The sequence below is a fragment of the Balaenoptera physalus genome, assembly GCF_965194825.1.
Source record: "Balaenoptera physalus genome assembly, chromosome: 9".
NCBI classification, from domain to species: Eukaryota; Metazoa; Chordata; class Mammalia; order Artiodactyla; family Balaenopteridae; genus Balaenoptera; species Balaenoptera physalus.
In genome coordinates, this window is record NC_138888.1 from 47,907,220 (window position 1) to 47,979,308 (window position 72,089).

Sequence of the window (72,089 nt, forward strand, 5' to 3'; positions counted from 1 at the left end):
CAGTGTCCCAGGCACCTTTGCATGCCACCAGCGCCCTGTGAGAGCTCTTTCAATGTTTGCTGGATGAATGGATGGATGGATTGATTCAAATCAAATCCATGACTCAGCTTTACTCCTGTTGTTGAAAAGGCTCTGCATCTCACTTCCCCCAGGCATCAGAGCCTCAGGATAGAAGCCCACTTCTAAGGTTAGAGCCGGGAGAAAGAAGATGCAGTGGAGCCTTAAGTTAAAGTTCAATCACAAGACATTGCTTACCACCTCCATTTGGTTTAGGTTTATTTTTTTTTTAAGGTAAGAAAAGATGAAAGACTCTTAAGACAATATTCCCCGTTCATAGGTGCCCTGGGCTGGTTTGCACCTGTATTTATATCTTACACACTCATTAATATGCAAAACTTTCAAATGGTCATTTCATTGCCTTCCTGCCCCCTAAATGATTAAGTATCACCTCTCCAGACTTGAGGCTATAACTAGTCACCCAGACTCACAGCTCTTTGACCTATAAAATAGGCTCATAAAAATTACAGCCTGGAAAGCAACATCTGGAGCAGCCCATAGACAAGGCTGATAAATCATTTTATAAGTTCATAAAAACTTAAGAGCGTTTTCAATTGAATAATAATAATCACACTTCAAAAGAATCTCAGCAGGTCCTTTTTAAAATGAGGTACACTGGAGTTTTTAAGTAGCAGTGTCTAATAGGGTATTTCTACATGCTTGACTTAGTTTCACAATGTGCGAATTAGTTAGGCAAATTAGCCTGCAGTTCTAAGGGCTGTGACACACGTCAGATACAAGAGATATTAAGTTTGATGTTGGTTAGAATGTGGAAATCTGACTCATTTAACTTCTTCCACACATACATGGGTGACAGGTGATCATCCCCTTTTTAGTATAATCTCCAGGTTTTCTTTTTCTGAACCCAATGGCCCAAGGTAAGAATTTCATAGATAACCCAGTTTGGTTTTTTGTGGCATGTCTGGGAATAACTATTAAATTAAACCAGGAGATATTCTCTCCACACATACATATCTTTCAATATTTGGCACAGAATTATTTTAGCGAATTCCTTCTAAAAGACTATTTTTTATTTGCTTTCCTGAATTAATCACAGTGCCTTGCTCAAAGAAGGCCCTCAGCAATATTGTCTGATTGCCTTACTGACCTTTAGTTCTGGAAGAACAGCAGGAGGAGGGGGACACAGGGCTTCAGTTTCTATTAGCTTAGACTATCTTTTCTGCTGATGGTGAGTTGACCATATCATCTTTAAATAAAAAGATAGTCCATTATTGGGTAATTTGAAACTTGGTCAGCTAGAAGAATCCCAATTTAATTCATATTTCAATATTTACTTTATGCCCTGATAAAGATATTAAAACCGGATTCTTTCCTTTTAATTAATTTATGAAACTATGGTTTTCAGAGATGACCTAAGCATTCTTAGACAACACATACCATATATCTCATTTCACAGAGCCCATGATTCAGAGCTCTACCCAGTTTCCCAGTCTTAAAGAACAATTTTGAATGTATGATGATAAGCTATTTTTGGTAATAATGCTTTACTTATTCCTTCTTCTGGTCAATTTTATTGTCATAAAAATGTTATCAATTTTTCAAATATTAGAAGCATTTAGAGAGAAAAAAGAAACATGGTAGGTGGGCTTCTTATCCTTCATAGAATATTATTTATGAAGTATTTTACTTCCACAAAAATGAGAAACTGAAGTTTCCTGTCCTTCAATTGAATACAGTCTAACATGTTTTCTAAGTAGCAATGTCACATGTTACAAAAATTGTAGATTCAATTTATGGTTTCTATAAAATTAGATTCATACACATTCAAATTAAATAACTTAAAACTCATTTTCCTTTTTTCAGAATTTCTTTTTCTTAGTGTGGTGGGAAGGAGCGGCTGATTGGGCAAGTAGTGGAGAAGCCACTTCTCGCTCATGGTTCTGAGTTTTTCTCCAGCGTCATTTAAAAGCCTTGAGTGAAGGTGCTGAGTTCTGAAAGATGGGATTAGTTCACATGGGTGCTAAGGAGTTGAGAGTATATGCCAGGGATCATCACACTGACTGACGATGGAAACCAGGAGGTGAGGATATGAAGAGGTTAAAGAAGAGTAAAGAAAATATATTGCCAGAAAATTCCAGGGAACTAAGGGTCTGTGCATTCTCAAGCCCTGAATAACTACCTGGGCTCCAAACCCAAACCAACAAGAAGAGAACCATGAATAGGGTAACCAACCACACACTCAGTTTGCTGACAGTCCCATTTTATACACAGTCTCCTGGACTAATAATCAATAGCACTCACTTTCACTCTCAAAATGTTCTCTTCTTAATAATAAGTCATGTGTTCTCCCTGCTGTGGAGGACGTACAGCCCACATCAACTGTGTGCAAAAATAAACATGGTTGTGTCGTGAACGAGAGAAGACCTAATATTTCTTAAATTCCTCCAATGAACCAGAGCACTGTGCTTGCTGATTTTCATGTTTAATGTATAATGCAATCTGATTTGGTCTTTAAATCTAACTTTGCTCTATGAAAGTAAAATTAGTATCCTGATTTTGCAAATGGAGATATGGAAAGCTAACCTAATACTTTGCCTAAGATACAGACTTAATAATCAGTAAATTTGTAATTTCAACCCAGGTCTAACTGGCTCCAATTTTTTAAAGTAGAGTTTATAAGTGGTATATAGCTAGATAGGCAGAATAGACAAACGTATGTGTAAATTATAAAACTTTATATTTTAAAAATGTTTTCAAACATTTTCCTTTTTTGTTTAAAAGTATTATTAAATTGTGCTGTTGGAATGCTGGAATTTTTTTTATGCAAAGAAAGTGGTAAATAGAGAATAACCCTTCTTGACACGCCTTGGATACTTTAAAACTGAACCATCATTTAACAGCTATCAACCAACAACTATGGTGGCAGCCCTGGTTTAGAAAATTTGATAGAAACCAGTTAGTTCTTTGCAGGTTTTTGGCTGCAGTGAGTGACTCTAAGGGTAAAGAAAAGGATTAACAGTAAACATTATGAACAACCAATTCACAACTATATACAATATCCATGAAGAAAATTCTAAATAAAAGTCCAAACAGACAAAAATAAATAAGGGAGGGAGGGAGGAAGGAAGGGAGGAAAGAAGGGAGGAAGGGGGGAGGGAGGGAGGGAGGGAGAGAAGAGGCAGGAAGGGAGGGAGGGAAGGATCAAATCAAATTAACTTTTATTAAACCAAATAACTATCAATGTATTATAATCTTTTTTTAGTCTGATATTATTCATATGAGGGGCTTGTTATAAGGGAATTTTACTTGTACAGATTTCTAGCAAAATCTGACTTCTACAAATATAGACTGATCAGTAACAGCACCTGTGATGCCAATAGTCTTACAAAGGAAACCACTAAGCATCCATCCTGCTGAGGCAACAGCCCCGGGGCTTCCTTCCAGAAAGGAAGGAACAGGTCCCTGAACCTATTCTCTGCCTGAGTAATCCTGCCCATCAGCTATAGCTGTTTGGACCAAAGTAGGCACCTCACTACAGACTACCCCATGCAAAGGCTCTGCCCAACAGTAATCATGGTGATTATCCCAATCAAAGTATTGTGGCAGGAATTTTTGTGTGAAATACAGAAAAAGTTGTAGTTAGTACATGGGTATTTAAAAACACCAAAAGCAGACATAAAGCAGAGGAATCATAAAGAAGACAAATTATAAGTAAGCAGAAACGTTGAATAAGCAGAAAATACACCAACAAGTAAAGATACGAGTAGGGTAGAGAGGATGGTAATTAAGCAGAATAGTAAAATCAGAGGGAACTCAACAGAGAATTAAAGAACTGCCAGCGAGGGCCCATGAAATAATACTTGTTCCCCAGAGCTGCCTTGAATCCCGAATGACCCTTCCTTCTAGGATGGGCTCTGTAAATCATGGCTGAAGCATGGCTCCCATTTCTTTCCTGTGACTCGGCTGTTGCAGTCTTATGAAGCCCCATCTCCCTTACTGTCACACAGGTAACCTCATAATAAATCCCTATCATTAGAGACAGTCTCATATTCTTAAAACCAAATATCTTAGCTATGCCCTCACTATTTTTGAATAGTTTCCCCCTTTCCATCAACAAATAATTAGCAATTGCAAATGTATGATAATCATATTTTGAGAGGGTGGGAAGTGCAGAAATGGAGAAAAGGCTTATAAAGAAGGGGAATAATGGCGGGGAGCATGAAAGATGGGGCTTTAGGGTTTGGGATTGCAGGGGACTGATGGGGTTTATGGGATTACATTGCTTAATTGGGTTATCATATACCCCCTAGGTGACTTTTTTGGCTTCATAGCTAATTAACCCCTAGACGTTGGTACAGGTTGCCCCAAGTAGAAAGAGGGAAATTTAAGTTTTAAATGGAATTGGTGTGCCAAATCAAGGTGTTGGCACTGAATGGGGCATAAAGGATCTTCCTAATTTCTTTCAGTCCTACAGGTTTCCTTGGCATCTCAGTTGACATAAATGCCTGTTTTCTCAATCTAGTGCCATTAGCCTCATGGGTGCTAGTCTTCACAGATTCTTACAATAAATTGATTGACAGTTCTAGTTTTCTGTGCAGTGAAATCCAGTATTTCATTAAAATGTGTTTCTATATACACCCATATATAAATAATGTAGGCCTCTCGCTTTGCTTCTTTCTTCTTTTTTTTGTTCTCCTTGCTCTCCCTTTCTCTTTTTGAATGCATGGGGTGGGTTGGAGGTAGGGAGGGAGACAGTGAGTTAAATTAACCTTATGTCTTTTTTTTTTTTACAGACAACACTTTTCTTTTCTTTTTTTTTTTAAATATTCAAATAATTCACACCCAAATTAGAAAATGTGATATATAGGAACAACAACAATACCAAATAATCATAATCATCATCAAGAAAATAACTTATAATATGGGAACATATGTATATGTATAACTGATTCACTTTGTTATAAAGCAGAAACTAACACACCATCGTAAAGCAATTATACTACAATAAAGATGTTAAAAAAAATAATAATAATTTATAAAACAAAAAACGAAATAGTAGACTGAAACAAAATTATAACAGCAATCATTTCAAACTAATTATTACTTGCCTAAACAATCTATCAAATGGTAGCAATTACCAGAATGGGTTTTAAAAAAAGGCATACTTAGTAATGTCTTGATCCCAAATATTCCCCTGGTCACTTGGCAGAAGCTAGGTATAGACCATCCCATTCTCATTCCAGGCAGGCACTGAGGCCCATCCAGCACAGTCAAAAGGAACTGAATGGAATCAGAAGGGGAGCAAAAGGGTGAGACCCTGCTGATTATCCCTGAGTTCCTGGTGGGGTGGAGATGGAACAACAGACCCAGGTTGTTCCAGTCTTGTCCTCTGATGGAGGTTCTGGGGCAACCAGGAGCACTCTGCGATTAAAGATTCATGGCCACTCTCCATCTCAGCCAGAGGTGTGTGATGCCAGGAAAACACCATCAAGGTCGAGCCTTAGGGTGCCTTTTTTCTCCTGGAGGAGTGGCTGACTCACCACAGCATGTTGTTATTTAGGACCTCAAGTCTCTGGAATGGTGGCCCTTCGCCTCTTTCATTGTTTGGGGTCACCTAGGACTCCAGCCTGGCAGCAGGACTCTAGCCCACATTTGTTAACTTCGAGTTAAGTCAGATAGAGAAACTTGGAAATTTGGACATAGTTATTTACAGATCACTTCTACCATCCATTAAGCTCTAAAAATGGTGTAGTTCCCTGAATTTGGTAGAACAAGGCCAGTGATGAAGGAAAAATCTTTAAGAAAGTGCTTATTCTTCCTGATAGTCAGCTGACATATTTCACTGATATTGGACATATATCCCCTTAAGAAGGCATTGCTTGGGCTCCTCCAAAGCCATGCCAAGTACCAATATATCATCAAGGTTCATTGTCATTCCAAAATCTTCCATATCCCCAGTCACTCTCTCTGTCACCAGAAATTTGGGACACAGGAAATACTCCAAGGCATCTTGTCTTGTAGACCTACTTGTGTCAAATATCTGATAATACCCACTTCTAAAGCCTAATTCTGAAAACTACCATCTGTCAACTAAATAGTCACGAGCATCCAGCGCTCACAACACAGGGCAATAGTACATTTTCAGGTCTTTACTACATGAGTTAATCCACACTCAGCCTCATTTAGCCTAGTTTTTCCTACACCTGTACAGTTGGCTATGCATAGGGACTCTGAGAAATAGTTATAAATCATTCTTTAATATAGCTGCTCAAGTCATTTATCTCTTACAAGTCATTCCCTCTGGAATTCTCCCTCTACAGCCTGCTGTGTTGTGACTTTATTTGAAGCCTCTCAGCTTTAACACAGCTTACATTCCACTCAGGAAGGCAAAGTACAGTACTCCCAGCTCATGGCATCTCTCTTAATCTCACCTTTCATTCCCTGGGCACTAGAAAGCCACTAAATTTAAGCTGCAACAGAAAAGGGAGAAGGTGCATCCTCATATGTTTGTATTTTCACACCCACCTTCTGTTTCATCCCTGAATGTTTTAAATTTCAGTGATGTGAATGTGAGTTGAAATGAATAAGATCCTAATGACTCTATCATCTCCATCTATATTAGACAAATATACAATCCAATCTACACAAATACACATGCATTCTTAAAAAGAGAATACTAATATATTGTACTAAGAATAGTATTTCAAAAGAGGTATTTTAAAATAATCTACCTAAATCTGCAACTACCTATCACACTTTACACATAGGCAAAATTATCTGGAATCATCAAGCAACTCTCTACAGTTGTGTTACCAAACCAAACTTGGGTCGGCTCACTGGGCACAGTGAAGCCAACGTACTGACATCGGGTTGTGGTGAAGGAGAGCACAGCGTTTATTGCAGAGCCTCAGGCAAGGAGTCCAGGTCAGCTAGTGCTCAAAACACCTGAATTCCCCATGGGTTTCAGCAAAGCATTTTTAAAGGCCAGGTGAGGGAGGGGAGTCCTAGGGTGTGTGATCAGCTCATGCCCAATTCTCTGATTGGTTGATGGTGAGGTAACAGGGCAGGGTCACAGGGGTTAACATTATCAATCCTTAGGTGCCAGTAGGTCTGGGGGCTACATGCTCATGGTCAAGTAGTTAATTTCTTCCATTTGGTGGTGGTTTTAGCATCTGTAAAATAACTCAGGAAATGTGCGTCAGACACTATTATCTACGCGCTTCAGAGAGGAGCTAAAGCAGAGGATATGGGGGAGGGGTCTGTCCCAGAAAGGCCCCAGAGGGTCCTGATCATTACAGTTGGAGCTGGAGTTTCCGAAATTTTGAAGCAGAGGAAATTATAACAGTAGGGTACACTTCTGACTATTCTACATTAATGTTTTTAAAACCTGCATTTATTAACTCAAAATATGATTTCTTTTTAAAATCAGGCATTAGTTCTCAGGAGACTTTCAACAATTATTAAGATGTGTTTTAAATTTTGCATATTCAGAGTGCTAATCTATGACTGAATATCATTACCAGCAGTAAATTAGGTCTATGGTATCTGCTCAGGTACACAAAGTAAATAATTCAATCTCCTTATATTCAGATTGCAGGGAAGAATAATTCAGTTTTGAGGTTTAATTAAAACAGGCTCTCTAACATAAAGCGGAATTCTTGTATTTTTAAACAACCAGAATGTAAATGTCACTGAGTGGCAACAAACCAATTGAATGTTTCAATTTTATGTCAAATTCAAGTTTGTGTCAAGTCCTTTGAAAGACATCAGTAACTAGCTCTGATAAACTGTATATGCTGAAACAAAATGAAGCCAATATTCCCTTTCAATTTATGTAATTTTATTAAACCATTCTATTATATATATAATGGATGCATATATGTATATATGTGCATACACACATATATACATACGTATACTTTCAATTTATGTAATTTTATTAAATATACACATATATATTACACATATATTACATATACATATATATATCAGATTGCTAAAAATCACTTCAGTGCCTTATTTGAAAGCTATCTATCATGGTTCAAGTTGATTCTAATTCCAGGTTAAACATTTCACTATCACCAACATCCAAAATATTTATTGAGGTCTATTATGTTAAAAGTATTTTTCGTTCTAACATTCTTGACTCCCCTGCTTATAATTCAGGTCATCGATACTCCAAGAGTTTTCCTATTGAGAGTGTCAAAATCACTAAGTGCCATCACATTTCTGATCTTAAAGTGAGCTATCAGCCTTGTTGTTATAAGCTGGTTATTTCAGAGTGAAAAAGAGTTAAGGGTTTGAAATGACAATGGAAAATATATTCCCTTTGTCTCTAATAGCTACACTTTAAGTTGATGTGTACAAGGAACATGGTATTACATGTATTTTGAACTAAGAGAAAATTCTGCTCAAAACTCAAGGTTAGTTCATAGTGAATATCTAAGATATTCTCTTGCCAGCCCCAGCTCTTACTTTTCCGAGGATGTGCCACTGTCACCACAACTACCCCATCCAGATGGCCCCTTGGGAGATGACACTCTTACCTGACTTCACCCCAGGGCCCTAGCTGATTGGCCCAGATGTGAATACTCATTCAAGTTGGGCCAAGTAAAGCCCTTCCTGGGTATTTTTTTGGACTGAAACTGAGAAAGTAGGTCAGTCTTTAGTGTTAGTGGAAAATTTAATATGGAAAACTCATGAACTATTGATGGCTTATATTCAACTCTCTGTGCAACAAACAAAAAGTGATGATGGTGACATACAGAACATCAGAGATGAGAGAGGTTATATCCTGACGGCATTCAAATCCCTGGTCACAAGCTGCTTGTGAGGACCAACTACTTCTCTGAAGCTTGGTTGTTCAATTCTTCCATGGATTCTGGGAGGTGATTTTGAGTTTGATTATGGTTATTTACAACCCAGAGTCTGGTTCTTACAGGGATAGAACCTAAAATTTTGATATGGCTGAATCCAAGTAGGGTGGGAGTGAGTATCTTTTTGAAGGTCAGAGCTTTAGAATCCAACAGTTCAATATGTACACTTTCATTAATATGTATATCTTGTGAAGGTAGTGAAACAGTTGGTTAAACTACTACCTGTTACCTTTTGGATTCAGACCAAATAATCACAGAGGCTTGAGCCTTAGGCAACATGGTTGGAAAATGCTATCATCCCTATCATAGGATGTTGGCTACTTCTTTCAGCATTCATAAAATTGAGGCACAGAGAGACAACCTGACTCATCTGAAAGTTGACAGGAAACAAAAGGAGAGGTGATGCAGCTTTGTCAAAGAAAGACAATTCCCCATGGACTCAGTAATCTGAGCTCTGAAGATCAGGTAACAATACAGTTTGACGAATTGACACAAACTCTGTCTCATCCTAAAGTAGCGAGCTGAAAGGCAAAATATTGGCTTCTAGCAATTGGAATGGGTATATTCCAGAAGACCCAGGGTTTTTAGCAATATCTTATTCTTTGGCACTTCCCGTATACCTACTACAAGAAAAAGATGAAAAAACTTTCCATTAAAAAATTCATCTGAGTTCTAGTTAAACATGGCAAATTAACCCTAGGCTCCTCTTTGTCCTTGAACCCTACTAAAGTGATAGTTAAGGGGGATAAAAAGATATAAACCAAAAGGCAAAGCGAATAGGAGACAAAACAACGGCAGAGAAAAGATTTTTTTTAAATTTTCAAGGATGGAAAATGGAAGGAGTAGTAGTAACTGACTTAGCAGAGTTGAGAAACTTTTAGGAGCTTATAGAGGGACTTCCTGGTGGCGCAGTGGTTAAGAATCCTCCTGCCAATGTAGGGAACACGGGTTTGATCCCTGGTCCGGGAAGATCCAACAAGCCACGGAGCCCGTGCGCCACAACTACTTAGCCTGCACTTTAGAGCCTGGGAGCCACAACTACTGAAGCCCGCGGGCCTAGAGCCCGTGATCTGTAACAAGAGAAGCCACCGCAATGAGAAACCCGCGCACTGTAACAGAGAGTAGCCCCCACTCGCCGCAACTAGAGAAAGCCGGTGTGCAGCAAGGAAGACCTAACTCAGCCAAAAAAAAAAAAAAAAGAGCTTATATAGAGAGAATAATGACAGGAAATGAGCCAACACTCTACATCACCACAAAAGGCTCATGGTTAGATGTGATGCCAGGTAAGTGTTAGGTGTGAATTGGAACGCAGGTGGATTTATTGACAGTATAAACAGAGAGTAGTTGGACTTGCCAGCTCTCTTCTGCAATCACGCAGAACAAGTAACTACCCCTTAGTACTTTCCCAAAAGAAGCTGAAAGATCTATTCTTTGAGGAAACCTAGCAACAAGAGTCTAGACTGAAGGATGCAATGATTATGGCAAAGTTTAAGGTTGAAATGGGGATTAATGAAAATGTACATATTGGGGCTTCCCTGGCGGCGCAGTGGTTGAGAATCTGCCTGCTAATACAGGGGACACGGGTTCGAGCCCTGGTCTGGGAAGATCCCACATGCCGCGGAGCGACTAGGCCCGTGAGCCACAACTACTGAGCCTGCGCGTCTGGAGCCTGTGCTCCACAACAAGAGAGGCCGCGATAGTGAGAGGCCCGCGCACCACGATGAAGAGTGGCCCCCGCTTGCCACAATTAGAGAAAGCCCTCGCACAGAAACGAAGACCCAACACAGCCAAAAATAAATAAATAAATAAATAAAATATTTAAAAAAAAAAAAAAAAAAAGAAAATGTACATATTGAGTTGTCAGGCTCTAAAGCCTTTTACTGTGACCAGAATTCTTCTCTGGAGAAACTGAACAGCTAGAGACAGAAGATACCCACAGAGTAAGTTTTTGGCATCCTCTGACCAAAAGGTAGTTTCAATATCTTTCCATCCCACAGTGAACCCAGGATTCAGAAGCTTGATGCACATGTACACAACTTCTAACCCACTTTCTAGTGACTCATTTTTAATTATGCACAAAAAGCCCAGGATCATCAGATTTGAGGAACTCTTTAAATATCTAAGATGAGCACCAACTTAAACAAAAGGAACTCAGAGGAAGGAAAGACAGTGAAACCGGAAAAAAAATTTATTACTATAATTAATAACCTCGGACAGTCCCAAAAGGCCACACTCTCCATTCCATTCCCAACTCAGAAAAAGACAATGGTGGTCTGAGAAACATTAAAGACTGAGAAACCCTATCACATCCTTTCTTATTTGTGTTAATTCCCTGTATTAACCAACCACTTACACTGAAAATGATGACATGGAAGTTAAGGGAAAAAAGGGAAAGACAGAGTAGCCCATATTTTGCATACATCAAGAAGTGAAATAAAAACAGTTGAGTTAGTTTTTTCCCTCATCTGGTAAGAACAAATTACATATGCCTGTATGAAATACAAATTATATAATTTCAGTGACTCTGCATACAAATTAAGTGTTCTTATATTTGCATTTAGAACTGGCTTTGTATAATATAAAAATGAATGATAAAATTTATGCTAACAATTAAAAATTATATATACATTTATACTTACTATGACACTAAATAGCAAATTAAAAACACTGACAATTTGAGAGACAGACTATGGAATACAGGGAAAACTTATATTTTAGTACCTCTAATGGCACTTTTTTGAGCAATTCCCTATGCACCAAGTGATTTTAGTAGAATGAGAATTAGGAGAATTTTTCTAACTTCGCAATCAGTTTTTCTTGCATTTTTATATTTCAATAGCATGATACCCAGACACCCTGACTCGGTTTTCTGTGAGAAGAGTGTCTCTCCAAACTTCACCCCCTTCTCTAACATTTTACAAAGGGCAGTGGAGTGAAGCAGCAAGCACTCCACCGCACCCTACACACACACACACACAACACACACACACACACACACCCCTCTACCAGCCATTCTGTTCTTCAGGTCCTGTGCTTAAGTTTTCAGACTCCTTTTGTTACCACAAAGGCAGCAACCACTAACTTACAGATGAAAGGGCGCCAAGAGTGTGTAATGCTGCTACCATGAACTGACCCAATCCTGACCTGTTTTGCACAAACAGGCTATGCCAGTTCTGAAATTATCCACTAGAGTGTGCACTATTTATTTCCAATTCATTGAGGATGACTCATATTAGTGATATTTAAAGGCAATCTATTCCAACCCTCCAAACTCACCCGAATGCTCCACCTAAATTAAGCACTTAGTATTAGGGATCTCAAAAACAAAACAGAAGAGTTGTATGTAGTGGGTCGAGTGGCCAATGTTGAAGCAGCAACAACTACCTACCTTAGTCCAATGACAGGATAATTTCTTAATCTAAGAACTGTCAACCTCAGGATGAATGTGATGGGCAGCATATGCACCATGATTTATCTGTGTTACCTATACACACACACATACAATCCCCACTTCCGGGAAAAGATGAAGGAGTAAAGATGAATCTCAGGTCAGTAATCAGGAAGGAGAGATGTGACACAAGCAGCAGTCCTGTCTGACCACCAGAGCTGAGCCCTTCTTATGGTAGCCCTTGTCTCTCTGCTGCTGTGTATGAGAGCAAGACAACTGCTCCAGAGTGTGTTAACTCAAAAGCAGGCTTACTTGTCAATGATGAATAAATAGGGTGAGCTATTAACTGTGTGTCTTATGATACACAGAAAACAAGCAGCCGCCAAGAGTGAGGAGTTACCATCGGGAGATCAGCCTGCCTGCGACTCCACGCAACCTTCCATAAGGAGAGTTGGGGAGGAACAAACACCTAATCTGGATAGCTGAGATTACTGATACTCATTATTAAGGAAATACAAATGGACTTTTCTCAGTAGTAATTTATGTGCAATGCTCATAATATCATTCATTCAGTATATTATCTTTTCCTCAACTGAAATTCATGTGTTTAATACAATTGTCTTTCCATAGTCTGTTGTGAGCACACTTAATGTCACTTTTCTTTTTTCTTTTTTTTTTTAGTATTATGAAACCAAAATTTCTGTACAAGCTCAACCTGTTTCACTTTATGGTAGTAACTGACTTGTTCACTTCTGTAGGGCTGGCCTCTTTTCCCCTCTCAATACTAACCCCAGAAATCTCTGAAACTATCATTGTTTCCCCATCAGCTAAGACGTTCCAGACCTATCTTGCTTTCTCCCCCACATTTAGCAGTAGACACCCTCAATGAGACCTAGTGCATTTTGGAGAAACATAGTACAAAATTCCTGAAATCCGGGTCCTAGTCTGCATTTTATACCATTCATATCACCATTGGCAGTAAACTGCCCAATATTAGAAGCTGTGTAAGTGATTTTAGTAGCTCAGGAGTAGACTTCCAAAGTCAGTACTTCAGCTACCTATGTGAACTAACTACTGTTCACCAGGATTGTCACAACAGTGGGTGTTTACTGCAATGCACATTAATCTCTAGTGTAGGTACTCTGGTGGTAGAAAACTGAGTTAAATACAAAAACTTTTTCATCTAAAATGGTAGAAACCCATAATGTGTCCAAATCTATACATAGCCAAGCACAGGTCCATTTCTGGCTGATTTTTCCTACATTATCAAATACAGGATAGAAAATTTTATTAACACACTCTGGCAAAATGTCCCTTGGCTCTTGGTCTCAGTTAACAAAGAAGCAATTCAATGAAATGAAGTCCATCTACTTCACTGTTCTTACTAGTACTGCCCTTGGGGATGAAATATATATTCTGTACAGGTGACCAACGTATAGAGGGGTTGGGGTTTCCTTTGATTTTCCCTTTGTCCTAAATAGGATATTTTATTGCAGCTTTCAGTACCTGTTACATATCAGTTATGAATGCAGTAGTTAAATTTGTAATTTCATCCATAGGTTACAGACAAACCCTTTTCTTTATAAAGAATATCTTTTCTTTTTAATTAAGCTTTTGAGTTGATTTCTGTTACTGCATACCAAAGGGTCTTAATTTTTAAAGGTTGTCTCAAGTAATCAGCTACTTGAATATAGAACATCCTTAGCATTTTAATCAAGGAAGTTCATGGATGGAAAAGCTGCTGTTTTCTGACAAAAACCTACAGGATTCAGAATTCATTGGCACATTTTTAGCAAGCTAAATTGGAAACTTTAATCAGGGACTGAAAGTCGGACCGTTTCCAAAGTATAGAAAAGTCAAAGGTGAGAAGATGCTCGCCTGGTCTGTGTTCTTCATAGGTCTCCTGCCTGAATTATTAATGATGGGAGAAGACAGTACACTCTTGTAAAAATTTCTTTATGGGCTTTGTTTACAATTATTTCTCTGTCTATCTGGATCTTCTGAGGGACCCTGCCTAGGGTGAATATTGACTTTAGGGCCTCTAAAATCTTCTGAGCTGCTTGTCTTTGGGATTCTCAGCCCAGGGAACTCAACAGCACAGCAACAGCTTTTAGGATAAACTAACTCACCCTGTTAGGCTTACAAAACTGGTCCATGCCCACGAGGTCTCCTGCTGCTGAGATCCCCATCTGGAACAAAGCTCTGTAGAGCAGAGGCCTTAATACAGATGCTTGCGGAGGCCAGAGAGCGATGTAAATTGCACCTGACTGCTGAAAAACAGTAAGGGAGGTGAGCTGTGGGGGATTGCTCCACATCTACCCACCTCCTGGCTCCCACCAAGCCAGATCTTAGGTTGTCAAACCTTCCTGTTTCTCAAGAGGAACTGGTTTATTTTAGAAATGTCAGATGAGTAGTATGGGATGTATCATGCCATCAACTCATGACGCATGATCTTCATTTGTTCTTTATTTTATTTTAGAGTTTTATTCCCTTCATCCCATATAATCCAATTTCTCTCCCCCTCCATATGCTTCCAACCTAAAGTATGTAATATTTGTACTTTCAATCCAACTTCAATATTTTTATTTGTATACGTATGTGTGAGAATCTTTAAAATACAAATATTATTGCTTGGGTATGTTTAACTTACATAAACAGTATCAGACTACAAAAATTATATTTTAGAGATCTATCCATGTGGCTAAATGTCTGCTTGGGTTATTCCTTGTGACTGCTGTGTACAGGTCAATAATTCGACCCAATTGTTCCCTGCTTTTTTTTGCTACCACAAATAATGCTGTGTTAAACATCTTCATAAAAACCTCATGGTGCACCGTTGTGAGGGTTCCCTAGTGCTGAAAGTCTATACGGTAATTACTTAATTCCATTAGGTTATTATTTTATTGCTTTCAAAGTGACCATACCGTCTACATGCTCCCCAGCAGGGCCAAGCTCTCCACCTCCCCACATCCTCACTAGCACTTGATATCCGCCTTTTTATATTTTGCTCTTCTGTAAACACTATCTCAGACATTTAATTTGTGTTTTGTTGACTATTGTGAGGTTAACATCTCATCTCTGTATATTTTTAACTATTAGGATATCTCAATCATAATCTTTGCCATTTTTCTATAGTTTCTTTTTCTTGTTTCCTATAGGAATTTATCCTGTTTTAACAAAGATATTAATTCTTAGTCCTAAATATTCTATAGATCTTCTCCTGAAATATCACTATTTCCCAAATTTGTCAATGGCATCCTTTATTGTCTGTCATTAAGCGCTGACTGGAAAGCTGAAGTGCACACCTTCTGCACTGCAACTGCATTGCAGTTGTGAATGGCCAGATAACTAATTTTGATGTAATAAAATACACTCAAACTACTGTGTGTAAAATAAATAAGCTACAAGGATATATTGTATAACATGGAGAATATAACCAATATTTTATAATAACTATAAATGGAATATAACCTTTAAGAATTGTGAATCACTATGTTGTACACCTGAAACCCATATAATATTAAACATCAACCATACTGCAATAAAAAAAAGTATGACAAAGTTCAACCTCAGTGACAAATAAATGCACATTAAAACAAACAACAAAAAAAGATGGAGCTCTCCAAAATTTTTTAACGATTTAGAAGTCTTTCCAATTCAAAGGATCCAAGGAGCTAGCCCTACAAATATTTTCTCCAGCTAGCCTAATTTTAGAAAAAAGAAAACAACTCTTACCACTCTTATTTCCAGTAGCCCGTACAGGCAAGGATCCAGGAGGCTGACTGACATGGTAGGAACTTACCTTCTGCCAGCCTTAACTGCACTTGCAAAAATCAGTTTTTGAAAGCCAAAAAACAGAGCCCCATCTTAGCCATTTCAGGGCGAGATTTCCTTTAATTCCCAATTAAGTAAACTCATGTTACCATATATAAACCCAGCTGGTGTCCCCATAGGTGGCTGTCCATCCGGGAGCTGCTCAGCCTTTGAGGCACAATTTCCCATGATTAATTTGGTAGTCTAATTCAGATATGAGATATGATCTGAACTTTCTGAGGCCAGTGTGGTGGATCGCATGTGTGCTGCTTCTGAGTCTAGCTCGCCAAGGAGTTACACTTGGGTTGGTTCAGCTCTTTTACACGGCTCAGTTTCTCCCTCCAACAGTCCAGAACTCCCTCTGACAGTGCTCAGAGGACTGGATGGTCAGGACTTATCTCCTGTATCCCTGGAAGAGCAGTATTTACTGAATAGTTGTAGTGGGATTCCCCTATAGAACCACTGCACATCTTCAGCAAGTGGTGTTGGGAAAGTTGGGCAGTCACATGTAAATCAGTGAAGCTAGAACATACCCTCACACCATACACAAAAGTAAACTCAAAATGTCTTAAAGACTTAAATGTAAGACAAGACACAATAAAACTCCTAGAAGAGAACATAGGCAATACTTTCTCTGACATAAATCATACCAATGTTTTCTTAGGTCAGCCAAAATAACAAATGGGACCTAATCAAACTTATAAGCTTTTGCACAGCAAAGGAAACCATAAACAAAACAAAAAGACATCCTATGGACTGGGAGAAAATATTTGCAAATGATGCAGCCAACAAGGGCTTAATTTCCAAAATATACAAACAGCTCCTACAATTCAATAACAAAAAAACAAACAACCCAATCAAAAACTGGGCAGAAGACTTAGACATTTCTCCTAAGAAGACACACAGATGGCCAAGAATGCACACGAAAGGTGCTAATCATCGCTAATTATTAGAGAAATGCAAATCAAAACTATAATGAGGTACCAGCTTACACCAGTCAGAATTGCCATCATTAAAAAGTCTACAAATAACAAATGCTGAAGACGGTGTGGAGAGAAGGGAACCCTCTTACACTGTTGGCAGAGATGTAAATTGGTGCAGCCCTTATGGAAAACAGTATGGAGGTTCCTCAAAAAATAAAAATAGATTTGCTACATGATCCAGCAATCCCACTCCTGGGTATATACCCAAAACTGTAATTCGAAAAGATACATGCACCCCTATGTTCATAGCAGCACTATTTACAACAGACAAGACATGGAAACAACCTAAATGTCCACTGACAGAGGAATGGATAAAGAAGACGTACATATATACAATGGAATACTACTCAGCCATTAAAAAGAATGAAATAATGCCATTTGCAGCAACATGGATGGACCTAGAGATTATCACACCAAGTGAAGTAAGTCAGAAAGCAAAAGACAAATACCATATGATATCACTTATATGTGGAATCTAAAATATGACACAAATGAAACAAAAACAGACTTACAGATATAGAGAACAGACTTGTGGTTGCCAAGGGGGAGGGCGAATGGGGGAGGAGAGGACTGGGAGTTTGGGATTAGCAGATGCACACTATTATATATAGGATGGATAAATAACAAGGTCCTACTGTACAGCACAGGGAACTATATTTAATATCCTGTGATAAACCATAATGGAAAAGAATATGAAAAGAATATATATATGTATAACTCAGTCACTTTGCTGTACAGCAGAAATTAAACACATTGTAAATCAACTATACTTCAATAAAATTAAAAAAAAAAAAAAAGGAACCACTGCATGTTACGAGGATTGATCCTCAGACACTTCTAGTAGGTTCTCAGTCACCTGAGAACACCCTGTGGCCAGACGGAGCAAATGTCCCTTGTTCTTCAGAACTGAATAATCCAGTCTCATTTCCCTAGCAAAAGGCTTGTTTAGACCATACATTAACTGTTTTTTTTTTTCAATTTAAGGCAAATTTAACAAAAACCCAACCATTTATATTTCCCTGGGCCTCCTGCCCAGATCCCTCTAGGTTCCTGCCTAGGAAATGTACCGGTGCCCCTTAAAACTCTAAGTCTTAAGTGAAAACAGCTCAAATAAAATTCATCACTTAAAAGCAATGAGATCCAGATATCAAGAGAACTCTCTGGAACACCTGAGGAGTACTGAGAAGCCAGTGGGGTTCAACAGGGCCTGTGCTGATACTCAGTGCCAGTTGGGAGTAGACACCAGGTGTCCTCTGGTGGGCATCTCTAATATCCTGCTGGCTATATCATGCATATGTTAACAAAATTAGTCAGTAGTCAATCTAAGAAAAAAATGGAAAATTTTATTTGAGCCAACCTGAGGATTATAACCCTAATGGCCCCTTACAAGATTAAGTAGGAAGATTATCTCCTAAGGAGGTCTGGTTAATCCAGATGCACAATACACACTAGAGGGGAGGGAGGAGGTCCAAACTGGCAGAGTTAAATTATATGTTTAAATTTTTCTTGTCTTGCTATAAAATATAAATTTTATTTCATCAGTTTCCAGCTCCCCATTCTCAAATTTCTTACAAATTGCACTTCTTGGTACTTCCTTCTTGTCATTCCAAGAGAAGGTAACATGTGCTCTGGGCCCATGAACTTGAACCAGAAGCCTTTGTACACACCTGAGATATATTTAGATACAGTACCAAGAAGCAAGACGTGAGGGTAGAAATTCTTTGATGTCACAGACCTGCATTTATGGTGGGAGAGGGGAGGGTATAATTGCCAATAATGAAATGAGGACCAGAAAGGAGGAATCTCATTATTTTCAGCACAGTGCTGATGAAGAGACGAGTGACTGGCTATCAGCCAATCATTAGCTAATCATTTATCATCACTACACAGATCTGTATTTTTAATACGGATGTTCAGAAAAATAATCAAGACAAATGGGACAAGCCACTTTATTTTTTAAACTCTGCCACACTTTGTGAAGTTCAGGTGTCATTGGTTCATCTCTGCCATCTTCATCAAAAAAAAAAAAAGAGCTTAAATGGAGCTTCAGTGGTTATGAGAAGCACAAAATAAATGTTTTTAGAAAAATATATGGCAATCATTGGGAAGGGTTTATGTATTTAATCTGCCTCAATTTGTAACATTAAGGAGATATAACCTATTTTGAACTTAATAAGTCTTGATGAGAAGTGTTTGTACTTCTGAGTAGAACAGATATTTGACAAAGTCTGTTTGTGGTTTCTAAAACCTGAATTTTTTTTTTTTTCAAGAATTCAACCATTGGATTTAAGTGCTAAGTCTGAAGAAGAAAAGATATACGTTTCATGCACAATAAAATGTATGAATAAATAAATAACAGTATATTAATAGCAATAAAGACCTTCTAGAACTACTTGTAATAATTAGCTTTCCAGGATTCTGGTCCATTTTAATCAGGGAAAAGTATAATCTCAGTTCTATTCTTTGGTTCATCATCTTGCAGCAAAAAACAGTGGGTAGATACACCTTTAAAATAATCTTTATATATTAAATCAAAATTCCTCTTCTCAGGCTATCTGGAGTATCTGGGTCTGAGCTAATTATTTACAAGCCAAAGCCCACCTCCTCCTCTGCCTCATTTTGTGGACTCTCCACTCAAGCCAAGTCTTAAAAACATCAACACCTTTAATGATAAACTTTCACCCCTGTTATGCTTCTGCCCCTGTTAGCCTAGCTCAGGATCTCCAGCACTGCCTAATACTGGGCTTCCCCCTTTGGCCACAGATTGGATGTTCAGAGCCTGGTAAAGTGAAGCATTAGCATCTTTTTTCTCTAAGAAATTACTGCCAACTTCCTACTCTTACCCTCCATTAAGGTCTCCAGAGAATCACCTGAGATCACAATCCACGTCCTTCAATAAATCTGGCATTGCAGCCTTTTCTAAGGATTTTACCAAAACATCATTTTTTTAACTATCCATGCTTAAAAAATAAAATTATTTCTTACTTGAAAGATACGGGGCATGAGGTCAGTCTGTTTTTACTGGTATTTTGTAGTAATTAGACACTCTAGCAATTTTTTGATGGCAGTCACAGTGCCATGGGTTTTGTTGTGAGAAGGGCTAGTGGCTTCCTGGAAAAACTTAAAGGAAGTGTTACACTTACAAATCTGATTGAGGACTGTTTTCAGAAAATTGGCTAAGTTGATAAACACAGTACGGGAAGCCCTCATTATCTGAGTCCTGGGAAAAGACCATTTAAAGTAAATCTCCTTAAATACTCTCAAGTGAAAAAAAGCAAGGTGCAAAGCAAAGTATGTACTAAATGAACATTTTTGTAAAATATATATGTATACATATAGAATACCTCTGGAAGAGCCCCCAAGCAATTGGTAACCAGAGTTGTTTGTGGGGAGAATGAGGTAAGTGGGGACAAGAGTGTCTTGAGACAGTTTCACTCTGCGCCTTTTTGAATATTGTACCATGTGCTTTCATTATCTGGTTTTTAAAAAGGTAGCAAGTATCAGAATGTGAAAAATACCTCTGGTGGATACAAATCCAGAAGTTGGAACTTTAAGATCATTGGTCCCCTTGAAACAAGCTATATCTCAGTCACTGTGGCAGGATCCCAGGTGCTCCTTGCAGGCTTTAGATTGATACAGTGGCTGGGGCAGGGAAGGGGGTAGGGTTGGTGAGGAGGGTCCTGATTTTTTTCTTAAGCACCTTAAAAAAACTAGAAAAAAAGTGCCTTCCTGTTTTGAGGTTGGAAACCTTGATACAGAAAGTACAGGGAGGGACTTCCCGGGTGGCGCAGTGGTTAAGAATCTGCCTGCCAATGCAGGCAACACGTGTACGAGCCCTGGTCCGGGAAGACCCCACATGCTGCGGAGCAACTAAGCCCGTGTGCCACAACTACTGAGCCCGTGTGCCACAACTACTGAAGCCTGTGTGCCTAGAGCCCATGCTCCTCAACAAGAGAAGCCACCACAATGAGAAGCCCGCGCACCACAATGAAGAGTAGCCCCCGCTCGCCACAACTAGAGAAAGCCTGCACGAGGCAACGAAGACACAACGCAGCCAAAAATAGATAAATAAATAAATTAATTTTTTAAAAAACACATTAAAAAAAACCCGAAAGTACAGGGACTCCATAATTTAGGTAAATAAATCTTGGACCAGCTTAGGATATCTGGCGCTACTTAAAGTGAAACTCTCAGAGCTGAGTCAGAAGGGAGAATGGGAATGTTGACTGGATGTTTGATGACATTAAGGAATCATTAACATTTTATATATGATAATGGTATTATAATTTTCTTAAGTGCTTTTCATTTAGAGATATTTACTGAGCATTTATGGATGAAATTATGTGTGAGATTGGCTCTTAAGTAATCCAGTGAGGATTTTGGACATTTGTTGATAATTGTTGAAACTGAGTGATAAGTACATGAAGATTCGCTATTCTGTCCTCTATTTCTGCACATGTTTGGAATTTTCTATTAAAAGAGAAAGCAGAGGTGCACTTTGCACATTGTCTTTCAGTTATTGAAGCTGATCAGTGAAGAGAGGAAGGAAAATGAGGGCAGACTGTGAGCCTGCAAAATCCTGGAAGACAACCACCAGGGTGCCAAGGAAGACAAGGTGAAACAGACACAAGCATTTAGGGCTGCTCCACAGCTCTCAGGACAGGCACATGGGGAAGGAGTTCTGTGGACAACACCCAAGAATCACCACCATGTCACAGAGATCTTGGAGCCCCAGAGTATGAGTCAGGAGTAAGGCCAGCTGCAAGGAGAACACAGAAATGAGTGTGTTTGTCTCGGGGCCCAGAGGTGAGGCCAGGTGAAAATCCTGGGATTGGAGATAAAGGAAACCCAGCCATTTTCAATTCAGGAATCAGTGGTTTATTGCACACAATTAGCCCACAACATAGGTCAGTCAAAGGAGGGATAAGGGAGTAACAAGCCACTCCAAGGAGAAGTCAGGAGGAGGCATCTCAGCACAAGCAGGTGTCTTTGGTCCAGCAATGGATCTTGGGACAAATGTGAGCAGGAAGTCGCCCTGGGCTCCCACAGGTAAGCCTCCAGCAGCATACAATGGAACAGGTTCTCAGCCAGGCAGGGTGGCGTCCTCCAGAGAACAGGCTTCAACTCACTCTGCTCAGTGTTCTCTTGGAGTAAAGGTTACCCCAGGAAAGGGGGTCCCGACTCTATCAGTTCCTCCTTCTGTTCCAGAGATGTACATAGGTGATCAAACTACTTATCTAAAGTAATATTCTTAGTTTATCCCTCTAAGACTAAACAACCAGCAGGGAAGTTCACATTGGCCACTGCGACTCCATTCTGAACTACTTAACATGTCTTAACTTAAATCCTAAACATATCACACAGGATGAGTAGGAATCATAATCCAAAAGAAATCACATCAACAATTCTGCAGCCTGTGGAAGGAAAACCACATTCACAGAAAGACAGACAAAATGAAAGGCACAGGACTTTGTACCAGATGAAGGAACAAGATCAAACCCCAGAAAAACAACTAAATGAAGTGGAGATAGGCAACCTTCCAGAAAAAGAATTCAGAATACTGACAGTGAAGATGATCCAGGACCTTGGAAAAAGAATGGAGGCAAAGATCGAGAAGATGCTAGAAATGTGTTACAAAGACCTAGAAGAATTAAAGAACAAACACCTAGAAGAATTAAAGAACAAACAAACAGATGAACAATACAATAACTGAAATGAAAAATACACTAGAAGGAATCAATAGCAGAATAACTGAGGCAGAAGAACGGATAAGTGACTTGGAAGACAGAATGGTGGAATTCACTGCCATGGAACAGAATAAAGAAAAAAGAATGAAATGAAATGAAGACAGCCTAAGAGACCTCTGGGACAACATTAAACGCAACAACATTCGCATGATAGGGGTCCCAGAAGGAGAAGAGAGAGAGAAAGGACCAGAGAAAATATTTCAAGAGATTATAGTCGAAAACTTCCCTAACATGGGAAAGGAAATAGCCACCCAACTCCAGGAAGCACAGAGAGTCCCAGACAAGAAAAATGCAAGGAGAAACAGGCCGAGACACATAGTAATCAAATTGACAAAAATTAAAGACAAAGAAAAATTATTGAAAGCAACAAGGGAAAAATGACAAATAACATACAAGGGGACTCCCATAAGTTTAACAGCTGATTTTTCAGCAGAAACTCTACAAGCCAGAAGGGAGTGGCATGATATATTTAATGTGATGAAAGGGAAGAACCTACAACCAAGATTACTCTAGCCAGCAAGGATCTCATTTAGATTCAACGGAGAAATCAAAAGCTTTACAGACAAGCAAAAGCTAAGAGAATTCAGCACCACCAAACCAGCTTTACAACAAATGCTAAAGGAACTTCTCTAAGTGGGAAACACAAGACAAGAGAAGGACATACAAAAACAAACCCATAACAATTAAGAAAATGGTAATAGGAACATGCATGTCGATAATTACCTGAAACATGAATGGATTAAATGCTCCAACCAAAAGACACAGGCTCACTGAATGGATACAAAAACAAGACCCATATATATGCTGTCTACAAGAGACCCACTTCTGACCTAGGGACACGTACAGACTGAAAGTGAGGGGATGGAAAAAGATATTCCATGCAAATGGAAATCAAAAGAAAGCTGGAGTAGCTATACTCATATCAGATAAAATAGACTTTAAAATAAAGAATGTTACAAGAGACAAGGAAGGACACTACATAATGATCAAGGGATCAATCCAAGAAGAAGATATAACAATTATAAATATATATGCACCCAACATAGGAGCACCTCAACACACAAGGCAACTGCTAACAGCTCTAAAAGAGGAAATCGACAGTAACACAATAATAGTGGGGGACTTTAACACCTCACGTACACTAATGGACAGATCATCCAGACAGAAAACTAATAAGGAAACATAAGCTTTAAATGACACAATAGACCAGATAGACTTAATTGATATGTGTAGGACATTCCATCCAGAAACAGCAGATTACACTTTCTTCTCAAGTGCACACGGAACATTCTCCAGTATAGACCACACCTTGGGTCACAAATCAAGCCTTGGTAAATTTAAGAAAATTGAAATCATATCAAGCATCTTTTTCGACCACAATGCTGTGAGATTAGAAATCAATTACAGGGAGAAAAACGTAGAAAACACAAACACATGGAGGCTAAACAAGACGTTACTAATAACCAAGATCACTGAAGAAACCACAAAATACCTAGAATACAAATTACAATGAAAAAAAGATGATTCAAAACCGATGGGATGCAGCAAAAGCAGCTCTAAGAGGGAAGTTTATAGCAATACAAGCCTACCTCAAGAAACAAGAAAAATCTCAAATAAAATCTAACCTTACACCTAAAGGAACTAGAGAAAGAAGAACAAACAAAACCCAAAGTTAGCAGAAGGAAAGATATCATAAAGATCAGATCAGAAATAAATGAAATACAAACAAAGAAAACAATAGCAAAGATCAATAAAACTAAAAGCTGGTTCTTTGAGAAGATAAACAAAATTGATAAACCTTTAGCCAGACTCATCAAGAAAAAGAGGGAGAGGACTCAAATCAATAAAATTAGAAATGAAAAAGGAGAAGTTACAATGGACAACGCAGAAATACAAAGCATCCTAAGAGACTACTACAAGCAACACTATGCCAATAAAATGGGCAACCTGGAAGAAAGGGACAAATTCTTAGAAAGGTAAAACTTTCCAACACTGAACCAGGAAGAAATAGAAAATATGAACAGACCAATCACAAGTAATGAATTGAAACTGTGATTAAAAATCTTCCAACAAACAAAAGTCCAGGACCAGACGCCTTCACAGGGGAATTCTATCAAACATTTAGAGAAGAGCTAACACTCATCCTTCTCAAACTCTTCCAAAAAATTGCAGAGGAAGGAACACTCCCAAACTCATTCTATGAGGCCACCATCACCCTGATACCAAAACCAGACAAAGATACTTCAAAAAAAGAAAATTACAGACCAATATCACTGATGAATATAGATACAAAAATCCTCAACAAAATACTAGCAAACAGAATCCAACAACACATGAAAAGGATCATACACCATGATCAAGTGGGATTTATCCCAGGGATGCAAGGATTCTTCAATATATGCAAATCAATCAATGTGATACACCATATTAACAAATTGAAGAATAAAAACCATATGATCATCTCAATAGATGCAGAAAAAGCTTTTGACAAAATTCAACACCCATTTATGATAAAAACTCTCCAGAAAGTGGGCATAGAGGGAACCTACCTCCACATAATAAAGGCCATATATGACAAACCCAGAGCAAACCTCATTCGCAATGGTGAAAAACTGAAAGCCTTTCCTCTAAGATCAGGAACAAGACAAGGTTGCCCACTCTCACCACTATTATTCAACATAGTTTTGGAAGTCCTAGCCACAGCAATCAGAGAAGAAAAAGAAATAAAAGGAATACAAATTGGAAAAGAAGAAGTAAAACTGTCACTGTTTGCAGATGACTTGATACTATACATAGAGAATCCTAAATATGCCACCAGAAAACTCCTAGAGCTAATCAATGAATTTGGTAAAGTTACAGGATACAAAATTAATGCACAGAAATCTCTTGCATTCCTATACACTAACAACAAAAGATTAGAAAGAGAAATTAAGGAAACAATCCTATTCACCATTACAACAGAAAGAATAAAATACCTAGGAATAAACCTACCTAAGGAGGTAAGAGACCCATACTCAGAAAACTATGACACTGATGAAAGAAATCAAAGATGACACAAACAGATGGAGAGATATACCATGTTCTTAGATTTGAAGAATCAATATTGTGAAGATGACTATACTACCCAAAGCAATCTACAGATTCAATGCAATCCCTATCAAAATACCAGTGGCATTTTTTACAGGACTAGAACAAAACAATCTTAAAATTTGTATGGAGACACAAAAGACCCCGAATAGCCAAAGCAGTCTTGAGGGAAAGAACAGAGTTGGAGGAATCAGACTCCCTGACTTCAGACTATACTACAAAGCTACAGAAATCAAGACAATATGGTACTGGCACAAAAACAGAAATATAGATCAATGGAACAAGATAGAAAGCCCAGAGATAAACCCACACACCTACGGTCAACTAATCTATCACAAAGGAGGCAAGGAAACACAATGGAGAAAAGACAGTCTCTTCAATAAGTAGTGCTGGGAAAACTGGACAGCTACATGTAAAAGAATGAAATTAGAACACTCCCTAACACCATACACAAAAATAAACTCAATATGGATTAGAGACCTAAATGTAAGACCCGACACTATAAAGCTCTTAGAGGAAAACATAGCAAGAACACCCTTTGATATAAATCACAGCAAGATCTTTTTTGATCCACCTCCTAGAGTAATGGAAATAAAAACAAAAATAAACAAATGGGACCTAATGAAACTTAAAAGCTTTTTCAAAGCAAAGGAAACTACAAACAAGATGAAAGGAGAACCCTCAGAATGGGAGAAAATATTTGTAAACAAATCAACGGACAAAGGATTAATCTCCAAAATGTATAAACAGCTCATGCAGGTCAATATCAAAAAAACAAACAACCCAATCCAAAAACGGGGAGAAGACCTAAATAGACATTTCTCCAAAGAAGACCTACAGATGGCCAAGATGCACATGAAAAGCTGCTCAGCATCACTAATTATTAGAGAAATGCAAGTCAAAACTACAATGAGGTATCACCTCACACCACTTAGAATGGGCATCATCAGAAAATCTACAAACAACAAATGCTGGAGAGGGCATGGAGAAAAGGCAATGTAAATTGATACAGCCACTATGGAGAACAGTATGGAGGTTCCTTAAAGAACTAAAAATAGAATTACCATATGACCCAGCAATCCCACTACTGGGCATATACCCTGAGAAAACCATAATTCAAAAAGACACATGCACCCCAATGTTCATTGCAGCACTATTTACAATAGCCAGGTCATGGAAGCAACCTAAATGCCCATTGACAGACGAATGGATAAAGAAGATGTGGTACATATATACAATGGAATATTACTCAGCCACAAAAAGGAGCAAAATTGGGTCATTTGTAGAGACGTGGATGGATCTAGAGACTGTCATACAGAGTGAAGTAAGTCAGAAAGAGAAAAACAAATATCGTATATTAACACATATATGTGGAACCTAGAAAAATGGTACAGATGAACCGGTTTGCAGGGCAGAAATAAAGACACAGATGTAGAGAACAAACGTATGGACACCAAGGGGGGGGGGGGAAATGGCGGTGGCACGTGTGTGTGGTGGTGGTGGGATGAATTGGGAGATTGGGATTGACATATATACACTAATATGTATAAAATAGATAACTAATAAGAACCTGCTGTATAAAAAATAAATAAAATAAAATACAAAAAAAAGAAAGAAATCACATCATAACACAGGCTTAAAATGGAAAGCTATTTATTTCTGTATCACATTGGTCAAGTCAGAGGTGAATTTCCAAGGCAAGCAGAGAGGCTCTGCAGCCTTCAGGGGTCCCTGTACACTTCATGGGCACAGGCTTCTCTCAGGCCCTGAGGCAGCCCCTTACCCTTATGGTCCAAGAGAGTAGAGCAGCAGGATGAAGGAAGAGACCAAAAAGCAGGCAAAGAGGGAGAGCCACCTGTTTCTTAAGAAAGGTTCTTAGAAGCTTGCCACGAGGAAGTCTAAGACCAGGCTGCATGTGGCACCCATACATATCAATACATTTTAGAGTCTGGGCAGAATCTGCCACCTATGAAAAACAAAGAACAGCACTCACCAAACACTAAGCGAACATGTACGGACTGTCCAGAGACAGTAACCTCTTAAGAAGCAGAAAATCTCACCACTTTTTCCTGATTGCTTTCTATGGAAAAAAGGTGGCCCAGAAAGGCTTGAACAAGAACCATTTTCTTACACAAAGTCTTAAAACCAAATATTAAGAAGAATACAGGCTTGGGTCATTATGGTGAACAGTCATTTTTATACACGCTTTGGGGTATTATCAGGGTATCAGAATTGATGAAAATCTTGTGATCAATATGCAGAGGGGCTGGTGGTGGGCTAGAATGTCCATAATGTTATCTGAGTTTTCTAAACACACTGATCTAATCCCAGCTAACCTCCCTCATTCTCCCTCCCTTCTCTTCAACTGTTCCAGGGTTTTTCTAATTTGTTTTGGTTTTTAACACAAGAATTAAAGTTAAATTAAAATTAAAATGGAATTAAATTTTAAATTAATTAATGGACTTAATTCAAGAATGAAAATTAAAGTGCACTCTGTCCTCTAGTCCACTGGTTTCTAAGTGTGGTCCCCACCAGCGTCACTTGGGAACTGATTACAAATGCAAATTTTGGGGCCCCACCCCAGACCTACTGAATTCACCCAAGAGATTCTGAGGCACAATAAACTTTTGGAACCAGTTCTTTAGTCCAGTGATTTTCAACCCTGGCTGCACACTGAAATCCCCTAGAAAACTTGGAGAAGTACCACTGTCTGGGTCCCATCCCCGAGTTTCCAATTTGATTGGTTTAGGATGTGGTTTGGGGTCTGGGAACTTTTGAAATTCCTCACATGACTGTAAGGAGAAACCAGGGCTGAGAACCACTGCTCCGGCCGCTTATGTCATCTGAGCCTTTATGGCCAAATAAAGTCGTTCAAATCAACTATGTCTTGGAGTGGTGGGGGACTAGTCTTCCTCTCAAATAGAGATGTTGAGGGTAGTGTAAGTTTTTCTCCATCTCTGTGACTCAGGTGGGGAGGACTGAGTTCCTCCTTCACCATTAGCCTTGGTTGGAGCTCAGCCCGGCCCTCACCCTTCTTTCCCTGCATCTCCACAGCCTTTTCTTGTTCTCCTTCCCCACCTAGCCTGTAGTTTTAGTCAGTTATGCTAATTGAGGCAGGGTGGGATAGGTACTTAATCAGTTTAGTCCAAGAAGACCACAGTGGAAAGAACATTATGTATAAAACGTATTGCTTGGAGGGATAGTGAGGGAGAGGCAAAGGTAGATGCGAAAAAAAGAGTAAGGGGTATGATTCCGGCCAAGTTTGGGTGGGGAGGTATTTTATTAAGGATTCCCAGATGGGGGTAGTAGGGGCTGAGGGCTGGAAAGCTGAAATTTGAGAAGGGCTGTTGGAGGGGAGGTGGGAGGTGCAATAATAATTGATTGATATTATCCTAATATACCAATTAGATTCAGAATTGTAATTATCCTCATACTACTATTGCTTCTTGAGGCAACCAGAGTTCTGTTCCCCAAATTGACTCCACCTCTACCCCCAGAGCCAATTAAAACCTTTCTGTATACATCAGTCCACACCACAATTTGCAACAGTGGGAGGGGTTAGCTGGGGGATGGGAAGAAGGAGGGAAGGAACTTACACAGATGTGTGAGGGGGATGGGCACACCAAGATGCTTTCTTCTATCAATCCATAAGTAATACCAAACAACTGTTTCATTACTAAAATACTAGTCAAAATGCAATACCTCTTTCTGAATAAGTTTAAAGTATTTTAAAAACTGGGATTAAAAAGATGTTTCCAACATGATAAGGAGTATGTTAAATAAATAGCCAACTTCACACGTCACCAAAGATACTAGATGATGTCACTAATTGGCAACAAATAGCACAATCTACAAGCAAGGCCCAGAGTTAAACAATCGAGGTGAATTATCAAATTTAATCCATATAACAATCCTAAAGGCTGGGTTTCTTATTAATCCCTCTTTACTAAGTAGGAAACTGAGGCATAGAGAAGTTGGATAACTTGTCCAAAATCACATAACTGAAAGTAACAAAAATAGTATTTGAGCCCTGGGAAGCTGGCTCTGGCGGAAAGAAAGCTAGTGCTGCTGGAGAGGAGTGAGGGGACAGTGTGGGGCAGGGCATCTGAGAGAATTTATTCCCCCTGACCCATTAATCCTTGCAGGGTTTAAGACAGGAATGACCTGATGGATAGTTTAAAAGAATCATTTTGGTGCCCGGGTGGAAGTGAACTATGGAAAGGCGGGGGTAGAGCAAGGTTAGGAGGCTGTCACAACCGTCCAGATGGGATACGTGTGAGGTTTAGATTAGGGTTGTAGCAATAGACATGCTAAACAGTTGGAAATGTGAAATATTTTGCTAAGGAAAAATACCGATTGGCAACAGGATGAGAATGTGACCCAGCCCCCATCATTTCCCCTGGGCCACAGTGATTCAGATAGGAAAAAAAGAAACAGGCCAATCATTGGCCACTGGCATTTTCCCTTAATGTTTGATGAAGAAAAAAATCACTCAGGTCCTTTAGCTGGGATGAAGGAAAGCTTAGAACTTAAATCCCCCTGAAGAAGAGACAGAAAGTCACTTAAAGCAAATGGTCCTTGAGAGAACCTGAAATATGCAGATTATAACACATACTGTTACCTCTAGTCCTAGGAAACTGGGGCTGCCTTCTCTTTAGCACTCAAAGACATGAGAAGCCCAGGGACTTTCCCAGCTTTTCAAATTGCAGTTCTAACCTATTGGTGAGTTCTGAAATCAAATTAGTGTGTGAGACTAGCAGTTTTTCTAATAAAATATAATAAAAGAAAATTATAGTGTATCACTCGTCATAGGTATTGTCTCATAAAACTTTTGTTTCAACAATACAAACACCTGTTAAGGTGGATTGGGGTGGTCCCCACCTAGGCCCAGTGTCAGAGAAGGGCAAGGAGACCCCTGAAATAAAATCACATGGATCAAAAGGGAATAACAACAACAACAAAACACCACAACTGGGCTGTCCCTCATCTCCAGTGGAGTTGGAAAGAAACAGGAGATGACAATTCTGTTAGGGAACTGTTGACCGAAACTGCTCACACTGGCCAGGCACGATGAGTTGTCTCACCACAGGAGGTCCTGATAAAGAACATGGTGCTGCCATGTTCTGAAAACTAACCAGGAGAATTCGGGAGGGGCCAAAAGGAAGGAGGAGACGCCATCCCATAATATTGTCCTACCAACCTCCCAGAATCCTTTGTGCTAGACTCCAGCTTGGCTGAGAGATATTGGCGCCACCAGGAAGGACCCTGAGTCAGACCAAATATGGGCCAAACAAGATGATTGGCCAGAGACAACCGGGAGACTAACCCTATTACCATAAAACCTGAGACTGCGAGCCACGTGGCAGAGCAGTTCTCCTGGGTTCCCTTACCCTGCAGCTCTCCACCCAGCTACAGCCCCTTCCCAATACAGTAAGTCCCCTACATACGAATGAGTTCCGTTCTGAGAGCACGTTCTTAAGTTCATTTTGTTCGTTAAGTCCAACAAAGTTAGCCTAGGTACCCAACTAACACAATCGGCTATATAGTAATGTACTGTAATAGGTTTATAATACTTTTCACACAAATAATACATAAAAAAACAGACACACAAAATAAAGAAAACATTTTTAATCCTACAGTACAGTACCTTGAAAAGTACAGTAGTACAGTACAACAGCTGGCATAGAGGGGCTGGCATCGAGTGAACAGGCAAGAAGAGTTACTGACTGGAGGAGGGAGAGGAGGTGGGAGATGGTAGAGCTGAAGGATCGTCAGCAATAGAAGATGGAGGGCAAGCTGCAATTTCACTCACGCCTGACGTTGATGGCACAGGTTCTGGTTCCTTGCTGGATTCAATTCTATCTACCCTCTTGAAAAAACGATCCAGTGATGTCTGGATAGTAGCTCTTTTTTTTCTCGTCATATATGACACGATAGTGCTGGATTACATTCTGATCGGCTGCTGCAAGCTTCATGTACTGTTCTACGTTCGGGTCCTATGACTCAAAAACTAACAGTGCCTCCTCAACTAAAGAAAATCCCCTTGCCATTTCCTGCGTTGTGAATCTCTTTGGTTCTTCAGTTACTTCTTCTTCCTCTTGTCTCTCTTTGTCTCTTCTCTGGGCCTTTAGTTCCATCAGGACTTGATTAGTAAGCTCCTCGTGTTGCACAGCAAGTTCCATCGTTATCACTTGGCGCTTCTTAGCAGTACCAACTACATCACCGCTGCTTTTACGCTTGCTTCTGGACAACTTGGGCTTGAAATAAAGATACTGTACTACTGTACTCTATACGGTACTGTACAGTAAAGTACACAAAAGCACAACCACTTGTAGAGGATGCATGTACGTGACAATGTATGCCAGACACGTGAACTTACGTGATTGGACATGCAAACGCACATTCGCATCTTTGAAAGTTTACAACTTGAAGGTTCTTATGTAGGGGACTTACTGTAAAGTCTTTTGCTTTATCAGTACATGTGTCTCCTCAGGCAATTCATTTCTGAGTGTTAGACAAGAGCCCACTCTTGGGCCCTGGAAGGGGTCCCTCTTCCTGCAACAATTCTGGGTCTCTTTGGAAAGGAAGTCAAAGTCAGAGTCCAGAACATGTCCCAACCCAGCATTCCTAGGACAGATGCCACCTTGGAAGTGGCTGACCCAGTAAAATTTTAAAAATACAACCCAAAAGCCCCTGAATGGTTTGAAAAGGAGCCATCATGAGCATTTAAGACTGGGGTGTGGGAAACTGCAGTCTAGGACAGTGTAGGTGTGATGGGGGGTGGGGCACAAACTACAGATAGGTTGTGAGAGGATCCAGTGTTCCAAACAGTCATTTCCCTCCTTATATAATTGATTCCAGAAGGTCCAGAATCTTCGAGAAACTGTTACTGGACCAAACTTGGGTCTGCTCACCCGTGTGTAGTAAAGCCAATCTACTGACAATGAGTTGTGGTAGAGGAAAGTGCAATGTTAACTGCAGGGCACCAAGCAAGGAGTCCAGGACAGATACTCTCTGACTGACCCTATCGGCACCTTTTTGGCCATCATATATACAATACCACTTTGACAACCACCCAATATGCCAATTATTGAACATTCTCATTAGGACAAACATGAATCACCACTAACTATATCTACCTCAGTGAAAGGTTCTTTGTCTTTCAAGAAAGTAAAAATGAAAAACAGTTCTTTCCCAGTACATTTGTCTCTCTCATTTAAATTTCATGTCAAAATATCTCACTCTGGCATCTCATTCTTCTTTTTCCCCAGACAGTTATCATTATCAGGAATTATACTATAGAAAAGGGATGAAATAATGAAAAAGGCATTGTTCCTATCCACAAAATGTAATAATTTAATTTATAATCTAAAACTCCCCATTGTATATACTACAGAATAAATGCACAGTGTAGTCTCTGATCATCACAGCTGTTTGGCTGAGAGATATAATTATTCCCAAGTAAAGAAAGACCAAAAAACTGAGGCTTTAAAGTGCTTAATAACACCCCCTACACCCCATAGTTATTCAGTTGCAATGTCTACAAAATACACCCTCAAATCAATAAAAATTGCTTAGCTACAAAGTCTACAAAATTGTCTCTTCTTGGGTCATTCTGACGTTTCTCACATCAAAGATCTCATTCACCTCACAGGACATTTCTAGGAAGGGATGAGTTCCTGATGGACAGATGGTTAGGGGGGCACCATTATCACCTTCTCCGGGGAACTCAGGACTAAAGAACGGACACAAAGGCTCCAAACAGGAGAAATTACTGTGTATGTAGATGAGGGCATCATTGCTAACATCAAAAAACTTGATTTCTTCCAACTCAATATCTAGAAAAATTCCTACTTGGCTAAGGCCAGGGCTTGCAGGAATTCTGGTTTCTGGGATGGAGCAGGTATAGATTATTCCCGCCTTCATGCTGATGATCCAGAAGCCATGTTCAGAGGAAAAACCACTCTTCCTCTTCCTGTCAACTGATTTTTTGCAGACCCCCAGAGCCCACTCATTCCCCTCTCCCACTTCTACCACCCAGTAATGACAGCCAGAGGAGAAGCATGGAGTGCCCAGGATACAAGCCCAGTATGCAAATCTCTGGGGATCTTCCGTCAGGTTCTGGCAGATCTTCCCACACTGGACACTCCTTAGGTCATCAGAGAGGACAAGAAAGGGGTTGGCGGTGGCTGCATCCAGAGTTATGTCCTCCCAGAACTTCAGGTACTCATCATTCACATGCAGACCCTGCTCCAGTTGGGAACTGTGCTGTGCGATGAGAAGAATCAGTTCTCCAACTTGCCATTCCTCCAAAGGAGGATTCTCATTGACGCCTCGACATACGGGACAGATCAATTTCAGATCCTTCTGTTCTTCCATCCAAGTTTGCATGCAATGAAAGCAGAAAGTGTGGGCACAGGAGAGAGCAATGGGGTTGAGGAAAACCTCCTGACAGACTGGACAGGCTGCCTCCTCTTGCAGACGGTTGGCCATGGTCCCTGAAGTTCACTCTTTAGCAGAACTGAGCTGAAGTGGCCCTTTATTACCCTCTGGGAGTGATCGGGAGCCTTCAGTACCTGATCTGCTCTTCAATAGTCAGGATGTACCTAAATCCAATACAAAAATTAAATAATGTAAATCTTTCTGTAGTTTAGACATGAAAGTGACACTAAGTCAACAGAGAATCATAGCAAAGGCACTGTCTGTGAGGAAAACTATCCAAAATTTAAGTGATCACAAGAAAGAGAAATAGGATAGTTGGACATTGTCTTTTCATGGGGAACAGCTTACCTTGTCTGGAGACTTCCAGGTGAAGTATTGTCTGCTCTGACCACAGCTTCTCCCCGTAGGAGCTGAGCCCAACTGGGTCTTTTTTTTTTTTCCCAACTGGGTCTTTAACAGGAACCAGGAGCACAGTCTTTACCCCCTAAACAGCATTACTTTGTAAGTCACTTGCAGTTGAAGGAAAAGAATTTCCACACCTAAATACAATCATTACAAAAAAGAAAAGGCCACCTACTGAATGGGAGAAGGCATTTTATATATCTGATAAGGGGTTAACATCCAAAACATACAAAGAACTCATACAACTCAACATCAAAACAAACAAACAAACAAAAAACCCAGTTTAAAAAATGGGCAGAGGATCTGAATAGACATTTTTCCAAAGAAGACATAAAAATGACCAACAGGCACATGAAAATACGCTCAACATTGCTAATCATCAGGGAAACGCAAATCAAAACCACAATATCACCTCACACCTGTTCAAATGGCAATCATCAAAAAATCTACAAACATGGTACAGCCACTATGGAGAACACTATGTAGGTTCCTTAAAAAACTAAATATAGAGCTACCATATGATCCAGCAATCCCACTCCTGGGCATATATTCAGAGAAAAACATGGTTCAAAAGGATACATGTACCCCAATGTTCATTGCAGCACTGTTTACAGTAGCCAAGGCATGAAAGCAACCTAAATGTCCATCAACAGATGAACGGATAAAGAAGATGTGGTACATAAACACAATGGAATATTTACTCAGCCATTAAAAAGAATGAAATAACGCCATTTGCAGCAACATGGATGGACCTGGAGATTATCATACTAAGTGAAGTAAGACAGACAGAGAAAGACAGACATCATATGATATCACTTATATGTGGAATCTAAAAAAAAAAAAAGATACAAATGAACTTACTTACAAAACAGAAGTAGACTCACAGACTTAGAGAATGAACTTATGGTTACCAAAGGGGAACGGATTGGGGGGAGAGATAGATTGAGAGTTTGGTATTGACATGTACACACTGCTGTATTTAAAATAGATAACCAACAAGGACCTACAGTAATAAATAAATAATCGACAAACAACAAATGTTGGTGAGGATGTGGAGAAAAGGGAACACTTGTGCACTGTTGGTGGGAATGTAAATTGGTGCAACCATTATGGAAAACAGTATGGAGGTTCCTCAAACAATTAAAAATAAAACTATCATATGATCCAGCAATTCCACTCCTGGGTATTTAAAAGATAATTACAGCCAAGAGAGAGAAATGGGATAGTGGAAACAACCCAGACAGAAATTATTGCTTACATTGATTTGGGGACTTTCAGCTGATGCCCTGAAGCTCTGAAGTCTGCACTTTTACTTCTCCAGGCTTCTTGGTGAAGTGAGTGGGAGCTCTGACAATCTGGCTTTTTATAGTGCCTGGGGCACAGTCCCCGCCCACAATCAGGATCAAAGTCTAGGCCTCAAATCTTATCAAGTGAACTTACTCTTCCGGGGCAAGATGATGGCATGAAATCACATGCCAAATTTCACAGTACTACAGTTATCCTCTTTGAGTTCAACTAGCGAACCTACTGCCATCTGAATGAGATTATCTAATTTCAGAGCTCAGCTTTAACTAACAAAATGTTTTAGAGATCAAATACAGAAACGCACTACTGAAATCTAATCAAGTCTTGCCTAATGTAATCACATCTCTAGTACAGCTGTTAGTGAACAGGATCTAGAAGAGTTTTCATATCATTTGATTCAGCAATTCCTCTCTTGGAGGGTAGTTATTGAACAGGATAAGAAAGAGAGCAGCCAGGTAAGCCTGTTGCCCTGCCATATTAATAAAACCTCCCTTTACTTTAAGAGAGTTCTAGTTTAAACAATAAATTATATAGTGTCTGTATTGGAAGTAGAAAGAGCAGTGAAAATCATAATGAAGGAGAGCTAAGACACAATCATCAAAAAAGATGAAAACTCTAATTTGAAAAAATACATGCACCCCAATGTTCATGGCAGCACTATCTACAATAGCCAAGACATGGAAGCAACCAAAGTGCCCATCAACAGATGACTGGTTTAAGATGATGTGATATATATACATATATATATATATATATATATATATATATATATATATACACACACATACTGGAATATTAGTCATAAAAAAGAATGAAATAATGCCATTTGCAACAACATGGATGGACCTAGAGATTATCATACAAAGTGAAGTCAGACAGAGAAAGACAAATCATATGAAATGGCTTATATGTAGATTCTAAAAAAAAAAAAAGATACAAATGAACTTATTTACAGAACAGAAATAGACCCACAGACATAGAAAACAAACATATGGTTACCAAAGAGGAAAGGGAGTAGGGGAGGGATAAATTAAGAGTATGGGATTAACAGATACAAACTACTATATGTAAAATAGATAACAGATAAGCAATAAAGATTTACTGTCTAGCACAGAGAACACTATTCAATATCTTATGATAAGCTACCATGGAAAATAATCTGAAAAAAAAGTATATATATAACTGAATCATTTTTTTGTACACCTGAAACACAATATTGTAAATCAACTACACTTCAATTCTTAAAAAATTAATTAAAAATAAGTCATAAAGGGAGTTGGAAGGTCAGTGAATTCCTGTTGCTAAGGACAATCTAAGAGTAAACCCTTCCCTTCAATACACGCATTCTGAATAACCTCCCATTTCCCAGAAGTCTCTTGTCCTTCTCGCAAGGGCAACTGCACATCTTTCATTGTATTTTTATCTGTTGGCTGATTCCATTTTCATAAGTTAAACATCTACAGCAGTGGGTCTCAAACTTTTTAAAATCTTAATCTCAAGACACTCTTAAACCTGAGAACCCCAAAAATCTTTGTGTTTATGTGAATTTTATTTCTCCATATACACACCATTAGAAATTAAAACTGAGGGAAATTTTTAAAGAATTTATTTAATTCATTTAAAATAAAACCATTATATGTTAACATAAACAGCACAGTTTTATGAAAAAATAACTTTATTTTCCTTCCAAAAAAATAATAATTAGTGAGAAGAATACCACTCTTTTGCATGTTTGCAAACCACTGTAATTCCTGCTTAACAGAAGACAGATGGATTCTCACATCTGCCTCTGCTGATCTGTTGCGATATGTTGTTTTGGTTGAACTAATGTGAAGAAAATTTGGCTTCCCACAGATACTTTGTTAGAAAGTGAAGAACTTGTCCTAATTAGTATTAGATGTCCTAATAAGGTCTCTAATGGTCAGGACCCCTCTGACCATTATTGGAGGACAATTGCTCTACATCAAATTTCATAACTCCAAGAGGCAGCCCCAAATCTTAGTTTCTTGGCAACAAAAGACCCTAACGACAAACCCAACCATCCTTTTGTATGGCTTCTGCCATCTCAGAACTAATTCATATGATGTAGCTAAATATGAATCATTTTCCTACCTTTGCCCAATTATGATGAGGTTCCTTTCTTTTTTTTTTTTTTCTATTTAAATTATTTAACTGCGATGACGATGCCAAATCAGGTTGTTCTCTATAGCACTGTCTGATATCTAATAGGCCTTCAACAGATGCTTATCTATGACAAAAAGCATCATCTCTCATTGATGTACATTTTTCAGCCAGCTCTGATTGTGGCTTGATTATACACTGACTCGCTGCTGCCTCTGAGTCTTTGTCTGCTGGGAGAAATATTTCTTCCCCAGAAATACTTTAATTCCAGATTCTTCATTACTACCATAATGCTGAGTTCAGGAAGAAATGTCATTTTAAAAATTTTCAGGTACTGGAAATATTTGGAGCCACTTATCTGTAATGTCTTAATACGCTCATGACAACATATCAAAAATGTGCATGAAGATTTTTTTTAATTTTTAGAATAATTTTTAATTATCATTAGTGCTTCTACAAGTTAAGATTAAATCACAAAATGAGCTTGTTTCTGTAGCCTCCTGATTAAAAAAGAAATTGACTTTCACACATGCTAGTTAGATAAGATGCAGCCTCTGGTGAGGGAGGGGGACATAGTCAGCCCTGTCGGGAATCTAACATCCCTACAAGAAGATGAAGTGTTTGCTTAAACCACAGTTTATATTTTTCGTAAGGCAGCAGCTGTAGTGGGGCAACTTTTCACAATTAGCTTCCATCCCCTGGCGTGGGACTTGACTCCTCTCTTCTCTGCAGCCCTGTTATACATTTAAGTGGACCCTTCTGTGTATCTGAAAGAAGAGGGAGGGCACCTCTCTGAATTATTAACGCCACCAAAGGCCACTAATGGTGCTCCGTGCTCTCCTCTTCAAAAGGAGCCATGCTTTGCAGACCCGGTGAGCTCCACGAAGAGAATATTTTAGGCATTTTAGAATATGTAGAATGTTGCACTTCTGCACTTATTGTAAAGGACAGACTCTACAAAAAACGTCAAGGATGATGAGACTCCATAGTTTTATACTTGATAATATGTAATCCGTACTCTAGTCCTATTCAGGACCCAAAAATATTGAGAAAAAAATTGAATAATGTTTATGTGTTTTATTCACAAAGTGTGTTCCTATCTGGATAAGAACTGGCCACAGAGTTGCTTATCTACAGTAAATTATCTGTAAAAATAGCAAGTTCTAATCTGGGTCTCTATGTAAATTTCAATGACCCTAGGCCACCCACCCTCAAGTAAAGAAGTAATGCTTAGTCACCCCAAGTAGCCTCACCCTTCTGTCACCTTGTAGGTACCAGAGTCTGAGCAGAGGCCATAGGGGGTCAGTGTGAATCTGCGTGAGTGGTGAGTGTGCAGGAGCGATGACACACATGTGACCTTGCCTCTGGTGCTCTTTATCTTTGAGATTTCTAGAGCCAAGTATAAGTGTTTTCAGATTATCCATATGTTTTCTCCTCTGGTTTAGGGCTGTCGAAATATTTTTATGTAGGTGAGGAAGCCCGAGTCAAAATAAATTTCCTTTCCCCCTAATTATCTGACGTTCAATGTTTTGATATTATTGAACGCAGCCTGCAAATCTCTTCAAAAGACCTGAGCCGCCCCGCCTTGCCCCGCCCTCGGGAAATCCAGGTAGTCAAGGCAAGCCGCCAGCAGTCCCGACCCCGGGCAGGGCTCATCAGCCTCCCGGAGGTCAGAGACTGTAAATCAGGCTCAGGAATAAGGCGAAGATCCAGCCTGATAACTCCGTCCTCCCCCAAGGCATCCTCCTTGGTGGCTGCCCGCTGCTGTTCGGATACAGACCAAAATGCTGCCCCTCTCTCTAGCCTCATCTTCTGAAATCCACAGACCCTCCTTTCAGTCCTTTCCCCGTGCTCCCTCCTAATTCAGGACAGGTCAGTTCTCTCTGGCTGGAACCAGGTTCAGCCAGCCACCCGGCTAACACCTAGTCATGGTTCAGATACAGCTGGAGTGTCAGTTCTTCTGGGGAGTGTTCCCCAGACTAGGTCAGAAACCCAGTTTTTGTTTGTTTGTTTGTTCGTTTGTTTTTCTTGGCTGCAGGCGGGATTTTAGTTCCCCGACCAGGGATTGAACCATGCCCCCTGCAGTGGAGGCACAGAGTCTTAACCACTGGACCGCTAGGGAAGTCAGCCCAATTATATCCTCTCATAGCACCCTGCCTCCTTCCTCCAAGTAAGTTACCACTATGTTAGGTTTCATTTATGGATGTGATCTCTTTGATTCATCTGAGGTCCCTCACATTATTAAATAACACTTACTGAGCACTTTTACTGTGTTGCCAGGCATTTTTCTAAGTATGTCACGTTTTCTAGCATTGAATCCTTGCAGCTCAGAAGGTAGGTGCTGTTATCATTTTAACCTCTCAGATGATGAATTTAAAGTTCTACTGTCACGAAGCTGTGTGACCCTGGTGTGTTTACTAAACTTCTCTTGATTGCCTACCTCTAGTCGTCTTTCACAGGAGACAGAAATAAACGTCTACCCTGTTAAAATCGGTGTATTTTATGCATACAATCCAATGCAATTGAAGCTCAATTAAAATAGGTGTTAACCTAATTCTTTAGCTTCTGGAACTATATGGATCCATGCTATCTTGATAAGTCTCATCAGACTTCATCTGGGGATTGAAAACCCTGGATCCCAGCTATATTTTCTACCATATTTTGCATTTTACTGGTAGTTTATCACCTAACTGAAGAGAGAGTGTGACTCATTGGCTTATCTATACTTCTAAATGTGCTTGTCTGCCTGGACATTAGCTCTTCAGATTTTTTAGTGTTGTTAGTGAGTTCTTTGGCATGGTATCATTGCAAGACAAGAAAGGGCAATGACTAATTAGCAGAGTCAGCCCAGTTTTGTGTACGCAGTATAGGATGCCTTACGCAGTCCAACACTTCAATTACTATAAACACAACACGCTGTGCTGTCCGTTGTCATGAGGTAAGTCCAAATAAACTAACCAAAATAACTATCCTTCTTCAGAAGAGCCAGCTGCACCCTAAGCCTTGCACACAAACATCCAATGATTGCCTTCCATCTTTGAGATATGCACGCTGTTAAATACTGAGGCGATCCCAAAACAGGAATGACACTGCTGATGCCCTATATGTTACAGCACCACTAAGGGAGGTAAGACAAATACATGAGAAAGTAAATAATGAAGTGAAGTCGATAAGACGGTCTGTGGTATGTACCAGACTGCTGGTTACTCATACATCTTTAAACCACATCTACATATAGATAACAGAGGACAACATATTTTGGTCTGTTTTTAGACATCTTCTTTTCAGAACCTTCATACCAATTAATGCTCATTTCTTAAAATAGCATCAAAGACTTTTGAAAGCAATGTCAACTAATCTATTCTACATGGAGGTTAGGGAGGTAATTGGTATAGCTTTATTTCCTAACCAAGCTCTCCTCCCACCCTAAAATAATTCCAATTATCTATGACTCTCCACAGGAAGTGTCCAACAAGTATCGTAGATTGATAGTTTGTAATGAATTTCTTTATTGATTCATGTACTCCTACCACAAATAATGTACTACTATACCTCTGTCTCCCATGCCCCTACCATAGGTGCCAGGGAGACATCTACGTGTCTCTATAGATTTGAGGTATCTACAGTTCTGGATCTCAAGGGAAAGATGTGGGCTGCAGACTTGGACATAGAAGGGGTTAGCATGGACATGTAAATGGTAACTGGAAGACAGGGAGTGATTGGGATTGCCCACAAAAGCCATGCAGAATAGAAAGGAGGGCCTAGAGCAGAACCCTGAGAAACACCAGCAATTAAGGAAGGGCAACCCCCAAAAGAGATTATGTTGAAGACACTGAGGAAACAGATCCCTGCAATTGACAACACAATTCTGGAATCCAAAGGCCTCCAGTCCAGTGGAAGCAACTCTGAGAAGGCCTAGCAGTTCAGCCTAACTGGGGCCAGAAGAGTGAGTCAGGCCATGAAAAGCCAAAGCTAGCTGTTCCAGGGGATGGTGTAATTGGACACAGGTCTGAACTCTAAATGGACAAAGAGGTCTGGACTAAAGAATATTAGTCCAAGTGAAAAAGGCCAGGTGGCCACACATGCTGCAAAACGGAGGTCAGAGCAAAGCTCTCAATTCAAGGACACAAATCCAGATAGGAGGAAAGGGTGGGAAAGTGTGATTGTAGATACGTGTCTACTTAAGTTATTAAATCTCAGTGTAATAAAGTGCTGTACACAATTTATGCATAACATCTCTCCTTTCCTCTAAGAACTTCTATTCTGGGGAAATTCTTTAAAAAAAAAAAAAAATCTGTTACTGGTGTTGACCAAGGTCTCCTCTGCTAGTGTTTAAGAATGAGCAGCATATTAGAAATGATTTATTTCCTTATTAATGAAGTAGTCACAGTTTTAAAATCTTCAACAAAACTATCCCAGATGTCTGTCTCTTCTGTAATAAAACATTTAAATTATCTTACATACATTTTAGGGCTATTGGGAAATAATCAGTAAGTTTTAGGGGAGATATTATGCAAAAAAACGTAAAAATGCTTTAAAATAACCAAAGAACATTCACCTAATTAAACATGGCCTTGAGGGTATACACTGATGCTCAAATTAGTCCAGTTATGATGTTGAAAAGTCAAATCACAAAGTATATCCAGCTTGTGCTTATGAAATGTCCAGAGGACTTATCTGTAGGTTGCCCAGAGTGATCTTGTGTCAGGGATTAATAAAAAATGAAGCACAGGGAGGTCAGCACATCATATAACTGAAAGATTATTCCATGCACTGAAGAAGAGTTTTGAAGTTTGAGTTTTTTTCAGGCTTAAATTAAAGAAGATTAAGATTCTTTTGTGTCAGTATAGTTCAAGTAACTTCAGTTTACTGATTCGGCAAAACCAAGTTTCTGTAGGGAAATCATTTCCTAGGAGGATAACCTCTTCCTCTGACTGGGCTGGAAAAAACAACACTCCTGTCCAGAGATTCCATCTCTTCCCAGGCAGTTGCCCCTGCAAGGCTGAGAGGCAGGAATCTTCATCGCACACTGCCATCTACCGTGTCCCTGGGGGAACTGGAGCCCCAGACTGCAACATTTTTGATTCTAACCCTGAAGGCAAGCAGGAAACCAATCGATGAGCATCACTTTCCTTTCACTTGTGGGAGGTTTTATGACTATAAGAAAAAGATATAAATGAGAGATGTGCACTTATGCAGTTAGATTCATTGAGATCCATAGGGCGATGATTTTAGGAACAATGGGGTAAAATTAGACAAGAAATTGTCTCACTGAGGGGAAATCAGTTTATAAAATCTGTGATCACTTTTCTTGGCATCACAGAGAACAGGCAAAATGGCATTCTGTTTTGGTTTTTTTAAAAAATCAAATCCCGAAGCACACAACTCTAAGATGACTGAATTATGTACATGTAGAAAAAAAGAAAATCTTCATGTAGGTCTGTTTTATTTGCTCTTCCAGGATTATCAGAAATCAGTCGTTCAAAGCTCAACAGTCTATATTTGGTCCAACCTCTCCTATTTTTCATCTTGGTACCTAATTTCTGGTCCTTTCTCTGCAGTAGTGAGGAAAGAGACAATGCATAACACTGAACTGTCACACATAGGCTTGTTACCCGAGATTATCAGCATTTTTGGTGGGTCAGTGGGGAAAGAGATTTTGAAATTCAAATAGAATTTCATCATGGATTTAATTCACCAAATCAACAATGCTACTAATTCCTGAATGCTGGGTGAATTTCAATTTAATAGTTAATTATAATCTGTGCCTAGTACATGGTTGGCACACAACTAGTAGCTAATACCTGTGACCCCTGGTAAGACCAGATTTGCAAGGAGTTGGCTGGCTGCTGAGAAGTCCTGTGCATTAGAAGAGGGCTTGAAATGCCACGATTCCAAATACATTTTTTTTCCCCCTAACATGTTAGGCATGGTCTTGTAAAAACTACTCTGGGGAGAATAATAATGTAGGATGACTCCTTGAGTAGGTAAGTAAGAATTCAGTCCCTGGGAAATAAGCATCTGAAAAGAAATAGGAGTCACAGCAGCACAGTGTGGAGAAGAGCAAGGGAGAGGGGACTCCCGCCGTGTGATTTTGTTCAGTGATGGTTCTTACCCTCTTGTTCCTCAATCCAAAAGACTGAGAGGGCTCCAGCATGATTTTTGTTAAGTTAATTATATCAGAGGAATGGGTGGTTTTGTTTTGCTTTGTTTTGATTTTTGGCAACCAGTTTTACTGAAAGAACTTTTGCAAGAAAGACTCGCTTTTGAGCCTTCTGATATCTACAGATCTTCCAGAAACGGTCTAAAGTCGCTTTTCAAGGAAAGGTTAACAGTGCAAAGACACAATCTATCTCTCAATTAAGGGAGAATTCAGCACAAATTCTGCGCTTCAGCTGTTCTAGCCATTCCTTGCTCCTCCAGGCTGATCTGACAGTTCAAAACAACCCAGCTCCTTAGGGTTAGACAAGGCTTCAAACCTCTAACTGTGAGCACCCACCCACCTCGGCTCTCACTGCTCAAGGGACTAAACAAAATCACCGATTTCTCTCTCCCCCAGAGTGAGAGGCGTTTGTAGAAGAGGGAAGTTTTTCATCCTTTCTCATGATCCAAATATAATTTCCAGGAAGGCCAAAGCCAAGCAAAATGTCATTTGGACCCCTAATTTTAAGCACCTGCCAGCATCATGTTCAAACAAGTTTGGCCAGAAACTTTCCAAGCCTCTGCTTTCCCCTCCTCTCTGCATGTGCTTGTCCAAGGTGCTCACCTCTCACAGCTAGACACACCTCCCACCACCTCAGCCATTACCCCAGGCTAAGTCACCCTTACCTCTGGCCCCAACTGCCAACAACAGCCTCCTAACTGGCGGCCCTGCATCACTCTGTCCTCCTTCCGGTCTTGCTGTTACTCACACCCACCGCTCCCTGCCTCTGGGTTAAAACTCTTCAGCGCATCCCCATTGTCCCTAAGATAAAGACCAAAATCCTCACCCAGGCCCACACAGCATGTATTGCCCAGTGTCTGGACACTGCCTACCTCTTTGGTCTCAATTCCCACCACTCTCCCCCTTTATTCTCTATACACGATCCTTCCGTCAGTTCTATGATGTGCTAAGGCCCTCCCCACAGTGCCGGAGCGTGTACTGATGAAATGCTCTTTGGGCCTGAAAGAGGTCCTTTCTCATTTAAACATTATTTCTCCTGCAAAGCTTTCCCTGGGCTCAGGCCCAAGTCTCATGCCTTTGATAAACTATCTTATTGAACCTCATTCATTTCCTTTGCAGCACTTATCCTAGTATATAATTATTATTAATATTGTATCTTTACTACTACCAAATAATCAAATTATTGAATGTGATTATTCATTTATAATCCAGCTCTCCTAGTAGACTATGAGTTCCATGATGACAAGAGCAGTTTCTGCTCACCTTTATATCCTGAGCACCTTGCCACTGTCAGCTTCATAGGTGTGTAATCTATGCAGACTCCTGAATTTCCTGTGCAATGGGAAGACCTCCAAAATATATGTCTCTTGTTAACTTATATCAGAGATTCTCGTAACATGATTAAAACATTTTACTAACAATTAGAGGAAAGCTAAAACTTCCAGTGTTCTTGAGACGGGTTAAAAAAAAAACAAAAAACTTAAGGTCACTCAGGTATATAGATCTGATGTTGTGAATTTCATCAAGACAAGAATTGTTGAAGGAAGATGGAGAGAATGGTGGCCAAATCCTGTACTGCAGATCATGGAAAGGCTTGTTGACTGAAAAAAAAAAAAAAAATGCACAACATAAAAGCTGAGAATTATGTTCTATTTGGTATTTTTTCTGAGGATTTAAGCCTGGAAGACAGCCTCTCAGATCACTCTGAGGGACTGCTCCAAAGAGGTAAGGGAGAAGCCAGGATATATAGGAGTTTTTGCAAAACAACAACAAAAAAAACCAGGTAGTCGGAACATCAAAAAATTACTGTTAATTAAGGAAAACCAGACATCTCAAGTTAATGAATTTAGTGCTTTTCTATGTATGCAAAGATGCAAGGGTCTGGCTCAATGAAATCATTTCTTTGATATGCACCTTAACTATCTAGGGCCAGTATCGTTTTTTTCTCCATCCTGAATCCTCTCAGGGTACAGCCGGGAGTGGCTGCAGTGGCTACTGGCTTAATGGCCGCAACATCCTTTGTTTACAGATGTGACAGGCGACATTCTTAGTCCACAGGCTAGAAGTCCTGAAGCCAAACCTGGCTTTATGTGGAAGCTACACTACCGCCTGTCAAGCTTCTACCACTAAATTCCTTGAGAAAGTCAATGTCGAACATTCATATTATTGATTTCTTAAGTCCATGTATTTATTTTATTCATGGATTGAGACAGATCTGGGTTTGGTTTCCAGGAGCCCCTTCCTAGCTGTGTGACCCAGGGAAAGTTATTTAACCTCTCTGAGACCCAGTTTCCTCATCTGTAAATGAGGGGAAATAGAGCCTACCTTATAGTGCTGTGAGTCAGAGATAATGTACGGAGAGCGCCTATCGTTCTGGCATTTAGTTGCCACTCTAATCATCTAAATGGTTATACCAAGAAGAGGCGGAAGCTACCAGTGAAATTTATATATTTACTGCCATTTACTTAACATTTACTCAACTAAGAAAAAGTATATTTTCTTTATTTCCTTTACCATCCACTCACTGTATTGAGTACCAGGATTTATGTCATTTAATAGTTTAACCTCTTGATATTTAATTTAAGCTGTCTCAGTATTATACAAATGATGTTACTATTAACCCAAATAGTGTGAAAGTGAGTTAGTCCTTCCTCCTCCTGTCCAGTAATCAGATAGACTCAAACCTCTTTATACTTTAAAAACTCTTCAAAGTTTTTTTATAGCACTGGAAATGGTGTGTCCATTGAAACTAGATTTTATTTCCACTTACTAATGAGTGCTGGGTTACAATCTCCTCATGAACTAGCAGAGATGATTTCTGTGGTCCCAGAAATGAATTACTGACCAAGGATAGGGCTTGTCCTAGGGGGAACTGGTAAGAAAATTATAAAACTGGGCCAGAAATTGAGCAAGTACTCAGTGGAAGTACAGAAGCTAGTTTCTAAGATCATGGTGGTAGAGACGAAGATTTGCTCTGTTATTCAATTTGTTACAAGGAAAGAGTAACAGTACAAGATACAAATGAGACAAGTGAACTCCTTTTCCTTGTCCTCGTAGTGGTGATTTTATTCCTGAGTTCACAAAACAAAAACTGTAACAGACTGACGGCAAAGGCCTCCAAACTCTGAAGCTTACATCAATCTGATCACAGAAAAACGTATGGACATCCAGGCTTTTGTGTGACCATTCATCATCTATCCATACATCCATTCATTTTAGGCAACGATAATTTTCAAAGCTCTACCATATACCACAAACTTTGATGGGTACTAATGGTATTGAATGAATGTCATGGAATTGGCTCAAGAAACTTACACTCTGGGCTGGTAACCCAATTAACCACAACATAATGTGCAGCTGCCCTACTCTTGGAGAAGAGGGAAAAAAACATTTGAATCATGAGGAAAAAGCCTCTAATTATGCTAGAAAAATGAATAAGGAAGCCAGGACAATACTTTGTTTATAACTTGCGTATGCAATATGCCATACTCTAGCTGATGTGAGAATAAGGTATACACATGTCTTCTATTCCTGCTGAATCTCATTCTCCCTAGAAACCAGGAGGGCACATCTTACTCCTCCATCTCTCCCCTACATTACACAGCAGAGTGCCCAGCACAGCATTATTAAAGTTCCAATTGAAAGGAATTGAATTACAGAATGTTTTTTGAGAAAACAGTACAAGTGGCAAAGTACTGAGTAATGGACAGAGAGGTGAGTCTTTCAGAGGTATCAAAGAATTGGGGCGGAATTTTGAAGTTATCCATCTTGCCAATGAGCTGCTGTAAACCAGTCTTTATGGACCCAGGTGCTAACTGTCATATGCTCAAAAATGATGACCCAGCAAAATAGCAGAATGGTCAAATCTGTGACTGAGGAGTCTTTAAAAAAAATGTGAATTTATATCAAGCTACCCTTGATATTCTTAAAATAAGAAGCCCCGGGGTGGGTGACTCACAGACTGGTGAACACTTATACCACAGAAGTTCACTCACTGGAGTGAAGGTTCTGAGCCCCACGTCAGGCTTCCCAAACTGGGGGTCCGGCAACGGGAGGAGGAATTCATAGAGAATCAGACTTTGAAGCCTAGTTGGAATTGATTGCAGGACTTCAACAGGACTGGGGGAAACAGAGACCCCACTCTTGGAGGGCGCACACAAAATAGTGTGCGCATCGGGACCCAGGGGAAGGAGCAGTGACCCCGGGGGAGACTGAACCAGACCTACCTGCTAGTGTTGGAAGGTCTCCTGCAGAGGCGGGGGGTGGCTCTGTTTCACTGTGGGGACAAGGACACTGGCAACAGAAGTTCTGGGAAGTACTCCTTGATGTGAGCCCTCCCAGAGTCTGTTATTAGCCCCACCAAAGAGCCCAGGTAGGCTCCAGTGTTGGGTTGCCTCAGGCAAAACAACCAACAGGGAGGGAACACAGCCCCACCCATCAACAGTCAAGTGGATTAAAGTTTTACTGAGCTCTGACCACCACAGCAACAGTCAGCTCTACCCACCACCAGAGCCTCCCATCAAGCCTCTTAGATAGCTTCAACCACCAGAGGGCAGACAGCAGAAGCAAGAAAAACTATAATCCCGCAGCCTGTGGAACAAAAACCACATTCACAGAAAGACAGACAAGATGAAAAGGCAGAGGGCTATATACCAGATGAAGGAACAAGATAAAACCCCAGAAAAAAAACTAAATGAAGTAGAGATAGGTAACCTTCCAGAAAAAGAATTCAGAATAATGATAGTGAAGATGATCTAGGACCTCGGAATAAGAATGGAGGCAAAGATCGAGAAGATGCAAGAAATGTTTAACAAAGACCTAGAAGAATTAAAGAACAAACAAACAGAGATGAACAATACAATAACTGAAATGAAAACTACACTAGAAAGAATCAATAGCAGAATAACTGAGGCAGAAGAACGGATAAGTGCCTTGGAAGACAAAATGGTGGAATTCACTGCTGTGGAACAGACTAAAGAAAAAAGAATGAAAAGAAATGAAGACAGCTTAAGAGACCTCTGGGACAACATTAAACGCAACAACATTCGCATTATAGGGGTCCCAGAAGGAGAAGAGAGAGAGAAAGGACCAGAGAAAATATTTGAAGAGATTATAGTCGAAAACTTCCATAACATGGGAAAGGAAATAGCCACCCAAGTCCAGGAAGCGCAGGGAGTCCCATACAGGATAAACCCAAGGAGAAACACCCCGAGACACATAGTAATCAAATTGACAAAAATTAAAGACAAAGAAAAATTATTGAAAGCAGCAAAGGAAAAACGACAAATAATATACAAGGGAACTCCCATAAGGTTAACAGCTGATTTCTCAGCAGAAACTCTACAAGCCAGAAGGGAGTGGCATGATATACTTAAAGTGATGAAAGGGAAGAAGCTACAACCAAGATTACTCTACCCGGCAAGGATCTCATTCAGATTTGATGGAGAAATCAAAAGCTTTACAGACAAGCAAAAGCTAAGAGAATTCAGCACCACCAAACCAGCTCTACAACAAATACTAAAGGAACTTCTCTAAATGGGAAACACAAGAGAAGAAAAGGACCTACAAAAACAAACCCAAAACAATTAAGAAAATGGTCATAGGAACATACATATCGATAATTACCTTAAACGTGAATGGATTAAATGCTCCAACCAAAAGACACAGGCTTGCTGAATGGATACAAAAACAAGACCCATATATACGCTGTCTACAAGAGACCCACTTCAGACCTAGGGACACGTACAGACTGAAAGTGAGGGGATGGAAAAAGATATTCCATGCAAATGGAAATCAAAAGAAAGCTGGAGTAGCTATACTCATATCAGATAAAATAGACTTTAAAATAAAGAATGTTACAAGAGACAAGGAAGGACACTACATAATGATCAAGGGATCAATCCAAGAAGAAGATATAACAATTATAAATATATATGCACCCAACATAGGAGCACCTCAATACATAAGGCAACTGCTAACAGCTCTAAAAGAGGAAAATCGACAGTAACACAATAATAGTGGGGGATGTTAACACCTCACTTACACCAATGGACAGATCATGCAAAATGAAAATAAGTAAAGAAACAGAAGCTTTAAATGACACAATAGACCAGATAGATTTAATTGATATTTATAGGACATTCCATCCAAAAACAGCAGATTACACTTTCTTCTCAAGTGCGCACGGAACATTCTCCAGGATAGATCACATCTTGGGTCACAAATCAAGCCTCAGTAAATTTAAGAAAATTGAAATAATATCAAGCATCTTTTCTGACCACAACGCTATGAGATTAGAAATGAATTACAGGGAAAAAACGTAAAAAACACAAACACATGGAGGCTAACCAATACGTTACTAAATAACCAAGAGGTCACTGAAGAAATCAAAGAGGAAATCAAAAAATACCTAGAGACAAATGACAATGAAAACACGACGATCCAAAACCTATGGGATGCAGCAAAAGCAGTTCTAAGAGGAAAGTTTATAGCTATACAAGCCTACCTCAAGAAACAAGAAAAATCTCAAGTAAACAATCTAACCTTACACCTAAAGGAACTAGAGAAAGAAGAACAAACAAAACCCAGAGTTAGCAGAAGGAAAGAAATCATAAAGATCAGAGTGGAAATAAATGAAATAGAAACAAAGAAAACAATAGCAAAGATCAATAAAACTAAAAGCTGGTTCTTTGTGACGATAAACAAAATTGATAAGCCATTAGCCAGACTCATCAAGAAAAAGAGGGAGAGGACTCAAATCAATAAAATTAGAAATGAAATAGGAGAAGTTACAATAGACACCGCAGAAATACAAAGCATCCTAAGAGACTACTACAAGCAACTCTATGCCAATAAAATGGACAACCTGGAAGAAACGGACACATTCTTAGAAAGGTATAACCTTCCAAGACTGAATCAGGAAGAAACAGAAAATATGAACAGACCAATCACAAGTAATGAAATTGAAACTGTGATTAAAAATCTTCCAACAAACAAAAGTGCAGGACCAGATGGCTTCACAGGTGAATTCTATCAAACATTTAGAGAAGAGCTAACACTCATCCTTCTCAAACTCTATCAAAAAATTGCAGAGGAAGGAACACTCCCAAACTCATTCTTCGAGGCCACCATCACCCTGATACCAAAACCAGACAAAGATACTACAAAAAAAGAAAATTACAGACCAATATCACTGATGAATATAGATGCAAAAATCCTCAACAAAATACTAGCAAATAGAATCCAACAACACATTAAAAGGATCATACACCATGATCAAGTGGGATTTATCCCAGGGATGCAAGGATTCTTCAATATATGCAAATCAATCAATGTGATACACCATATTAACAAATTGAAGAATAAAAACCATATGATCATCTCAATAGATGCAGAGAAAGCTTTTGACAAAATTCAACACCCATTTCTGATAAAAACTCTCCAGAAAGTGGGCATAGAGGGAACCTACCTCAACATAATAAAGGCCATATATGACAAACCCACAGCAAACATCATTCTCAAAGGTGAAAAACTGAAAGCATTTCCTCTAAGATCAGGAACGAGACAAGTATGTCCACTCTCACCACTATTATTCAACATAGTTTTAGAAGTCCTAGCCACGGCAATCAGAGAAGAAAAAGAAATAAAAGGAATACAAACTGGAAAAGAAGAAGTAAAACTGTCACTGTTTGCAGATGACATGATATTATACATAGGGAATCCTAAAGATGCCAGCAGAAAACTACTAGAGCTAAACAATGAATTTGGTAAAGTTGCAGGATACAAAATTAATGCACAGAAATCTCTTGCATTCCTATACACTAATGATGAAAAATCTGAAAGAGAAATTATGCAAACACTCCCACTTACCATTGCAACAAAAAGAATAAAATACCTAGGAATAAACCTACCTAGGGAGACAAAAGACCTGTATGCAGAAAACTATAAGACACTGATGAAAGAAATTAAAGATGATACCAACAAGTGGAGAGATATACCATGTTCTAGGATTGGAAGAATCAATATTGTGAAAATGACTATATTACCCAAAGCAATCTACAGATTCAATGCAATCCCTATCAAATTACCAATGGCATTTTTTATGGAACTAGAACAAATCATCTTAAAATTTGTATGGAGACACAAAAGACCCCGAATAGCCAAAGCAGTCTTGAGGGAAAAAAATGGAGCTGGAGGAATCAGACTCCCTGAATTCAGACTATACTACAAAGCTACAGTAATCAAGACAATATGGTACCGGCACAAAAACAGAAACATAAATCAATGGAACAAGATAGAAAACCCAGAGATAAACCCACGCACCTATGGTCAACTAATCTATGACAAAGGAGGCAAAGATATACAATGGAGAAAAGACAGTCTTTTCAATAAGTGGTGCTGGGAAAACTGGACAGCTACATGTAAAAGAATGAAATTAGAATACTCCCTAACACCATATACAAAAATAAACTCAAAATGGATTCGAGACCTAAATATAAGACCGGACACTATTAAACTCTTAGAGGAAAACATAGGAAGAACACTCTTTGACATAAATCACAGCAAGATCTTTTTTGATCCACCTCCTAGAGTAATGGAAATAAAAACAAAAATAAACAAATGGGACCTAATGAAACTTCAAAGCTTTTGCACATCAAAGGAAAACATAAACAAGACAAAAACACAACCCTCAGAATGGGAGAAAATATTTGCAAATGAATCAATGGACAAAGGATTAATCTCCAAAATATATAAACAGCTCATTCAGCTCAATATTAAAGAAACAAACAGCCCAATCCAAAGATGGGCAGAAGACCTAAATAGACATTTCTCCAAAGAAGACATACAGATGGCCAAGAAGCACATGAAAAGATGCTCAACATCACTAATTATTAGAGAAATGCAAATCAAAACTACAATGAGGTATCACCTCACACCACTTAGAATGGGCATCATCAGAAAATCTACAAACAACAAATGCTGGAGAGGGTGTGGAGAAAAGGGAACCTTCTTGCACTGTTGGTGGGAATGTAAATTGATACAGCCACTATAGAGAACAGTATGGAGGTTCCTTAAAAAACTAAAAATAGATTTACCATATGATCCAGCAATCCCACTACTGGGCATATACCCTGAGAAAACCATAATTCAAAAAGACACATGCACCCCAATGTGCACTGCAGCACTATTTACAGTAGCCAGGACATGGAAGCAACCTAAATGCCCATTGACAGACGAATGGATAAAGAAGATGTGGTACATATATACCATGGAATATTACTCAGCCATAAAAAGGAACGAAATTGGGTCATTTGTTGAGACGTGGATGGATCTAGAGACTGTCATACAGAGTGAAGTAAGTCAGAAAGAGAAAAACAAATATCGTATATTAACGCATGGTTGTGGAACCTAGAAAAATGGTACAGATGAGCCGGTTTGCAGGGCAGAAGTTGAGACACAGATGTAGAGAACAGACATATGGACACCAAGGGGGGAAAACTGTGGTGGGGTGGGGATGGTGGTGTGCTGAATTGGGCGACTGGGATTGGCATGTATACACTGATGTGTATAAAATTGATGACTAATAAGAACCTGCAGTATAAAAAAACAAACAAACAAAACAACTAATACTAAACGTTCATTGGATTATCTATATGGAAATATGTTAATATAAATGTTTCAGACATTATGTGAAATTTCTAAAAATCTTATATGTTCTGGTATAATGTTATAAGTCATAATTCTAGTTATTACTTTAAAATGTATATCTCAGAAATAACTAAATTTCCTTGTCAATTGCACTATTATGAACTTTCATCAAATCTTTAACCATGGTCATTTTAAAGTCTTTTGTCCTTTACAGACAGTTTTGGGTGTACTCTGATGCTTTTGCAAGTATGTTCCTATAAAAGGGTTTCATCTTCAAGGAATTCATAGAAAAGACTCTGACAAGTACAGGTTTCTGGTAACTGTACTGCTGAAATGAATGAATAAGCATTTTCAGAACTCTAATGAAAAACTGATGAACTCATAAAAGTGCTAACAAAAGATCAAGATGAAAAAAAAAATAATTACATGGGACTGAGTGAACTGATGAGGATGATTATAATTTTTGTGACTTTCTGTTTGAATTAAAAAAAAAAAATCCCACAAGGACTCAGAGGCAAAGAATATACAAATCAATTTTCACTGCAAAGTAAAGGAGCTGTTACACTGGAGGATTACTGGGCTGAATGTCAATATTATGACATAGTATGAGTGTGTTTCATGTTTGGTAATTGCAATCATTGTTGCTTTTGTTGTGGTCAACCATTTACAATGCTTGGTGTCAGTCTATTTATCTCTTGTAAAAATAAAATACAGTGTGTGTGTGTGAAAAAAAAAAAAACATTCTCACTAGTCAGATAGATGCTTCTGCGGAGAATAGAGTGTGTTGATTCATCCAGTTCATTTAGCAATGAGTAGGTCTTGTCTATTGCATATTTGGTTTATGGAATGGTGTCTGTACTAATTTCAAACTCTTGTTTTATGCATCACCCCACCTCTCCTTTCCCCTTAAAAAAAAAAAAAAGAAGCCCCAAAGACTTGCTTTAAAACCATGTTCAAAAACCGCCACACGTGTACATGCCCAGTCCCTGGGCTATATGACCTATTAAAACACAGTGATTTTCCACCAGCTCACATAATCATGGAATTTTTCTTTCAAATTTATGAATCAAGCCCTTAGTGTGAGTAGACAGTGAGGGAATTTTTTTATGAATAGCCTCCCTATTATCATGGTTCATGACTTTTTACAATACAATTATTGTGGCACATATCATAAAATAATTGAGATTCTAGAAATGGAAATGGGTGGTAATTGAAGGGACATAGTCAAGAAAATGCAAATGCCATTTTATTTGCAAGTTAAATTAAAAATATAGTGAAGTGGGTGTAGAAATTGATTGAAAAATTAATTGAGAGAAACGAACTTGGAATACTTTGTAAGGGACATCTGTAAGAAACTCCTCGCTCTAACACACTTTTTCAGAGAGTAAAGCTTTTCCTGTAAGCTAAAACTTTAATTGAAGCCAGACTAAAGACAGATCATTAGAAGATGTCGGAGTAGCCGAATTTATACTCTGAGGCCAAATGGTGAACTTGTGGACTTGCCGGGCCTGAGCAACAAGCAATAGGGAATTTTTCCAACATGAACTCCAAATCAATATTAGGCTAGAGTTTTTTTGGGTTTTTTTTTAACATTTGCCTTCTGTTCTTTCTCTCGCTCTCTCCATCTCTCTCAATCATCTCTGTCCTTGCTGGTTTAAAAAATAATAATAATAAGTTGGAGACATCAAGCCATTTTGCTCTAAATACTTTTTTAGCATGTGGCTCTTAAGAACAAAGGAATTCTCCTTCACAGTGACAATATCATTATCACAATCAAGAATCAAGGTGCAAGGGTCTACATTCTATATGCTTGTCATATCTCTAAAATCTCCTGATTCTAGAACAGCCCACCATCACCACCACCACCACCACCTTCTTGTTTAAGCTTTTTAGGACACTGACATTTTGATAAGTCCATGCCAGATGACTTGTAGAATGCCCCCCCATCTGCATCTGTCTAATTGTGTCCTCATGGTTAGGTTCAGGTCAAACTGCACCATCATTTTTAAAAGTGGATCACAATAGTGTTTACTGCTTATTGTATCTTCCAGTGATAGACAATTCTTTAAAAGAAATAGAGACTATGAGTTGACCTTTTCGAATAAAGTATCAAAGAGGTAAAAAATTGTGGATTTGTTTGCTACCAGATTCTTTAGTTTAGGTTAGGACAGTGTATTCATGAGGTGCGTGTGAATCTTGAAATTTCTGAGCATGTTTTCAAACGATTCATCCAGCCTTCAGAGATTTACTCAAGAACTCCCTTTTCTTCCTCCACTGAGAGATTTTTTAACTTGAGAATTTAGAAAGTGATTGTTCATTATCCAAACCCTTTTAAAAGAGAAAAAGGAGTGGGCAGCACTGTAAAGGGAGAATCTTAGTTGCTGGGATAAGAGACAAAATTTATGACTTTCCCACTGATTCCTTGGCCAGTTTTGCCCCTCCTCTGTCCCCACTTCTCCAGAGATCAAAACAGGCTTGAATTGGAGAAGTTGTTTCCTTCCTTCTGTTCAGTGCCAGTTCTCAGAGGAAAACATCCATTTTGCTCTTTGATTCTTGTAGCCCAGAGATGGCAATGAAAGAACCTGTTGCTTCCTCCAGTATCAGGATTTTATTTGGGGCGCTGAAAGGCAGGAAAGAGAATTAAAGGGTGCGTGTGCATCAAGCGTGGGTATGAGAATGATTTTCCCCAGGGCCAGTTAGCTGGCCTGGAGCCAGAGTGAACCATTCATCCACCTTAAATTGCACCAGGAAACAGAGATGGCTGGAGGAAGTCACTAAATGGCCCTACCACTGGCTGCCTGTTTTCATTGTGTCTTTTTGATAGGGGATATCCTAGAAACGGATGCAGTTTTCTGACTCCTCCTATAGGGGGAGTAAAAGATGCACCTCTCAGTGGGTCAATGAGCTGTAAGAATGTGAGTAATCTCCCATTAAAAGCCGAGAGTTGAATCTACTCTCATATTACTATGTCCCTATATAACCAGATACAAAGATACAGTCATTAATCATAAGTTCTATTTCTAAGTACTGAGCGGATGATGAAGATGAAAGGGCTCTAGATACAGACATGGAACCTATTCAGACATCTGACACTCAAAAGGTAGACTCAACTCAATCCATTTTGGTCTGAGAATGTTTACTTTTAACATTCAGCTTCAGGTTGTAAGAAAAAGAAACATGAAATAAAGCACATAAATAAACCTTTCCGAGCTCCTCACAACACGAAATCAATATCTTTAACCATTTTTAATTAAGGACGCATGAATTGACAAAGCACATGTTTGTTTGTTTGTTTGTTTTTTAAATTTGAAACAAGGAGAAAATCTGGTCAGGCCACATGGCGGATTTGGCCCAGCCTAGGGTAGCCAACTGTCCTGCTTTGCTGGGATTAAGGAGTTTCTCAGGACAATGTGTTTTCAGTGCTAAAACCAGGACAGTCCTGGACAAATTAAGACAACTGGCCACCCTAGCAAGACTAAAATGTACCTAGCACCTAAAATATGGAATGCTTTGCCTAGTCCAATTGAACTAATGCTCAGATCAAAGAATTTCAGAATCAAAACACTCACTATTTAGTGAATTTAAAAATTCACTAAACAATATCTTAATGTTCTAAAGGATTAATGCACCTTCAAAAAAGTCTATAAACTTCTGATCAAAAATAATTAGATTCAGATTTGGGGAAAACATGTGCATCAGAAATCTGAAATATTGACATAGGTTTTTAATTTTCTAGAATAACCAAATAAATATCTGCTAATTTGCTCTAATTTATGGTGATCTCCACACATAAGTTCAAAATCAACCTAATTTGGTTCAGTTATATATTATTATCCTATTTGTATAAAGGAGCCAACAGATCTCTGGTAATTGCACTAACTTATCAGAAATAAAATTTGAACTTACCTTTTTTTAAAAACAAATATTGGCTCACTTTAATTATAAGGACAAGTTAAACAAACATTTTGTGATTCAAAAAATTCAAATGTGTTGAAATTTTGTATGTTTTTGAATCTTCTTTTTAGTTTTAATACTTTTATTTTTTAAAAATCTTTGGTAGTCATCAAAACTAGACATCTAGTTATTTTAAAACAGTTTTAGATGCCCTAAAATCTTGCTAAATATTCCTCTCTTACTAAAAATTTGAATTGGCTCTGTCATAACAAATTCAGAAAAGCACCTTCTTTCCTTCATTTTTAAAATAATTCCTAGGACATTTACAGTTAGAAAAACCTAAAACATGATAAGATATTGGTGGGCTGCTACTGCAAACTGGAAAACTAATATTTCATTTTAGAATGCTTCTTTATATAATTAAGTTAGCTCATAATAATTAAATTTTCTCTTTGAAATGAAAAATCCATACTAAGTACTTTACATGTGTTATCTGATTTCACCCTCATAACAATGAGAAATATTATCAATCCCATTTTAAAAGGTGAGGAAACTGGGGCATAGAGGGGTTAAGAATCTATGGAAGCACAAATAGTAAGAGACAAGCTAACTCAAAAATCCTTACACTTTAACACCCAGTCCTGCCTTCAGCAAACTTTTAAGTGATGGTAGAAGGAGAGGAGCCCATGTGAGAGAGAAGCACAACCAGGTTAAGGAGAGAACCGGAGGACACAGTGTTGGAGGAACCAAGGAAATACATAGAGTGTTTTAAGAAAGAGAGTGTGGTCAGCTTTGCCAAGTGCAGCACACAGACCCTCAGAGATAAAGACTAAGAAAGGTCAATTGCATCTGGGTTGTGAGGTCATTATTGGTGACCTTCTAGAGAGCACTTAAGGAATGGTGGGTTCCAAGGTCAGATGCCTGTATGAGGTAAGAAAGCAGAGTTAAGGGTCTAGCCCACTCCTTTGAAAATTTTATATTCTCAAAGAAAAGAGAGACTTGATGATGGCTAGAGAGAGAAATGGCCTCAAAGCCAGTTTACTTTTTTAGAAACCTGTGGAGAAGGAAGGTTGGAGAGTGAGGAGGGTAGGGCAATGACTGTAGGAATAAAAGGCCAGAGAGTTCCAAGTGGCCTGTGGGTCACTGATTTAGGTCACTGACTTAGGTCAGTGGCCTAGAGGACTTGGACTTGAGAGGGAGAAAGCCATCCTCTGAGATAGGAAGACAGTGCATGGGAGCCAGTGTGGATGTGGACAGAGGGAGCATGTGGACACCTAGCTGGTGGCTGATGGAGGGCTTACCTGGGACCTAAATGTCCTCAGTATAGGGACAGCAAGGTCATCTTTGGAGACAGAGGAAGAGGGCAGTAAAAGGTGTCAGAAGGAGCCTGGTGAGTTTGTGGGAAATCATTAAGGTAACTGGAAGGCGGCAACTCTGAACAAGTAAAAGTACTGACAGGAACTTCTGAGGACCCAGCTAAGACCGGAGACCAACTGTCTGCAGTGGCCCTGATCTGCCAGGTGTCATGTCTTTTCATCCAGAGTGTTTATTCTCCTGAGCATGGGAGCAGAGGAGGCAGATAGACTCAGAATTCAGTTGTGCTGTGCAGAAGCAGTGAAATTATGTAGTGATCAAGAAGTAAGACGACTGGCAAAAGTCATTACGATTCTCAACTATGCTATTCAGTCTAGAAATAAAATGAGTTGTTGGTGAGGTCCTTTCTCCCTGTTCCGTGTTTTCCAATGGCTCCATTCATGGCTAGGGAGCCAGAAGTTAAAGCATATGCCCAGGATATTTCCTAGAGAGTTCAAGGATTTCAGAGTTTGGGAGCTTGACCTACAAACACTGCTCCTGTTGTGTAAGGAAATGAACTTTTAAATCAGATCCTTACAGCAAAACATCAGAAACCAAGCAATGCACACTAACCTCTACACAACCTGTGGAGAAAATGGATGGGTATGCCTCTGAATTCAAGACAATATTTGGAGTGTGGTCCTCAGTAGGAATTTCTCCCCTGGACTGTCTCAGTCAAGAAGGTATCCAGTTTTGACAATCACACTGATGTAACAAAAGTCTTCCCTTGGTTCACATCAGTGACAGAAATGTCATATTTCCTTATCAAAATAAAAGAATCTTAGAGTTGGAAGAGAGGTTTAAGATCATTTAAGTCACTTTTTTCAGTTTCCAGAAAAAGAAACTGCAGTTCAAGGGAGTAACACATTTTGTAAAAAAAAAAAAAAAGCCAGAATAAGAACCTCATCCTGCTATCCCTCAAATTGGAACTTAACTTTTGGTTTGTGTCCTTTTTAAAAAATTATTTATATGTCTAATTCTTATAAACTTAAAAATAAGCATTTTAGAAGCCACCTAGAGATATTGTTCAGGAAGTAATTTGCAGGCACTGATAAATTAGACTGAGTAAGAGATTGTAATTTTTGCAGATTTTATATAACTGAGAGCAGGGATTCATAAAGAGGCAGTATGTCACAGACTAAAATCCTTATTCCAAAACTTACTGGGTAACTAAGTTATTGTTAACTTCTCTACATCTCTATTTTCTTTTCTGCAAAATAGGTAAAATAATACTATTTTATAAGGTTTTTATAAAAACTCTATGCAGAGTACCTAACAGAGAATATGAAACGCAGGGAGTATTTAAAAGAATGGCTATGGCTGTTGTTAGGAAGGGCTTTGCTGAAATTCTCTGTGATTACAGAGAAAACAAACAGTGATTACTCTTCAGATCAAAAGCTGTCCTGGGGCTCAGAGCTGGCTTCCTCTGAATCAGCAGGAAAAACTCCATCTCTGAGCACATATTCTTTGCATTTCAGACTCAAGGACATCCAGTCTGTAACATCTCCAAATGCTAAGGTTTAAATTAAAGATGTTTTATTTGCGTTTTAACCACCAGATGGTGGGGGCGGCTCCCTCAGCGTGCCTGCCTCTCATCTCAGTCTGGGGGACCCGGAGTGCACGCTGCTCCCAGCCCAGCCCAGGCCCCGTTAGCGCTCATGCCTTGCCTCTTCCATAGCATTTAGCACAGTGTTGATTTTTGTCTGTCTTCCTCAATACATCATGAACGCCTTAAGGGCAAAAAATTAATCTCACTCCGATTAGTATTCCCAGTCATTAGATAACAAATATTTGTTGAGTGATGAATAAGTAAGACTTGCCCCAGCCTTGCCTTGTCTTCAGCTCTTCAGAACACTCAAGTTCTTCAATAACTAATGGGCACTTCAGCTGATGAACTGAGGTATCTTCACTTACATCAGGGAATGACCCCAACAACTGCATGCTCTGCTTCTCTTCCATCCAACATGTCCTGGTTTCCAGCTGGTTCTGTGAGCTTCCCTGTCCAGTGAGAAGAAGCTTTGAATAGGAAAGGAATTATAAAAGAACTAGGCTGCCTAGCGCATATCCCAGTAAAATTTAGGTGTTTGGAACAGAATAGAGTTAGTGTTAAAGAAACTCAAATTCTTCAATATGCCAAAAGGTAAATAAGTTGATAGGTCAGCGTGTACATTCTAACTCAGGATAAGTTAGCCAAAAACAATTCAGTCTCCCCCCATAAGTGAGTATGTACACTTAGGAAAGCTTTCAAAGGTATCAGCATGTCAGGACCTGCTCTGCAAATGTCAAAATAGGGCACTGGCCTTATCTACAAACAGACAGATAATAAAGGAAGGGCCTGCTCACTATCTCATAGCAATTCATCTGGATAGTTTTCTTCTAATCTAACTAATGCTGTCACAATCCCAATTTTATATTTACCTTACTTTGTAAATCATTTTTGGTAGTGTAGATCATTGATATTTCCCAAGGGATTCTTCTGGAGGTCTTCTAGAATCTTCAAATTCTGGAATATAATTACAAGTAATTATTTTCCCTCTCTTTCCTCAGTGAGAAGCTGAGTAGATCTGTGCACATGGGCTTCAAATGCCCTTGACAGGTGACCAATTAGGCTCACTCTCACTAAGAGATTTGTTCCCACAATCCTGCCTTTGTTAAAACCAGTGAAATTCAAATTGATTACAAATGGTAGGCCCTCAGAGGTAACTTGTGAATACTGAAAACCTCAGTGTTCACCCTGACAAGGCCCTGAGTAATACCCAGATCAGAATGGCTGTCTTTGAGATTCCTTTGTGAACTACTTTACCTAAGAAAAACTATGACAGTTCACAAGAAATCTATAGTGTGCTTTTGTCTCTAGCTTGGAGCCATTGAGAAACATTGGTGCAATCTGATGGTTGTGGGAAAGGACAAATAAAAAAATAAAACAAATTGTTATAATGACTTACATTGTATACTATTGGGTTGGTCAAAATGTGACTTCGGTTTTTAAGTAAAAATAAAGGATACATTTTTCATTTTCACCAAGAACTTTATTGATCAACATATTCACCCTTTTGTTCCACTACCTTCTGCCATTTTTCAGGCAACTTCATAATTTTGTCTTCCCAAAACTTTTTATCTTTTTGAGCAAAGAATTGTTCCAGGTGCCTTTTACAGTCTTCCAGGGAATTGAAATTTATTCCATTAAGAGAATTTTGTAAAGACCTAAATAAATGGAAATCCAAAGGTGCAGTGTCTGGTGAATATGGTGGATGAATCAGAACTTCCCAGTCAAGCTTTTTGCCTGGTCATCAAAGAAACAAGCAGTCTTGTGTTATCCTGATGGAAGATTATGCATTTTCTGTTGACTAATTCTGGATGCTTTTCTTTGAGTGCTGCTTTCGGTTGCTCTAACTGGGACCAACCGAAAGCAGCACTTGTTGGAATTAATCGTTTGGTTTTCCGGAAGGAGCTCATAATACAGGACTCCCTTCCAATCCCATCATATACACAACATCACCTTCTTTGGATGAAGACCGGCCTTTGGTGTGGTTGGTGGTGGTTCATTTCACTTGCCCCACGATCTCTTCCATTCTACATTTTTGTACAGTATCCACTTTTCATCGCCCATCACAATTTGTTTTAAAAACGGAATGTTTTCATTACGTTTAAGTAGAGAATCGCATGCAGAAACACTGTCAAGAAGGTTTTTTTCGCTTAACTTAAGTGGAACCCAAACATCAAAACAATGAACATAACCAAGCTGGTGCAAATGATTTTCAACGCTTGATTTGGATATTTTGGTTATGTCGGCTACCTCCCACGTGGTATAACGTTGATCTCAGTTAATGTCTCGATTTGATCGCTATCAACTTCAACTGGTCTACTCGACCGTGGAGCATCGTCCAGCAAGAAATCTCCAGCACGAAACTTCGCAAATCACTCTTGACACATTAGATCAGTCACAGCACCTTCTCCATACACTGCACAAATCTTTTTTTGTGTTTCAGTTGCCTTTTTACCTTTCTTGAAATAATAAAGCATAAATACGCTGAAAATGTTGTTTTCTTCCATCTTCAATATTAAAATGGCTACGCAAAAGTTCACCAATTTTGATGTCTTTTTTAAAATGCACACTTATATAACAGCTGTCACGTACAATCTAACAAAATTGTTTCAAATGAAGTTAAGACAACGGAGTGCTACTAGAGCCATCTTACGGAAAAAACCTAACGAAACTTTTGGCCAGCCCAATACTTTCTACATAACAGCTTTATTGAGACATAATTCACAGACATACTATACATATTACTCATTTGAAGTGTACAATAGTTGTTAGTATATTCACAAAGTTGTTCAGTGATTACAACAATCAATTTTAGAATATTTTTATCTCCTCCCAAAAAAAACCCAGACCCATTAGCTGTCACTCCCCATTTTCTCCCAACCTCCTCAGCCACAGGCAACCATCAACCTACTTTCTGTCTCTATAGAGTTGCCTATTCTGGACATTTCATATAAATGTGATCCTCTGTGACTGGCTTCTTTAACCTAGCACATTTTCAAGATTCATCCACACAATGGCATGTATTAGTACTTCTTTTCTTTCTGTTGTCAAGTAATATTCTGTTGTATGAATATACATTTTATTTGTCTATTCATCAGCTGATGGACATTTAGGTTGCTCCTACTTTTTGGCTATTATGAATAATGCCTATGAACACTCACATGCAAGTTTTTATATGGACATGTGTTTTTATTTCTTTCAGGTATATAACCAGATGTGAAATTGCTGAATCATATGGTATTAAGCTCTAAAGAAACTGCCAGGCTATTTTACAGAGAATCTGCACCATTTTACATTCCCACCTGCAGGGCATGAGGGTCCCTATTTCTCCACATCCTCACCAACACTTGTTATCATCTGACTTCTTAACTATAGCTATCCTAGTGGGTATGAAGTGATATCTCACCGTGTTTTTAATGACTATGATGTTGGGCAATTTTTCATGTAGTTATTGGCCATGTGTATGTATGTACTATTAGAAGAAATGTATATTCAGACCCTTTGCCCATTTTTAATTATTTGTCTTTGTATACAATACTTTTAAAGTTTACAAGATGCTGTCGTGTATACTATTTCAAATATCTTGCACAACCCAGTGCTATGGATATTATTATTATCATAATTCAAGGAAAGAGAACTGAGACTCAGAGATGTCAACTGACTTGTCCAGGTCACTTGCTATCAAGTAGCAAAGCCAAAATTTGAACCCAGCAGAGGCATATCCCCTTATAACTATGAGCTCTGGAAAAAAATGAAAGACAATTTTCCTTGTATCCCACCTGGTCCTGACTGGGCAAACCACAGTGTCCAAATGTCGCTAAATCAAATGATACTAGAGTCTCTACACTAAAGATAACTGCCCAAGAGAGAGTTGAGCCAGAGTACTCAATATGGATTGCATAACGACCATTCAGGAACATTCCCGAGCAAGAAATCTTTACAGGACTTTGTCATGAACCCCACTGGTAACTCAGAATACAACATAAACTTCCCATATGGCAGGTCATCTTGCTGTGACCATCACTAGCTCTAAAATCACACTGCCAAATGAGGTCCAATAGATGCCTTGTTTTATTTTTTATTTCAGGATGGGAGGTCTTCAACTTTCTCATGATTGATAAGAACTTTCAGATGCTTCCAGATGCAGTAGGTAAATCATTCTATGGAGTCTGTGGAAACCATCAGAAACAGTTCTCACAATCTACAAAGTTCCAAAGAACTTTACATGGAACACAAATCAAATACTACTGAAAGCACATGGTAAGCCTTGTGTTCATTTTAACATGAACATGGTATGAAAATTACAGAGCTGGAAGGAAACATTAAAAAATGAGGTAAAGTGGGAAAACATGGGCTCTGCAATCAGACAGACTTGATTTCAATTGCAAGTAGGCCTCTTAGTGGCTGTGTGAACCTTAAATAAGTTATTTATTTTATCTGAGACACAGGTTCTAGTTATTTTCTACAAAATGTTTTTAAAACAATTTTTAAACCTATTATATCCTCCAGGATTGTCACAAAGTTAAATGAATAGTGTGTGTAAAGTGCCTGGCACATTACACTCAGTAATGGTGCCTGGCTTATGCGAGCCGAAGAGAACATCTGTAGGATCGTGGCAATGCATGTTCCATTTGAAAAGAGTAGCTCTAAAAGAAGGCATACTTTTCTAGTATACATCCCACAGGGCATATTTTAATATAGTGGGGGAAAAAGATTGTTCAAGGCAATAAGAAAGTTCTTGGCAACATGGTATTTGACTTTATGTCTGGCAGCTACTGTATCACTGGGAAGATCTTCTATAACCTTGAACCAAGGAAACAAACCTACAATATTGCCACAGAACAGTGTTTAGATGGAAATGAACACATTCTTTGTTCTTTGCCTTCTTAAACAACTCATCACTCACTCTTTCAACAAGACCTGACAGGATTTTGTCTGTCTCTTAGATTCTGTTCTTTAATGGATGAGAGATGGCAGAAACACTTTATTAATGACATAACTTGATATAAACATGCCACCGTAAGCTAGTGCTATTTTCAGGACTGGAGTTACGGTACACAGGCCCTATTACATTCCTGGAAAATAGAAAGCTTGTGCCCAGCTGATACCCTCAAGCAAGCATAGTGGGGACAGCCCACCATTTTGGGCTCAACGTGAAGAATTCCGGGAAGGTTAATCAGAATTTTTTTATGGAATATATTTGAAAGAAGTTTCATATAATTCTGAAACACCTCAAAAGGAAAAAGATGGGACCTAAAACTGGCCACTGACTTTGGTTATTAGTGAAGTTGAATATTACATGTGTAATATTTGTATTTTCTCTTCTGTGATTTGTATATTCATGACTTTTGCCCATTTTCCTATTACAGTGTTTGTCTTTTTCCATATTGTTTAGACGTTTTAATACAAGGAACATTAATATGATTGTCAAATACATAGCAAATATTTTCCAAGTTTTTGTTTGCCTTTTCATTTAGTTTATGACGTTATTGATGTAGAGATGCCTTCCATTATAATGTAGTCAAATCTGCCATTTCCTTTGTGATCTCTTGCCTTGAAACATCTCCCTCTTTATTCAAACCTGATTTTACAACTGCTTAATGTCACCTGATGTTACAGAGAGGTCTAGGAAGGTGAAGACGGAAGGATAGGTTGGATTAAACAATTAGAATGCCTTTGATCACTTTTAGGGAGCAATTTCTGTATACTTGTGGGTTTTGACCCCAGATTGCTAGAGTATAAACAGTAAGTACAGACTAAAAACTAAGATTTCAAGAGCCTTTATGTAAATGAAAATAGAAACTATCAAAGTCTGTGGATGGGGATTGAGGAGCTGCGTTGAGGAGACTGACTCAACCTTCACTATGGCAGATCTGATATGCCTTCAGGGAGACAGTATCCTTTCCTCATGATGACTGTGACCCTCTTTGGGGATTAACTCTATCCTCAGAAAGAAATCCCATGACTCTATATTGGGTGATGTCTCAGAAAAAAGAGGAGGGAGGTTATGTATCATCATAATAGTGGTAAAAAAATGAGTTTGAAAGCTTTGAAGCATTTCTCCACGTTATTTCATTTTAGCCTTAAGTGTCAAAATGAGATAGGTAGAGAGCTATCATTATCTCCATTTTACAGAAGAAGAAAATGAATTCCAGAGAGTTCAGGTAATTGACTAAGGCCAGGGTGGTACCTGGTGTGAAATAACAGACTATATTCTTATCCTCATAAATGTATAGTTTTGTGAGTGAGACAAGATATATTAAAAGAGCAATTAAGAGTATCCAAGACAGTACACACCAGCATCAAATTAAGTACAATAAAATACTGTAATGAGTGGAGCTAATAATAAATGCCAAACAAATAGCTGAGAAAGGGTTATATCAATGTTGCCTGATTATTAGAAAAGATTTGATGGAAACATTAGTATTTCAAATGGGAGTTGGATTTTGGCAGGTAGAAAGAAAACATTTCAGGCAGGAACATAATGAGAAAGCATTAAGCTAGGAATGTGAGGTCTGGTGTAGGGAAGAAAAGGAGGCAATGAGGAGGCTGGCCTGTTGGAACAGGCTTGTTAGGAGCAGGATATTAGGATGGAAAGGAAAAGTCAAAATTTTAAAGGCCTAGAATAACAGGGAGAGATATTTGAAACAGAAACTGTAAGCAAAAGAGAAGCATTGCAGATATTTTCAAAGGGGAGGGAAATAAAGAGTTTTTAGGAAGAGTGATATGATGAGAACACGCAGAGCAGATAGAAGGAAAAGATGCTAGAGCCTAGAAAGAGAGTTAAAATGCTAAAACTGCCATCCAGATGTGAGGTGATGAGGTCTTTAGAATGGTAGTGGGGATAGAAAAGCACAGGGGTAAATTCAGAATCACAGTAGCTGAAGAAACTTCTTCCCAAGAGCTGAGTCCCAGGGAGTGAAGATAGTCTGATGCCAGTGAAAAAAAGACAGGCAAAGAGATACATTTTTTATATCCATATTTGTATATATTTTATGCGTGTGTATATATATATATATATATATATATATATATATATATACACATACATACAGACTACTGTGCTCATGTAGCAGGCACCCAATAAATGTCTATTCCCTGCTCCCCCCCTCCAGGGCCCTGCAAATGACACTGCTTAAGAGATGATTAGTTTAGACATAATAACTAGGATTGTGAGAATAGATGAGCCCTCCAATGCAACAAATGCAGAAATTAAAAAAAAATTAAAGGCCCATGGAGTAAGATTCAAGGAGCATTCACAGTTAATGGATGAGAGAAACTAACAAAGGTGATTAAAGGAACAGGGGAGAGTGTAGCTCCCTCTGACAACAGCACAATCACCTTCTAAAGCATTAGGTTTAAAGCCTCATATGCACTGTAAAGGGTGTGAACGGTAAAGTTAATAGAGAAAGCAGAGTTATTCTGCCGAAGAGACCCATTTGAAAGTGAAATAGAGGTCAAAACCCCACTCTAACATGGAAATTGGAAACCGCCAGATGTTCCAATGCTGTGGTATGGTTCAAAAAGGGCAGAATTGACGGATTATTAACCGTGCCAGCTGGCATCGTGGAATTTATGTTTTCTTTGTTATGTGAAATGTACAATCATAACAGAAACATTAAAAACCTGAGTAGGTTCAAGGAAGGGCACAAAACAATATAAATCAAATTTTGCTGTAATAAATATAACGAACAGCAGAGGGCTCCCTTCCACATCTGGCAAATTCTCAAGGCAGACAAACTCCAAATGTTTGGAGAAGCTTTTTATTTTCTGGTAACTTCTGCTAGCAATTGAACATTTTCATACATAAGGGGGGAAAAAAAACTATGCATTTGTAAATAAATTACAAACACAATATTTAGATCACCAGGTCCTAAGGCTCTTTTCTTTAAATTTTTTTCCACTGTGCTTTTGCTAATGAGAAACTTTATCTTAAGTCATTAATAAAATAATTCAGGGTGGTCTAGTTATAAAATGCCTCAAGACAGAAGAGTGACAAGTTACAATCCAGAATAGTCAAATACTTAGCAATTATGATCTTGAATCATCTGATAGGATTTCTTTTTAAATGAAAGTAATGATTTTTGGAATTAATGGTAATATATGCACAATATGGGAAATAAAAATAGAAAGAGGAAAAAATCAGTAAGCTTATCCTCCAGGTATACCTTTAGTTAATATTTTGTTTTTTTCAATCTCTGTTATGTATAACTTTGTTTCCATGTCAATACATAGTCAGATTGATTATTATATTATGTATAGAATTTATAATTTTCATCTTGCTTCAATAATTAACATTTCAATAAAACGTGTCACAGTCCATTTAAAATTTATTAGTATACATAACTCTTAAAAATTACATGACGGGCTTCCCTGGTGGCGCAGTGGTTGAGAATCTGCCTGCCAATGCAGGGGACACGGGTTCGAGCCCTGGTCTGGGAAGATCCCACATGCCGCGGAGCAACTAGGCCCGTGAGCCACAACTACTGAGCCTGCGCGTCTGGAGCCTGTGCTCCGCAACAAGAGAGGCCGCGATAGTGAAGAGGCCCGCGCACCGCGATGAAGGGTGGCCCCCGCTTGCTGCAACTAGAGAAAGCCCTCGCACAGAAACGAAGACCCAACACAGCCAAAAATAAATATAAAAATAAATAAATAAATAAAAGATGACTATTAATTAAAGAAAAAAAAAGAGTCTCTAAAGAGAGAGTACTACTAAATGTATCACATTGCCAACTAATTAAAAAAAAAAATTACATGACATTCAGTAACGTGAACATATGTACTAAAAGGTACTTAACCAAATATAGTTGGATATTTAAACACATTCTAAATTTTCTTTTCACATAAGTGTAATATCTTTTTGCTTAAAATCTCTTTTCTGTATTGTGAATGAGCTCCTTAAGCTAGTTTTCCAGATAAAAATTTTTGACAAGAGTATGAAATAAGTAGCCAGTTTAAACATAACTTCTGTTTAAGTGGGGATGAAACAGTTAAACTCTAAAACCTTAGCAAAGCAGCAAAATGACCATTTTTAGCCACACTGCTGCCCCTGAAGGACAACTGATAACAACACGTGGTAAATACCCATAGCATAGAATAGAAGAGACCACTCAGGTTTGATAATTCGCATCAGAAGCACACTATAGTCATATCTACACTTGTGTATTTTTATATTGCTTTTAAATCTATTTACATTTTTTTACATTTACCTGGGAAAATGGACATAGTACATTCTGAAATATTGGTATAATTATTTTCTTAATTTATCATACTGTTGTTTTAAAATCCTGAATTAATGGAAACAGTAGGCATTATTAAAAAGAGATATGTGAGACAGTTAGTACTCACTGACACTTAGAGTGAAAATTCTGGTGTTTGGATAGCAGACCCAAATGCACACCCTTTAAAACACAGTGCCTGCAAGGGTGGACTTTTGGCTTTGCAGTGACCATGAAGTGTGAGTGGTATGATGGACTAAGCACAAAATCTACAGTCAGATGATTTGGGTTCAAGTTTCACCCCAATCGTTACCAGATGTATGATTTTGGACTAATGAACCCTTGGAATTCACTTAGGGGATTAAAAAAAAAAAAAACAGACAAGACAGTAGAGTGATTTCTCTAACCCCTCTTATGTAATTCAGACTATTCACCTGATGACACAGACAGTATTTCCATAAAATTGCAATTTTGGGCCTGTTATTCCTGTATCCAAACGCACAAACTAGAATCACAAGAGGGCTGCCCTCTGCAACCAGGATTCTAACAAACCAGAGCCGAGAGAGAACCAACATCTGGTTAAGCACTAAGATGTTTTAAAGTCAAATCAAAACCCTATTTATATTTTTTATAAGATATTTTTAAAGTAAAGTATTTTGAATCATTCATAAAGCACACTATGTAGTAGACTATGTAATTTGTCCATATTTTCAATCAGCTTTTTAAAATTTATTATGAAAAATAAGGATAAAAGTAGATTTGCCCCATATTGTCATGCAATCTGCACATTGTCCTTAGAAAGGACAATGATTTTTCAAAGGCCAGTTTTACCACTAGTTAAGTAGGGCACTCATTTAAATACTGATATTTTTATTTAAATGCATATGTTTGATAGCTTCTTTGGATTCATCAAAGCATATCATTAACTACATCAGGAGTCAGCAAATTTCAACCGTTCAACTCAGGGGCCAAATTCAACTGGCCGCCTGTTCTTCATAGCCCACGAGTGAAGAATGATTTTACATTTTTAAAGGAATGAAAAAAATCAAAAGAAATATAATATTTAATAACACATAGAAATTATATGAAATTTAAGGTTGTGTCCATAAAGTTTTTAATTTCATTAATAGAAAATTTGTTTTCTATTAATGTGGAAGTTTTTCTCTCTCGTTATGTAAGTACTTACATAATATCCTTAATTTTGCCTCTTGGCCCACAGAGCTTAAAATATTTTATTTACTCTCTGGCTCTAAACAGAAGAAGTTTGCCAAATCCTGAACAATGCCAAAACCCAAAACCATTTTTTAATGTTCCCTGGGCTCTTTATAAATAATTAAATACTTCTCCCCTTTAGCATTAGAAGCAAAGAGTCTATAACAATTTTTTTTTTTTTTTTGGTTCCCAAAATTATCTGACTTTGGAATTACCAGGGTACCTTCAAAAACTATTGATCTTTGTGTCCCAGCCCCAGAGCAGATGATTTAATTGGTCTGGGGTATGCCCTCAGCTTTGAAAGTTTTAAAAGATGCACAAGTGATTCAAATGTGGAGTTTGGGAACCACTGATTTAGTACATTGGCAAATCTAATCTACCAGCTTCACCTGGGCCCTCCCTTCTGCAGACAGCCCTCTTGCTCCTTCTGCTAATTCCCCAGCGCACGGCCCACTGCAGCTGCCCCAAACCCTCCAAACTCTCCTTAAGCCTTCCATTTCCACTGCCCCAGGGTTCATTTCTAATAGCAAGTGACCTCCTCCCCAGCTTGATTGAAAAGATCAAGGCCAATTCATCACCAAATTTGCCTGTCTTACTTCCTGAATGGAATTCCTTTCTTAAGTCCATTCTCTTCTGTCCAACCCTTCTAGAGGGAATATACTATGGTGATTAAAAAGAGATATTGAATCAGGGAGACCTGACTATGAGTTCCTGTTCCTCTACTTACAAGATATGTGACCTTGAACAAATTATTTAATCAGTTTGACCATCAGTTTTCTCATTCATAGAGTAGGAGTAAAAACAATCCTTACCTAATAGGGATCTTCTCGAGAATTAAATGAGATACGCTTGCTACTTAAAGTGCAGTCCTTA

General features: G+C 38.8%; 1 protein-coding gene across 1 annotated transcript; it reads right to left on the reverse strand.

The window, feature by feature from the left end:
* Positions 1-25,461: 25,461 nt before the first annotated feature.
* RFPL4B (ret finger protein like 4B) lies at positions 25,462-36,808 on the reverse strand. Its single transcript, XM_082475717.1, has one exon. It carries the CDS (start codon positions 34,403-34,405, stop codon positions 33,500-33,502), a length of 906 nt encoding a protein of 301 aa, XP_082331843.1. The 5' UTR covers positions 34,406-36,808; the 3' UTR covers positions 25,462-33,499.
* Positions 36,809-72,089: the final 35,281 nt, after the last annotated feature.

Excerpts from the sequence above, each read along its gene's own strand:
- RFPL4B (XM_082475717.1), bottom strand. The coding sequence starts at position 34,405 with ATGGCCAACCGTCTGCAAGAGGAGGCAGCCTGTCCAGTCTGTCAGGAG.